Source organism: Diadema antillarum, unplaced genomic scaffold (genome assembly GCF_040938485.1).
Source record: "Diadema antillarum isolate AM-2024a unplaced genomic scaffold, OU_Dant_1.0 seq00000415_RagTag, whole genome shotgun sequence".
Taxonomy (NCBI): domain Eukaryota; kingdom Metazoa; phylum Echinodermata; class Echinoidea; order Diadematoida; family Diadematidae; genus Diadema; species Diadema antillarum.
In genome coordinates, this window is record NW_027271401.1 from 154,363 (window position 1) to 226,451 (window position 72,089).

General features: G+C 38.4%; 2 protein-coding genes across 3 annotated transcripts; both read left to right on the top strand.

Annotated features, from left to right (window-relative positions):
- Positions 1–1,922: 1,922 nt before the first annotated feature.
- LOC139732359 (uncharacterized) lies at positions 1,923–32,227 on the top strand. 2 transcript variants are annotated; one of them, XM_071643226.1, is made up of 12 exons: positions 1,923–2,022; positions 9,369–9,546; positions 11,368–11,502; positions 14,028–14,133; positions 14,953–15,064; positions 20,679–20,756; positions 21,345–21,463; positions 22,452–22,558; positions 25,389–25,467; positions 26,828–26,899; positions 29,392–29,528; positions 31,411–32,227. In XM_071643226.1, exons 2-12 carry the CDS (start codon positions 9,379–9,381, stop codon positions 31,573–31,575), a joined length of 1,278 nt encoding a protein of 425 aa, XP_071499327.1. In that variant the 5' UTR covers positions 1,923–2,022; positions 9,369–9,378; the 3' UTR covers positions 31,576–32,227. The 2 variants fall into 2 exon arrangements, with proteins under 2 accessions (XP_071499327.1, XP_071499328.1); XM_071643227.1 differs by having other exon boundaries at positions 1,923–2,013.
- A 21,557-nt stretch (positions 32,228–53,784) lies between these two features.
- On the top strand, positions 53,785–69,339 carry LOC139732360 (CD151 antigen-like). The gene is made up of 8 exons (XM_071643228.1): positions 53,785–53,956; positions 63,477–63,602; positions 64,183–64,380; positions 64,828–64,902; positions 66,611–66,715; positions 67,495–67,680; positions 68,130–68,213; positions 69,114–69,339. Exons 2-8 carry the CDS (start codon positions 63,519–63,521, stop codon positions 69,156–69,158), a joined length of 777 nt encoding a protein of 258 aa, XP_071499329.1. The 5' UTR covers positions 53,785–53,956; positions 63,477–63,518; the 3' UTR covers positions 69,159–69,339.
- The last annotated feature ends 2,750 nt before the right edge of the window (positions 69,340–72,089 follow it).

Below are 72,089 nucleotides of genomic sequence, written 5' to 3' on the forward strand. Positions count from 1 at the left end.
TGACTATAGTTTTGGAGTGACCATAATTAGGCCCTATGCAGGAATCACCCACTATATAAGATTTTTGAGTGATCACTGAGGTCACTCCAAAATAAGTGAAAAACTTATTTTCACTCCCAAACCACCGTCTACGATTTCATTCTAAATTCACTCTTTTCTGAAATTCACTCCTTCGTGAGTGAATGTTGTTTTGGTATATTCTTTTGAAGATTATGCACAAAAGTGCATCTTTTTTTCCGAACTCCCTTATTTTTTGAGCGTTTGACCTGAAGTTACACACATACATATTGGAGTGCAGATCCACTTTTTGTAGTTGTAGGATGGTATGAGTTGTCGTGGTGACAGGTTTTGTTTTTATTTTTATTTTTTTTTCTTTTTTCTTTTTCATGTAGGACCTATTGAGTTATGTAAACGTCATTTGTTGTGATTGTTACCTTGTATGCACATGTGTTACAGGGCCCCCTGGAAAACAGTACTTGATTAGGCCCTACTGATGGGACCACCCTGTATAAATAAAACGAAATAATAATAATAATGATAATAGTAATAATAATAATAACTCTTTTTTTCCTTTTTTTTTTTTTTTTTTTTTTTTTTTTAGAGAGAGAGAGAATTAGAGTATAAATACGTTGATATATTTCCGGGTGCATCCGAACCATTGCCAACGTTTCCAGTAAGAAGGCCTATATAATACTGAGGTCCTATGACGGGAGGAATTTAGTTTCTTGTGGGCCCTTTCAATTAATATGTTTCTATAGGCTCAAATACATGTATGTTCACGGCAACCATTCTTAGTATATTTCATCAGTATAATATAGGTCCTATATAATAATACTATATTTGTGCACGTCAGTTGCATCGTTGGTTGTTGAGAGCATTACATAGGCCACATCTCTCTCAAAACTCCTCGTAAGTATTTTTTCCCCACAACAATAATAATTACAAAGCAAATGAAAAATGACGCACACTTACACACAACAACAACAACAACAACAACAACACAAACAGCACAAGTCAATATTCCTCACTATCACGGCCAAGTTCACAAAAAAGAAAATAGCGATGGAGACTAGATAAAGTTTATAATAGGGTTACATCTTAGTGCCAAATAATGATATCATAATTGTGTCTTCAGAACTCTCACCTCGCTGGTCACATGCTACTTCGTATGATCGTTGAGCATGTTGACATTGTGTAACAAGGTTTCATCATCTTTTTCTGCTAAAGATGTTGGCTTTAATTCACAGCTATCATTTTGCTGTCTTAAACTGTAATCATTTAAATATTGGACATGGTAATTTTCTCGAATAAGGTTACGACGGATAGGTTTCCCCTGTCTATTAAATTCTCATATTTAAAAATCATTATTCTTATAAGTGAAGAAAATCCATGTCAACCTCTTTTGTTGTAGTTGTTGTTGTTATTCATATCAAAGTTAGATTTTGATATGTTACTGAGCGAATGAAAGCCAAATAATGATTCGTTAGTTTTTAAGCTTCAAAATTTATTGTGGGACATGACGGACAAGATTTAGTTTACGAGGGACAGGAGCGGTCATAAACGTAGGATAAAAACAGACCCAGTTTTTTGGCCCATGCTGTTAGGGCAGACAGGTGTAAATCCTATTTCTGAATAAATGCCTGTCGAATGAACCTGTAATTTCTTCTTAAGAACTGAGCACAATCTCTATCACATGATTCCAAGGCAGCAGCTATCGATATCTTGCGCACACAGTGGCACGAGACCCTGGGCTCGTGCGTCAATAGGTCACATCAGCTGTGCATGTAGTGGACATCTCATACGCACAACGAGCTCGCGCTGTGTATTTACTGTAATCTGGATCTGGCCCAGCCACGGTTCCATCACACAAACCCCACGTCCGGTTGGTTGGCTGGCGCGTCTAGCTAGCTGTACTGTGACTGTACCCACACTTTGCCTCTGAAAGGTTACGCGGATCCATCGAGGGAGAAAGCGGATATCAGAGAAAATTCTACGGTTCGTGACAGGACAGAGGTGCGCCAGGTAAGGGAGGACATTGTCGAGAAAATCAGTATCAAAGCAGAAAACCCATTGTTCTAAATGTAGAATAAAACAATTGAGATTCTGCTACTCAATGTCATGTCACTGTCACTAGTGAGTAGTGTACAGTAGGCTCTCATAAAACTGTAAATTTAATTACGCGTAAACTGTGTCTAGACCCTACGTTGAATGATTGTAAAATACTACTACTATGTAGTAATGTACTAGACCCTATAAATTTACATCAACGTTAGTTGTAGGGTTGTCTGATGATATTTAATTTGGTACACCCGTAATACATTAATACTATACTACGAAAGTAGTGCAGTGCAGTGGTAACGTAGGCCATTTACAAATGGCAGTAAATTGTCATTATCAGCTACATTTTCTAGATACACAATTTAATCAGATTGACCTGACAATGACATTGACAACCTACTCCATGTCCACAACTCCAACTTGACGTTCCTCACACTAACTTGGTTAGACTGTACACAGACGTGACAGATATACATTGTATTTACATGCATGTTTGACCAGTAGGGGTGCTGGTCCGAGAATGCGGATCGTCCGCACAAACGAGGGTATCTTCGTAAACGCGGACAAATCGCGTCCGCGAAAATCGGGATCGGTAGCTTTTTCGCGGACGATCTTTTTCCTCGGGGCTTTGCGGGCTTAGGGGTACCGAACCGCACGTTCTAGATGCGATAAACGGATTCCTCGTGTACAAATACCCCTAGTTCACCGTCTACTTTTGTGGGTTGTCCGTCTTCCCGTGGATTCATCGCGCGAAATGTGAAAGTCGCTGTGCTGTCAATGGCAATACATGTACACGCATCATGGAGCAACTTAACACACCTACGAAGTCACCAATGCACTTTGCAGTGGAATTACGGCAAATTTGAACGGTATGAATATTTCTTATGAATAAAATATTAATTCTAATTATTGTTAATTAATATTCCGATTTCCGATTGTCTGGTTTGGCGACTGTATGCCGGTACCTACAAATCCCGTTGTGAACACATCGTTGTGTTGAAAACTACTTACTAGTAATGTGTTGTATGTCCGACTGCACGTGCGCAGCTACCGACGCTAGTTTCTGATCCCATGTATAATGTATGCATGCACATGGGCATTTAAATGATCAAAGACAAAACGTGAAGTGCTTTAATATTCAAGGAACGGTTGAATAAAACTAACAACAAAACTCTATAAACAAAACAAAACAAAAACAAACGAAAAAAAAATAATTGTGAAACAGTGGAAACGAAATTATCAAAGATATTTCTTTCGATCGCATCTAAATGATATTCCCATTTTTAAAATCCTTATCATCAAATGATTTATAAAATAAACTTGAAAATGGCTCCCGTAAGCGAGTACTGCAGCAATTTTAAAGACTGGTCGCACTACAGTTATAGAGTATGCAGTGCTGATAGTTTAACCAAACTGTGTTTGATTTTATGAATCATTGTATCTATGAGGGTGAGCTCTCACCTGTAGGTCCGGCGGTAGCACGCCCGTCATCGTGGAGTCAAGTGAGGGGAGAGGCCAGTGCTATGGTAAGAAAAGTTACCAGAACTTCGCACATGATGGCCCACACGCATGCTTCATTAATTGGTCGGTGAATGATGATACAATTGTATCACATTTGTTTTATTGGTTATTGCATCATAAGCGCATCATAAGCAGAAACAAATTACATGCGTACTTCTTTAGAAGTGTTACACGTGTGCCACATCAATTCTGTTTGAATCTAGATGCAAGTATACTAACCAAATTACATCTGTTAATTTCATAAAGATGACCTCCAAGAACTGATGGATGTTCACATTCAGGAAATGACAGAGTTGCGTAATGAAGGCCAAAACGAACAAGGTAAGCAACGTTACACATAAAAGTAACATTGATATATTGCTACCAATCTGATTCAGTATTAATATCACACTGCATATTTGTATTTCTCTCTGTGAAACTGGAACATTTCGTAACAGTTTTTTATATATTTTCTTTCCTTGTCTTATGGCACAGATCCCAACAGCACAATCGAAGTTGAGCAAGGTAAGATCGTACGATGTGTAGGATAATGGCAGCCCTGAAATAGGCTCTCCACTCTTCCCTGAATCATTATTAATGCTCAACAATGATTCTGCATGTTGCGTTGGCAAGAGGAGCTGATATGGTGCACTTGCGTTACCACGAACGACATATTGTTACAACGTCGAAGCACATGCAAAAATTAAGATCTAAAAATAAACGTCATTGAGTCGCTCAAAAGTAAAACGTTTATAGCTAAATTTTCGATTGAACGAAGTAATTTCCGGGCGACATTGAAAAAGAAAAATGAACGAAATTTATTCTATAAGGTCCTATAACGAAATGCGGGACGCTTACGATATATGTACAGCATGACTTCAGCACAAGACAAATTTAGCGAGCTTCTCTTTGATGAAGAACGCATCACATTTTTGTGGGTTTAAATAGCAATCGCTCTGCGTTTCAGGGAACTTGCATTAGGCCATATTATAAGATAATCCGAAATGAAATAACGATCGTTTTTTCCGAAGGTTCGTAATTCCAAAACACACAAATTCTGTTTGCAGTGTACCTAGATGTTCGTTGCAAATCCGAAATAAACTACTGTCCGTCATTGCGACATAGTTTGTATAGCATATGACGTTACTGCGAAGATTCATTTTTCCTTGCGTTCAGTAATCCGAAAATGAAATAAGGTTCGCTATTACGAATGTTCCTTAACCTAAAAATGTTTGGAATCTTTGTGTTTCAAGGTTCGTTAATCGGAAATGAAAATCGTTTGTTAATCCGAAAATGAAGAGGTGATTATAGGACTGCTAACAAAAACATACATCATTGTTTTTAGATCAACAAGTCTTCAGATAATGAACCGTTTTCATTTAAGGATGAACGATCTTTTTTATGAACAATGAACCTTATTTCCATTTTATGATAAACGAAATGAAATAACTAACATTTTCTCATTGACGGATGAACAAACCTTCGGAAAAAACGAATGATACCGGTACTTCATTTCGGATAAATGGACTTTCAGCATAGCAAACCTTAAATTTCCTTTTCATATAAAAAGAACCTTTCATTGAAGATGAACAAACCTTCGGAAAATCGAATGATACTTCATTTCGGATTAATGGACTTTCAGAATAACCATAAATTTCCTTTTCATTTAAAAAAGAACCTTTTGAACAACTGTTACGAACCTTGGGAATAGCGAGCCGTAAAACCGACGACCCGTCGAAACGGCAAACCTTTTATAGTACAACGGAAATTAGGAACAACAAACCTTTAGAATAGTACTCGAATCCTCAACTACTTTGATGTGATTTCAAACTAAGCATGAAGTACAAACAACTTTCTCTATTAAATGTACAATATCGATGAAATTTAAGTGATAGCATTGCATTTAATATTGCTTTTTTGCGTATTATGAGTAGTCGATAATCACATATTTGAGTGTTGTTTTTTTTTTGTGTTGTTGTACACAAAATTTTGATACAACGAAACAAAACTGCCGATCCCAAAGACTTTGTTCTAACGTCAGTACACTGTACTTCGGCAAGATACCTTTTAGTGTGCAGATGTGTTTATTTCATGTATAATTCTGCCCACTACACTCTAAACTGCCGAGTTACTTTTGTTGTACACATTAATTATAGTATTTGTTCTTCTCTTTGATTTAGGGAATGATCTTGGTGGACAGAACACGACAGCAGTTCTAAAAATTGATGTTGAAGGGCACGTGTTCATGCAAGTTGGGCTACTCTCAATTCATGTTCGCATGTTCGGCTTGCTCCTCACGAATGTCGGCTTTCCCGGCGGCTCTCAGTACCAGTGTCACGGCGTCATGAAGCATAGCTTGCACTTGTTGTCATGCAATTAACATCCAGAAGTACTGCTCAATGACTTTCCTTCAGCTTGTTCTTGATGGGAATGATGCTGTAACCTTAACTTCTCATGAATTAATTCTGTAGAAAAAGAAAATGACATTTTTATTTCGAAACGGGGAAAACTTGTGTGATATCAAAGTAAGATCATAAAGTGTACGCATAATGTTAAAATATTGTGTACTTGACCAACGGTGTTGTTTATAATGTTAAGGGACATTCCTTCCTGATATGTTGCTGTGTATGAACAGCTATGTGCTTAGCATCTGCCCATTCTGTTTGTAACTGAAAAAAAGTCACCAAACTACATGTATCTTTTTCCGAGGACAAAAGATAAAAAGTCTTGACATCAGCTCCTATAATAAAGTCATACTTTTGTTTGTGCCCTCCTCGGCAACTCCAAGGCCAAGCTCTGTCTGTGCCAAACCGTTTGGTAACTGTTTATTAACAATTAAAGTGCAATTTCACGTTCAATACTCTAAAATCTTTTACAATTTACTAAGTTTATTATTATGTCTGTTATACTTAAATTGTCACTGATCTATTTGTTTCTTTTTTTTTTTTTTTTGCTTTCCAGTACGTTATCTTACTGCTGAATGTTTCATTATTCTAGGCGTACAATGTAATTAGGCTTTGTCTTTTTTTTTGTATTATAATTCTAGTCTATAGCATTATTGTCAGCACAGAAAGGATACATGCATGTATCGTGTACTGTGATACCTGTGCCTATTTTGGTTTAAAAGCTGATTTTTTTGTCTATAGAATTGGCAATAAAATGTGAAGATTTGTGTGTGTGTGCGTTTGTGATTAATTGGTACCGGTACCCGATTTCTTGGCGCTTGTTTCGTTTGTTTGTTTGTTCTTGATGTATGATAACAATTTCCTGGCATTTGGGTATCTCAAACACCCCCAGTTACACATGCATACCCACACAAGACTTCTAATACATGCAGGTTTCGTCAGCGCTATAACATTGAATGGAAAATACTAAATGTGTGTCGTTTTCAATTAAAAATTGTAGTAATTAAATGATAGACGTAAACTGACGTGAAACTCATCTGCCTTTCACATACAAGTCAACATGCTACAATAGGCCGCTTGCAAGAATTATTCACAATTTACAGTATATATCCTGAAGCATCCATGAATCCAAGCTCATCTAGATCTAGAGATCTTCTAAATTTTACATAGATCTACGATTGTAGGTACAATGTTATGCTTGTACATGTAGCTGTATAAACATCACAATGATAGTAGGACATCGATACTCACATTTAGGTTGAAGAGCATTTCACTAATAACACTCGATCCATATTGGTCCTAGAAACGCAAAATTTGCTCGACTTGTTGATGTCGCAATGCGCAGCATGCAGCGGTACAACGAAGGTACGTTTGTACAGTGTATTATAGAGATAGCCCTATATCATACATGTACAACGTATTACATGTATGTCAGCTTCAACTTACAACAAAACATACGCATGGGCACACAGAAAACGGGGAAAGCAGTGATCTCTGTTTATTGCACATCGTCCTTATTTACGAGGGTCAAAGCAAGAAGCAGTGAACAGTCGCGCTTCTGCGTCCTTACTTTTGGGGACAATCATAGTTTTCTAAGCTTATATCGGTTTTTAAGGACGCGTCCTCATTTATCGGGACGCCGTTCGCCGAGAAGTCGGCAGCTTGCGACGTCGTCACCGTATACGAAGACGACCCCCATATACAAATACGATCCTCATTCTCGGACCAGCACCCCTACTGTTGACCGAAAGATCGGTCTGTATCTGGTCGTCTGTGATATGTTCCACAGAGACTGCATCTGGCTTCACAGATCCCCTATGGAGCTGAGGAGAGTGATAACATCAATAAAGATGAAAGACTCCTCCGGACAAACGGATCTTTCTGTCTCCCTGCTCATCTACATATTTGTACATTGTATATTAAGGATCCCTCCTCCTCATGACTATGAGCATGGCCAGGGTGCTCTTGATCATGAAGCCCTGGCTTGGTTTTGGGCCTTGCCTGGGGTGAGATGCTCATTCATGAGACCCCCTGTTCACTTATCATCCCTCTCACATCTGACATATAAATTGTCGCAAGTTTGCACAGTGATTCTTTGTTACACACATGCCCATTCTTCATGATGAAAAGAATTCTGTCTGCGCTTTTTGACAAAAATCAAGTTTTAATCAACCGATGTACAGCGACCCACTGAAACACTGGTATCAGCCGGTTTGCTCAATGCAGGCGCAGGGCTGCCGCATCTATGGCCTGATCTGACTCAGTGCTTTTTGTGCGGCTCTTTTACCTCTCCACTCACGAATCAGCCCCATGAAAATGAAGTCTGACATCATTTTACAAATATTTGCGAAGAGAAAAATAAAATCAGAACTATCTAATCTTAATATGCAGATATTCCAAATTACTATTCCACACCATGGAGTAGACCTGAGTACTCAAATTTGTCAGCAAATCGGGTATAACAGACCTGTTCACTTTCTTGGTGAATTCTGCCATCCAGCAGCATGTTGATGCCTTTCGTGCAAGTGTCCCGCTGCATCCAGCGCAGGCAGTGCGCAAGCCATGTACATGTACATCATCACATCACATCACATCTGATACGGAAGTAGAGGACTGGTCCTGTAGTATTCCGGTCTCATCATGTAGTATTCCGGTACACAATGTATCTGAATTACCGAATTTTTAATACGGTCTACGATGACACCCAGATAAGTTGAAGACTTGAAGAAGGCCATTCAAAGGATTTAATCCTGAGCCTGAGGAGATCCATTCATGTATCCATAGGATGGTCAGGTTATCCACATGCAATCTGGATTAAATTTGTTATGTTTCTGCTTCCAGTGATCATTGAGCTTGGACTTGAAGCTGTTCACTGGTGCTGCCTCGACAGCTTCTGCACAAGGCTTTTCCAAGTACACATGTATTCACTACTCTGTGACTGAAAGAGTTCGATCTTTTACTGGTTCAACACTTTCCTTTATACAACTTAAACTTATGACCGCGTGTAACTTGATCGTTGATAACAAAGAGAACACCTGGATCAAAGTCTTCCTTATGCAAAATCTTGAACACTTAAATCATACACATCGATTCTTTTAGGATGGAATCCCCAAATACTTGAGTCTCTCAGGATATGACAAAAGCTATACGGAAATCTCCCTCTCGTGTGTGCACAAGCTTGCTCTGAAAACCCCACAGCTGGCATCCACTTGCATGTGGCGTACAGCTAGCATACAAACGCAGTCACTATCAACTAGATGTTTACATTCAAAAGCAATAGTAGAATTGTTTTAATTTTGTTCTAATTTTTGAAGCACATTAATAATGATTGGTGCAAACTGCCCTTTCATGGTGTATACTGCATTTTGCTCAGAAAAAGAAATGTATTCAATTTTATGCTTGCAGGTCTTCAAATATGGGGAAACTGACGTGCCAATGCCTAAATATCAATATCCACACCAAAGGGGACGACCTACGACCCCTTGACCCCACTCTCTTGGGTCTCTCCATCGACCAGCTGAGGGCACCATTCTTCGAGAGGGATATTGCGGAAGTGCAGCTTGATCTTGGAGGAGTAACAGAAGTAAGGCAAAGGACAGGCCTTTAAGACAATTTTGATCAAAGATCTGCTTTGTTCTTAAAATCTTGAAGTTTCCATGGTAACTTGTGAAAAAACAACAATAAGAGGCCAGCAGAATGAACAAGTGGGTTCAAAGAGCCTCATTCCTGTGAAACTAAAGATGAAGGAAAGAGTTACTTGTAGCGTGCTTGGAAGGAGTGGTGGAGAATGAAGCCATCGCTATTGGTAATTTTACTTGAAAAATAGAGGCTACTAGACTGTTCGAGAAAATTTACATAGACCTGGAAGTAATATCCTTTCTTGTACAGTAGCAAGTCTTGCCAATTCATGCCATTCTTTGTCTGAGGATGACAAGTGCCATAAAAAAGATAAAGCCCAACCTTCAAATGTATTTGTTCCATGTTCATCGTGTCACTGCTGGCAACCAGGGACAGCCTGGTGGTACAAACTGTAGTGTCGCTGCTCGGAAAGCAGTAGATGATAGGTTCGAGTCCCACTGGTTCCTTTTTTTCTGACATGTTTGTTAATTTACAGATTAGCAGTTGCGATCTTAGGAATTTTGATTTGTAGAGGGAGGCACATTGAAGAAACTCAGACCTGAAAAAAAATCATTGAATAATCACAAGTCTACAATAACTTGATGCAAAGGATATAAAGTTGTTTTTTTTTTTTTTTTGGGTGGTGGTGGTGGAAGGTGAGTGTAAAATTCATGTCAAGAGTTGAAATTTTTAGGGGAGAATGAGTGCTAGCAAGTGTGAGACTATTGAGGTCACAACATTTTCAACTTTATACCTTATTTGCATATCATGTGGTTCTGTTTGTGAAAGACAGGTGACAGCCTATTAAAGTTTCTTTATTTTCTTACTTTCTGGAGGGAAATTCCAATTGTAATGAATTTTCCACTGTTTCATATGCTCAACATCCATGATATTTAATACTTATGAGAGTAATTTGAAAATGGTGGGTTTTCATGTTTAGATAATTTTGTGGGTTGATTTGTAAAGCATGCCACCATGAGGAGATTCCTGTTTGTGACCATACACATGTACACCATGACCCTGTGGTTTATACCAGGAATGTATGAAGACGTCAGCGGAAGTTTCAGGTGGTGGCGAGGAGACAGAAAATCTGTGCCTAGCCGCATTTCGTCACTGACCACCTGTGACGTTTTGCGAGTGTGATCCAGACTGCCGTGTTCAAGGGCTGTGATAAAGTCACAATTGATTTCCTGCTGTCCTTGGCCTGTTGAAAGCAGATATGATCTCTTCCATTTGATTTTGTTGTTCTTGTTAATTCTAATGGCCGTGGAAGTGTCTGACTCATTTTTGCCTCATACAATGTACAGTCGCACACGTGTTTGGGAAAAAATCTGATGTGCATGCACATACATTTGTGGTTCCACTGAATACTTGTGCAATCTTCTGTACATGATCCAGCACTCCGTGGTTGAAAAAGAAGAAGAGGAAAAGAAAGGAAAAAAAAAAAAGGCAGGAGGACGGGGAGAAGATGAGGGGAAGTTGTCACATTTTTACTTAGTATTGTGCACTTGCAGATTTTGCTTCTCTGAACAAACTTTATGCCAGTGCCACAGGGAAGAGTTTGTGAAGATGTAGAGAGGATAATACTCTTCAAATCAATGAAATTGTTTTGTGCCGTGATGGTATGATAGGTTATGTTCTTGATAGAAATCATATCCTTCGCATGTTACGTATCTTTTATAACAATGTATCTGTAAACTCGTCGATGATTCAGTGGATATTTTATTATGCACATTCTTTTTAATAAATTTTCTTGTTGTTGCTTTGTTCACTGTGTAACCCCTAGGAGCAGAAGTGTCTGATTCGCACAGCCACCGTAGCTGACTGGTGTATTCGGACTTGCGTCAACTGTGCAATGCCGGCCTATGCTACTCACATAACCAAAGGTCTCCAGAGGGTGCTTGTAAATACAAATCTTGTGGTAAGTTGATGATGTTTAGAATAATTTTAACACTACAGAACAATAAAGATGTGTTTGCCACTCTCGTAAACTATTCAGGGGCACATACAGACTGTGTATATTAATGCTTTCATAACATTTAGAAACCACACACTTTTTGCTTAAAACAGATTGCCACATCCTTTTATACGTGGAAAACATCCAGTGGAACATTGTATACATTCTGGATGGGCCACTTGACAGGATTTGTGATCTGTAGAATAATGGCCAGTAAAAGAGCTAAATCTGTACAACTTAAAGGGGCATTCCAGACAATTTATTAAATCTAACATCAGGTAGAGTACATCATAAATTGATAGTATCATGTACAGATTTGTGGAATTTATTGTGGTCCTTGAGAAGATATACCAATACTCTAGAAAGCTCAAAATATAATACACTGAACAGGGATGATGACATAGGAGGCTCACACATTCCAGTAATGTAGCAATGTTGTTCTATTACAATGTCAAGTTCACCTGTTTAGAATTTATGTATCTTTTCTTTAATGCATGTTCTGTTTCCTTGAGCACCCACTCCTGCATTCTTATGTGAAACTGCTATATTATGGGGTATTTTCAAAATAGGGAAGATCAGGCGTCTGCTTGATCAATCATCAGCTGAGCGGCTCGTCCATGCCTTCGTCTCCTCCTATCTGGACTACTGCAACTCCCTCCTTGCCGGCCTCCCTCTTTCTCACATATCCCCTCTCCAACGTATCCAAAATTCAGCCGCTAGATTAGTCTCCCTTAGTAGGAGACATGACCATATATCTCCTGTTCTCCGCTCACTCCATTGGCTTCCAGTACATTCCCGTATTACTTTCAAGATCCTACTTCTGACGTACAAAATCACACGTAATCTTGCACCCATATATCTTCAAGACCTAGTCTCTCTCCGCTCCTCCTCTTCTGCCAGACCCCTCCGTTCATCTTCCTCTCTCCAATTACTTCATGGCCCACGTACAAAAACCCGTTATGGTGACCGAGCCTTCTCTTCCATTGCTCCCACTCTTTGGAATAAACTTCCTCTTTATATTCAGAATGCCTCTTCTGTCGAATCATTTAAAATTCTTCTTAAAACTCACCTGTTTAATCAGCTGTAATATATATATATATATTTTTTTTTTTTTTTTCTGGAGGCGCACACAGTTATCAATTATTGTACCATTGTATCACATGTATTTTTCTTTTCTTTTCTTTTCTTTCTTCTTCTTTTGTTACTGTTAACGTTAATTTTGTTAATGTTATTGTGTTTTCTGGTCTATTTGTATGAGTAGCAAAGTGCGCTTTAATAGAAACGTCAGTATGAAGCGCCATATAAATGCAATTATTATTACATATTATCATCCTTGTTCATTTTGATTTGTTATGAATTATTAAAACATTCTTATTCCTCATCCCAGTTTCTGTATCCAAGCTTATACGTCTTTTTTTTGTTTTTTTCTTTTCTTTTTGAAAAAAGTAATCTGAGTATTGATGGGCTGGTACCCTCACTGATCTCATTATCAGTTGTAATAGTAATGATTTTTTTTTATTCAGTGTTGAGCAGTGTTGCCATGTGAACAGGATATTTTTTATCTCCTTTTTCTTTTCGTTTTTGTAAAAGCAATTTCAGAATTGATTGGGCTGGTACCCTCATAGATTGATCACTTTTTGTGATTTACCACATGTGACCACTGTAATATTTGTTCTTTTTTATGTCATGTCGCTATCATTGTTTGTACAGAGCACCGAAATAATCTGTCTGTTTTTATACTAACTATGATTGTAAAACATGTGGAATTCAGCCTTTGGCTGCCAGACATGATTTTTAATAAAACCTGTTCAATTCAATTCAATTCAGTTCAACTCAATTCAATGTAAAAGTTTGAAAATCATCTGCTCTCCTTTAAAAGTATGTATGGATGAAGAATATTTTGTGGGTAATACCAGCATTTGAATGCATTTTGTTCAGGTGGCACCTGTCCCATCATGCGATCACCTTGTAGGTTGAGACTGTACAATAGCAGATCAACTCCTAGCAAAATCATATGGTGGAAGCTGAAATTTGGTTAAACTATACTCCAATGTTGTCCCAGCGATGACATCGCCAAACTAATAGATGGGCCCTAAAGTTACAAATGTCTTGTGTTTGACTTTTGTCGTGTTTTAAAAGTGTGACCATTGGTAACACTGGCTAGCCTAATCTGGTAACATAAGAAAATAGTGTCAATCTTTTTTTCACACTCGAGTATTTTGAATATTTTTAGAGTTTTATTGCAAAGCAAGTAAACCCCATTCATGAAAATTGAGATATTTGCAATGAGAGCTGATAAAAAACAATAAAAATAGAAATAATGGGATTTTTAAATCCAGATTTCAAGAATTTTCCGTATTATGTACAAGCAAGGTATCACTTGACAGTTTTAATTTTGCTCTATCTAATGATGGACTTACTTTAAAGTGTTAAAAATGGCGCTTAACTCTTTTCGCTGTCAAACTCTTTATTTCATTTGTTTCCTGCAGAGTGATGCCGCGACACAGAAAGCCCACCAGTCATCAGACGACCTTTCCCCTCTCTACAGGATAATTCTGCATGAAAAGCCAGAAAAATCAAGCAGCACTAGTCTTGGTAAGCACTGGAAGATTAGCAGTGATAATGTAAATTATAGAGAAACTCCTTTATGATGAGCATGCCTACAAGAAGGTTCTGTAAAATCAGGAATGTTCGCATGCATTTTAATTTCACGAGAGCCAAGATTCGCAACATTAAAATGCACATGAAAGTTCTTGTCCTCACTATATGCATTGAATGTTACAGGCAACCAACAAAAATGTCATGCCGTGGAAAAGGCCATCAGCTCCAATTCGCGAAAATTTCATGCTGCGAAAATATCGTGTTTTACAGTACCACTTTTAAAATGGTGAATTTGGTGGTCCTGATTTTCCAATACTGGGCCCCGTTTTATGAAAAGATAAAATCGATTTTAAATTTCCTTACCACACAGGCTGCCATAGACTTACAGTTGAAATCAGCTATATAATCAATTTTAACTTTATAAAACAGGGCCCGTCTCTTTGTTTTAATATATTTCCAACGAGGTACCTGTTGTAACGAGATAAAATTGGCGGTCCCAGCAACCTCATTATGACACAATTTCCCTGGAGTCTCTATTGATTGCTTCACTTTGTTCATTTAGTGGATTGTCATTGGCCTCTTTCAAAGTAATGAAGCTCACAGTGTACAGTCTGTTCAATATCAATCTTTTTGTGGAGATCTCGGAAGACTGTTTTTGTAATCAAATGGTATTCAATTTTCATGCATGCTGTGTTTGCAGAAGATTGACTTGACAACCACAAAGATGTGTATTTATAAGAAATTCTTGGAGATATTTTTTTTCATAATTCTTTTGTTGTTGTTGTTTTTTTTTTTGTGTGTGTGTTTGTCCAGTCCATCCAATGACCGGCAACCAAGAGGTCATCCGGAAGACGGTGACCGATCTTCAGGAGCATCTAAACAAATACCTGGGCCGGGAGAAGCTTGCCATGGAGGAGAGGATAAGGTAAGGGTATAGGGTGAGAGTAAATGACTCACTTGAATCAGGTAGTGTTGCGGGAGGGAGGGGGGGGGGGGGGGTATGTCTATCTGTCTGTCTATCTGTCTGTCTCCTCCCCCCCCCCCCACACACACACACACAATTGAGATTGTTGTGTGTGTGTGTGTGTGTGTGTGTGTGTTTGTGTGTTGTGCAGCGTTGTGAGTGATATGCCATGTAATGCTGCGTGGCATTACAAGTGATACACAGTGTAGATGTGACATGTTCAGCTCCATCTTGATTGTACTAGTCCTATTTGGCGAGAGTTTTTGATGCTCACTGGCTCTTGACTTTCTGGTCTCAAATAGCATTGTTGTTGTTTTTTGTTCTTTTGTGGTAACACAAATTATCAGCTGTCGTAGTGGACAGCCTTTTCTTTTATGGTAACACAAATTATCAGCTGTTGTTTTGAACAGACCTGTTTTTGGTAATAAATTATCAGCTGTTGTTTTGAACAGACATCTTGTAACTAACACAAATAATCAGCTGTGGACCCATGGCAAAATATGCAGACAGTGTATTTTCTATCTAAATGGTTGGTTTCCTAAAGTATTTGTATTTACAAATTATAGGACAGATATTTTTCCTCGAAGGACTTGGTAAACAAGTCATTCCAACCGCCCCGGTGCATACTTCGTGCATTTCAATCCTCCGAATTCAGTTTGCTGCAAGCTTTTGTGTCTAGCTATGTCAGGCAAGCCTTGGGCCATCTCTCTGGCTGTCAACAACAGCCTTGGTTATGAAAATTTGCAAACTATTTGAGTGCATGTGCTGGAAGAAATGAAAAATACAGAGGGTGATAAGTGATAATAGTTACGTTCAGACGACAAGCCCATAACCTTGCCCCCTAACTTCGACGTGCGTCCACACGACAAAGCTTAACCTCGAGGTTAAACTCCTGCCCCTTTAAGTTCGTTGGGTTTTGTGTCCACATGGTGCTTAACTACGAGTGGAGATCCCCCCGCAACTCATGGTTAGAGCGCTAACCCTGAGATATCTCGTGGCTCTTAACATTGAGCTAACCTCGAGGTTAGCTACATATCGTAACTACGAGTGCATCCTCACGGTCCCTAACTACAAGCTTAACCTCGAGGTTAGGAAACCTCGAGGTTAAGGCTTGTTGTCTGAACGTAAATATTGTCTTGCAGCACATCTTCCCCGTCTACATCAATATTCTCTTTCTAATAACACTAATAAGTGTTAGTAAACTGGTCTATTGTGACTGTCATGAGCAGTTGTTATGAAATACTATCCAGAGTGAAACTTGAGCTCCCTGACTTTTTCTTGAGTGAAAATATATTAAATCCGCATCCCTGTTTGATGTATAAATCCATTCTTCGAGTCTGTATGCCTGGTATATGGGGATTGAAACTAGCAGTTAGTGCACATGCCGGGTTATGTTCAGATAAATTTTAAGACTTTTTGTGTTTCATTGGGGACAGATTGCTATGAAAGTCCTCCATTTAACCCATTGAGGATGAGTTCCGAGTATACTCGGGCAGGTGTCTATGGGAAATGTGTGTTGTAGCAAAATCAGTCCGTCCTCAATGGGTTAATGGAGTGTGTAGCTTGAAGAGTACCTCCGTGCAAGGACTTAATTTGCTGCTATATGTATGAAAAATGAACCACTAATGCATATTAAACATACTTTTGTCATCTCGAACATTCCTACCCACTCTACAAAAGGACACTTGTGCAGTCTTATATTGCCAAGTTGACACTCAGCAACGATGTATCACTCAATGCAATTGATGTAACATTAAAATAGATGATGACAGGCGGGGGAGGGAACATACCGAATGTTCCACCCGAAGGGTTTGAAATGCTATTGAGGGAGGTTATAAGTCCCGAGATGAAGTCTCGGGACTTATAGCCTCCCGAAATAGCATTTCAAACCCTGAGGGTGGAACGTTTGGTACATGTTCCCGACAACAAAAATCATCATCTGTTATATTATATGGGTTAGTCAAATACAATATGTAAACGTCAACCACCAGCACACACAACGCACTCGATCGCTCGCTCGCGCAGAGCCAAATTTACTGTGTGCGCGCGATCCTAGGCCTTCTGTCATTTGTTACATGAAAATGTTTTCCCATGGGAGAACATTACAAGAATGTTCGCCCATGGGCGAACATAACGAATGTACCGCCATCACGTGACTGTGTTTAGCCAATCACTAACCGGTATTTGACTAACCCATTTAGTATAGAGTAGTGTATCACTTGCCCCTGCATGCAACCAGTCGCAATCACCATGCTTGATATAGCTAGTCCATACAAACATACTGTACGTGAGTGCATGTAGCGTCTGATACTATTGATATATAGTGGACCAGATACTGTACAATGTACATCCCGTTGAAACTTGTCCTGAGTATACTCAAACAGGTGTCTATGGGAAACGTGTGTTATTTCCATAACAAAATCAGCTCTTCCTCAATGGGTGTAGAAGCAAAAAGCATTAAATATATATGTATATCATTACAGTTCACAAACAACCAAAAGTCGTGCACAGAAAATACTTGATAAATTCTGAAAATACCAATAATCATCTCTTGATTTTATCTGCACATAAATGATATGCCATGCTGTCAAAATGTTTTACCTGCATATGTTTTAAATTTAAAACCAGAGAAACAAAAGGTTTTCATATTGTATGCAGCCTGGTGGTCCCCTTTGAAGAACAAGCAGCAATCCAAACCATCAAAATTTTGACTGTTGATGTCAAGTAGAAAGCAAGTACTAAAGAAAAGAAGAAGAAAAAAAAAAAAAACAGAAAGATCAATACCCATCAAAACATTCTTCTATCCAAGTGTAAACAGGAATATTTATGAGTTGAATGAACTTCATGTAGACATATTCTGATGTTGACTCCAAGAAACAGGATTCTGAAGAATTTGGATGACAGATGCGACGGACAGATTAACATGTGTAGCAAAAAACAAAAACAAAACAAAACAAATTCTTTCACTGGTAACACAGCTTGAAGGCTTCACACCTGTAGTGTGCATGTTTTTGTTGTCATGAGAATGGAGTCTCAACAGAGGAATCATGGCGCAAAATAAAACAAAACAAAACAAAGCAAAACAAAAACAGTGTTTGGAAAATACCATTGTGATGTCGTTTGAGTGAAATTCTTGTTTCTCCTTGTCTAGTCTTTGTGTGTGTGTGTGTGTGTGTGTGTGTGTGTGTGTGTATGTTATACAAAAACTACCAGGTAGTGCATTCTTATTTGAATGCTTTAGCTGTAATTTGTAGCATTGTCCTTATCACATATTTTGGTATTTTCAGTTTAGGAGACAGAAAACAATTGAAGAACCCAGTATTTTGAAAATAGGGGCCTTGTATCTCTATAGATGGAATGTGAATGTTACATGTTGGTAGAATTATTTTATAACAAAGGATGCACAAGTTCAGTGCTCATGTAATGGTTTTGAGAACATGAATTGTGTCAGACACAACCTCAGCCTTTGGAATAATGTGGAAATTGGGTTGCATCTGAGCTCAGCAATGGTAGAAATAGAGTTGATAAAAATGGCTTTCAAAGTTTGGCCATTTTGTTATTTGCTCAAGAAGACACAGTTATGAATAGATGTGTTAAAATGAAGTCTGTCTTAGGGTTTGCTTCACACTGAAAAGATCATGCTCTATAAAATATTTCTTCGTTTTTCAAACTTTTCGTCACCAGGATTATCGTCAGTTTTATCAGGCTTATACACCCTTCTGCCGACAAACCTGACTTGTGGTGCATTAGTCTCTGTTATGGCAAAAGTGTGTATTTATATATGCAGATACACCATACAAATCCTCTTTTCTTGCCAGCTCTCCTTATGGCAAAAGGGTGTATCTAGAGGAATGCTTTTTTGCCATCAAATTTGCCAGTACCCAAAGAATGTGCATTAATGTCTTAAGATTACTCCTATTTTCTGCAAAGAAACAAAATGTGTAGCACATCTGAGAATCAGCTACAATTGCAAATTATGAAATTTGTTACCTCATAACACCCTCCCCCCATGGAAAATTTATAAAACCTACATTTTACCGAGATACACCCTTTTACCGTACAGGGAATGATTTTCCTTCTCGAAATGGAATAGCAATTTTAGTCAATTGACATACATTTTGAACAAAATAGTGTACAAGTCTATACATTTTGAACAAAATAGTGTACAAGTCTATGTAGTAAGATTGCTACGCAAATGACATTTTGTATATCAAGTCATGCCGAAGTGCACAGCAAATTGCTGTGAGATACCAGGAAAATTATTTCCTGCCATATTACGACTGACTCACAGACTACACAAGAAAAGTAATAAGCAGGAACATACAAGAATGCAGGGAAACTAATACCGCGACCCTGGGAATGTAGTCCTGTTGGTGACATTCTGATGTGAGAAGTTCAGCAGAGTTTATTCGTGTTTGTTTTCTATCTTGATTACAGTACATTCTTGCATGTTTTCTTTTGGAAACAATTCCAAACATTTCAGATCTGTTTATAAATACTTTTATACAACACCTACAAAGATTCTTTCCATCCTGTTGGTTAACTGCTCATTAGGCGTTTTCGGGCTGATGTGAAAACGCCTAATGTGTGACATCAATTCGCTATAAAAAAGTACCATTGCACGCTGTTGCTGTTGAGCGTGCAATTTTTGTTGAGAAGTTTTAGATCTTGCACACTGATGTCACTGTTTACATGTACTCCCAGGATGGCAACTCGTAGATTTGCACCATGGCACTCCTCTGACATCACAATGTACATACTGACATTACAATATACATACTGACATCACAATATACATACTGACATCACAATGTACATACTTTTGCAGCAGACAATAACTACAAGTGCTCGCTCCATCCCTTTTTTACTGTCAATATTTTCTCACAACTTTGATTGATTGCTTCCTTGTGTGACTGTACCATGAATACAGCCACTTGCCTCGCTTTAAAAATGGTTGCCATTTCTGTACTATATTCAGGACTTGGCAAAGACTACATACAGTGTAGGTTAATGCCCGAGGTGTTGTATAAAACAAATAGTGAATGGTCTTTACTTACATGGTGGAACAAGATTTCGCATTCCAGGAAAGATGATATGCTCCATTCAATTTTGCTTCGCCTCATTGTGAAGAACATTTCATCTTGCATTTCGTGTAAAATTTTGTATCATCACACTGGTAACCAGTCACTATTTGTATACTAATTTTGTGTATTCTGGAAAATAGAAAGAACAAGTATATTTGTGTAACCTTTTATCTTTATTTTTTGTTTGAAGGCATAACTTCCATAGTGTAAATGTCTTCAGACACGATGGTAATCAAATCTTGCATTGCTTCATAATGCAAATTTTCACGCCTGTATTTCTGTGGAAACCCATCTTTAAATTGGCAATTACTTTTGTGCTGCATTCTCTGCAGGTAAAATCTGCTTTCAAAGTATATAAATATTGTCAATTGAGAAGTCAACATTCAAAGATACTGCTGCACTTTGAAGTTTAAGATAAGCCTGTGTATTCCAAATTTTGCGGTTGGCTGATGTGACCCTTTTGCACGTTTTTCCTTTCTTGATGCCTGCAGGAAGTACAGTGAGGAGCAGAAGGCGCTCTATGCGATTTTGCAGAAGAGAGCTTACCAGGACAAGAACGTCATGGTTGGGTAAGAGCATCCTGTTGCCAGCTATTGCTGTGTCTTCAATATGTGACCCTAGATGGGGGAAGATGGGGGAAGATGGTGAAATGTACCTTTCCACCCCTTGCCAGTCAAAGCAAATGTCTCATCTACATTGTATACCCTATTGCTTTTTAATAGTGAAACCACCAATGCAGTAACTTTGCAAAATAGGAATTTCATATTTGAATCAATTTATCCTCTAGTGATTGGTTGGAAGAGGTTCATGTGATACTGTATTTTCAACTATTTCAGAATGTTGGCATGCTTTTGACACTCCATGGTATACTATTTAGGAAATGATGTTACTTTTTATGACAACATTTTCCCAAATAGTACACTATGTGTGAAATGATGTCACAAGGCACTTGTAATATCATCACGTGCTGCTTTGCACGGACACTGTAAGATCCCTCCACAACATTGCATTGCATCCACTACACAACTTCTCGCCAGAATTTTTTCACTGCTTTTATTTCCATTTTTGATCCAAAATATACAAGAGAATATTTTGCCTAGTTTCTGGTTGAAATTATGGAGTATTGTTGGGCATTCTTATCTCCCTGACTGACACAGTGTCATCTTGAATGCGGAAGAGCAGAACTTGGAGGATTCTCTGTCGGACGCGATGCTCGACAGCACCTTCACCCCGACTGCCGCGCCAGTGTCGAGATCCGGAACGACGCACCCTAAAAGTAAGGCTTACCTTACTGATAACTATTGGCCCATGATACCCCCCTCCCCATTTTGTTCTTGGTTTGGAAGAATGTTGTACGTGACAGAATGAGGCAGAATGTTCCATGGAATGTAGATGCGGTTGCTGATCTCCGTCATCTTTGTATGAACCCAAACACTTTAGAAGGTGTTGTGTTGCAGATACTGATAATTTTGCACTCCAGCACACGCCATATCTACAAAGTTTTCCTTTTATATGTTTTGTTTTTGTTTCTGATAGTCTGTAAGTGCGTACAAAAGCCTGTTGTCATATACTGATTATTTAAAGATAATGGAGCAGTGCAGACAGTGTTTAAACATTTGTACTCAGGTTGGTAATACCGATGTGAAAGCTGCCCTAGGGTAGTGGTTTCATTTTCCTCTGCTCACATTAGTGTCATTCCTGTCCTGTTTGGTCTGTGTTCTGAGAAACAAAGTTGGATGACTTCAGTTATTCTCTTTCCTAAATCCTTGTCATTAAATCTTACTGCTATCTTGTCCTGCCATTTTGCAGAGAATCAGTGGGTGGTGGGGATATGTCATCTTTGCATTGTACAATTACTATATACGCCATATATGTAGCGAGTAATTTTTCTTGAATCAGGACTTTCCGACAATTTCACGAGTGGTTAAATTCACGATAATGGAGTGCAGCTATTGAATGAAGAAATGTATGTGTGCATGTCACATTCATGTCGGGATCAGTTTAATGATATTTTCATGTGTATTTAAGTTTGCGAATAGCACCTGACTTGTGAAATTTGCGAAAATAAAAACCTTGCGAAATATTTGGCGTATACAGTATGCTGCTATTTTTCTTTTCCAGCCTTCTCTTCTATGATTAATCCTTGTTTGAGGTGATGTAATATCATCTTGTGTACTCTTCCCACTGAAGTACTTACACACCCCCATATTTTTTTTTTTCTTCTTTGTGTCTTTTTTTCCCCCTTTTCTTTTGTCAATGAGCAGAAGATTCTCTCTCATCATCATTACCCCCATCCAAGATGTCGGGAGGCGGCCTCACCTCCCTGGTTCCCAAGCCCTCGCCCATCCCTCATCACGTCCACAGAGTTCAGGTGAGTTTGCCAGACACCAAAGGCAGCGTTTTAGCGCCCGAAAATAAACAGAACCAAACCAAATCATACTGTACCATACCATATCATGACAATTTGGGAGTAGTCGAGTGCTCTGTGGAGAAAGTGCACCTCATGAGCTATTTTTTGGACTCAAGTCAGAGGGATCACACGTTTTGTCCGACCAACACATTCAACCTGGATGTCTACGCTACATACAGGTGTACTAAACAAAAGAATAAATTCTTTGTATTATGACGCAAGTGCGTGTTACACTCATTCTCATGCTAACTTCTGGTATGGTAATATAGTGTAATAGTATACAAATGATGCACAGGATAGAGTGCGTTCGCCTCGTGCATGCTTCACAATTGTAAATACCCTCGAGTGCACTATACGCCTCCACTAACGCCACGAAATAATCCTGTGCATCATTTGTTTTATAGAATGGGTCGAAAATTCAAAAACTAACAGCATTTTTCAGCGTTTTTCACGTACCTTTGTGGGTCAAGACGTCCGAAGATGTTCGTCCCAAACATTTACGCACGTCGCACTCGGAAATCCCGCACATATAAGTATGATGGGGGGTTGGGTTTCCGGACACTTAAGTTCCCGCATGAAAACTTACTTATTTTACATAGAATATGCACCCTTTACCTTAAAGACTTGATGTAGACTCCTCATATAGGCCTACTAGACAACATACTTTGAAAACGGCATGAGAATTAACCTGCTAAATCGTTGGATTTGCCCTTCAAAGTGACTCCATGTACGCGTCCGGTCCCACAACGTTTGGTTTACTGTACTGTACGTATAAGAGTATACGTTACGCCACACATGTTATGCAAAAGGGAAGAAAGGCCGGCGGCCGGCAGCCCGAACTAGAAGTTGTTTACAGGATTGACAGCGCGTATGCATGCAATTCAAAGAAGCCGCCGCGTGCACAGACGATCGGCAATAGGATTTAACACGCAGTGCAATGGGACTAAAATAACCAAAGCACACGTGACTCATTTCAGCGCTTCCTATTGGCTACATTCTTGAACCCATTTTATAATATGCTTTTGGAGCACATCGGGAAGTGGTCCATTTTTGGGTTGGTATGGGATGGCATGGTGCACTGTGGGAGCATTGAGCTCTCCCCTGGCGCGGGTATGATACAGTATGGTATGCTTTTATTAGGAGAGCACTGAAATGCACTCAAAGTTGGGGTCCCCAGAGTCCCCAAATTTGAGCCGCTTAAAGGCACTCAATCGTGGCGAGTGGTTTGTGCGGCACGGAGACGAACGCAACACGCTGCCTCCCCCATTCTGTATCAAATGTAGTGACCCCGAATGAGAATAGCGCTGGCTCAATGGGTCAGCGAACAACACGCTAACCTACACGAGCTCTATGCTACAAATCTTCTAACCCAAAATAGCTGTCCGAGTGAGCCACGAGAGCTTCCGAATGGACGCACACTATCAGTGCGCATGCGCATGAAGAGAGGCCAAAAGAGCCACGCGTCTTCTGGCCTCTCTCCTCCAATCACCGCAGCTCGCGGTAACAATGTTTGTGTATGATGCGTACACACACACGCACACACACACACGTGTCTCAGTGGCAGCATTGTCCCACACGTTTATGGATATAGCACCGAGTCTGGCATTGCGCAATTGCATGCACAAACTTCGGTCGTTCGGAGTTTACGTACCATAAGGGATGGCGATCGGCTGCCTTTAATGTCCCCTTGGAGGCCTCTGCAAACTTTCCCCAAATTCACTATTAAAGATATGTGGAATGTGAACTTGCGATACTTGGGTATTGAAAGCGTTAGACCTACTGGGTCTGTTGATTCAATTTGCGCTGAGATATCAAACACATCACTTTAAAGGTCTTCGTATACATCTTGCCCACTATCTGTATTGAGAACGACGCTCGAGATCGTTGTCCATTCGTGATGTCACAAACTGTAGTGGTCTTCTCATCCAGTGATGGCTGTACCAAAACTTTAAGAATGCAAAACTTTTTAGGATGGATTGTCCGATTTTCCTCAAAGTTTCACTGATATGCTCGACTGATATTGCTGTATTCACTCTGTCCACAAGTATGCTTGGTTTTCATTCCCCCTTTCCAAGAAGTCAGGCCATGCCACAGGAATTACACCCCAGTGCACTCTCTGTGTATTGTATGGTGCATGATTGTAACTGGCATGTTATGAGTTTATAGTGGTATACAGGGCATTAAGGTGTTTCGATAACGTTTCGATGACGTCTAGAAGTAAGTCAGAAAACTAATGCAGAACAGTGGTAAGATAATGCGAGGGCACAAACTCTGATATTGATGAGATAGTGTGCTCCACCAAAGGTTGAGGAGCAGAGGTCAAGGACCAAAGGTCAAGGTGGGGCATGTGACAGAGACTTCCTGACCAGTGGTCAATGTTGGACATGGACCACTGAGATGATTTTAGATTATATGAGGACTGAAATGAAAGGGGGATGTGCCGAGGGAGGCATGTTGGCAGATTTTTCGTTCTGTGGGCATTGCAGACGTATGCTGGCCATGATGTTATCACCAGATTGATTGTTGGTACTGTAAAAGTGGATATTTTTGCATTTATATGAGTAATTTTTCGCACCTGACATGGTGAGATGAGTTTTGCATGTTTCTAATTCTGCAGAACTAAGGCATTAACTACTGGAACAGTTTCTAGTTGTGCAAAAATATTTCCACATTGCAAAAATTTTCACTTTGTGGTATTCACATGGGGGTATGCCAGCTCCTCGCATATTCTATTTTGTAGTGACCACTGATTGTACTATATGCGTGTGTTTCTATCTTGTTTGACTCTCAGGCTAGCAGTCCACCACGATCCGTCCCCACGCACTCCGCTGACCATCGAGAAGTCTCCAGGACTAGTTCAGATGCCGACAGTAAGTAGCTCTTAAAGAAAGAGGGAATAGAAAAAGAAAAGAAAGACTAGAAGTACATAAAGTCTATCATCAATGCTGGGGTGACAAGACCTTGCATCTGCAATTTTTGTGAAAATGACTTTTTTTGACTTACGGTCAAATAATCGGTTAAGTGATGTCCTGTCCTAATCCTAACTGTCTTACCCCCAAAATGAAGTCACCACGGCATGTCAAAGGAAAGGCTCTCCCATCTGATACAGTGCTTTGGCCGCCATGTTTTTTGGCTCTCCTGAACATTGGACATTTTGTAGATATGAGGTCTTGTCACCCCAGCGACGTGATGCTATTATATCGTGGCAAACTGCTAAGGTTGATTTGTTTTTTTGATATTCGTCATTTTCATGTGCCAGCGTTTTGTACTTTTTTCCTTCATCAGAATGCATTTGCAGTTCAATTCCATACCATTAAATTGGAAATTTTTGAGCTATTGCACTGGTCAAATTTCAGTAAAGGTAGCTCGCTGTGAATTTTGTGGATAGGGGTATTCGTTTCTGTAGATTTCTTCATACCTTCAAGAATTAATGGTGTTTTTTTCTTTTCTTTATGCTAGCTGAGCATAGCAGATACGAATCAAAGAAAATATCCAACATTTACTGTACATGTTTAGTGATACATGTCTGTCCTTATTTTGAATTCATTCTCTCTAAAGTAAAGTATTTTGGACCAATGGAAGTATATTTCCGTCAAAACAAGAGAACTTCCATCAAGTGAGGATGTCTAGTATGTATTACACCCAAAAAAGGGAAAGCTGGGAACTTCTCAGGAAATTAGACTGACAATGTTTGACTTCCTTTGTTTTTGTGAGTCGTGCATTGTGACTTTTGCCCTGGTTTTCCCCTCTCTGTTGCAGTGTATGATTACATGTATGTTCCATTGGTATGTGTCTTGATTGCAGGTTAGAAAACAATGTCATCTATTCATTTTTCTCTTTTTCTTGAGGTACAGAAGTATTTTTTTCCTTCTCATGAGGTACTGATCGTAGATACACGTGGTTCTGTGTTGGTGTATTTTCAGTTTGTTTTTTGATTGCGCAATAGATATCTGCATAGTGTGAGAACATAACCTGCAATATGAATAGTTGTCCACCCCTTTAGAAAAAAGGAAGAAAGAAAGAGATCAAGGAAAAAAAGGAACAATGAAAGAAACAGAAAGATTAAAAAGAGCTACAGAAAGACAGTGAGAAAATACGATAACAGCAGAAAAAAAACCCCAAACAAACAAACAGACAAATAAACAAAAACAAATTAAACAGAGTTAAACAAACAAACCAAACATGTTAGATTCCAAATTAACACAATCTATTCTTTGTCACCTTTCACAGCCATGTTTGACCTTGAGGATTTCACTCAGAATGAGGAACCGTTCTTTGAGTCGGATGAAAGCAGTACAGATGGTAAGAAATAACAAACATTCATTGTTTGAATTGAAATCTTGTCATTTTGCCCTTGGGACATTATGGCAGATACAAAGTAGTGCGATATTTTGCGACTGTGGTGGAACGAGACGTAGAATTATAGGGATAGTATAGTAATGGTAGAGATGAGGATTTGGCTTTTAACTTTTTGCGAGATACCAAGAAACCACTTATGAAATAAAAGAGAGCATACCATTCTAAGAGGAATTCCAAGTTTATTAGATAAAAATCAGTTTTGGAATGGCTGAGACATCCAAAAACAAAAAAAAACCAAAGCAATTCTAATAAAAAGTGGGTCCCACCTTTTAGTAGGATTGCTATGTTTTGGATATCTCAGCCATTTCAAAACTAATTTTCATCAAATAAATGCTGAATCCATGTTGGAATTACACGCTCTTTCATATTTCATCAGAGGTTGCTCATTATCTCACAAAAAATGTTAGAAACCTGAAGTTAGGTCTCAACCAAAACTATACCATCCCTTTAAATGGTCCACATCCTGTATGCTCGGCACTGGAGTTTGCTACATGCAGGTTGCAACTGGAGAATTTGATGTTTACTGAATGTTTTCCTTTCTTAGACAGCTTTGTGAAATGTGGGCAGATTTATACTTGAGACATGTGCTATATTAAGCCATTGAGGACGGACTGATTTTGCTACAACACGCATTTTCCATAGACACCCGCCCGAGTATACTCGCGACTCGTCCTTAACAGGTTAATGCAGTATGGCTTGGATAGCATATAAAAATCCAGGAAAATTGCTTAGAATTTTGACTGGTACTCCTACCGTCGTCATCTAATTGGGATTTCAGTGAATTTAGCATCTTTTATTTAGGAACACTTTTTTGGCATACCGGCAGAATTCAGTGTCTGTTCAAGATTTCCCAATCAGTTGTTAGTGGCTTGAAGTAGTAGTATAAGAAGCATAGTTAAGATGAGATGTATTAAAAGTAAAATCTACACTGTACCTGTAGAGTGCTCCACTAACCTCGATTCAATCTGTAGAATCTGTATTACAGAAAGCATTTTTCACCAAGCCTCTGAGGGCCACGTTATGTAAACTGTTCCTTACACTGTCCCACGAGGGCAGTATACAATCATGTGCATCTATCGCCATGCCTGCTATCAAAGCCTTTATGTGCCTTGCACTAATAAGCCAGTTCGGAGATAGCTCATGTGCACATGGGTACAAATGACCTGTCATTTTTCTCAGTTGGTTAGGCACTTCACTCAATTCAAAGCGTCATAATGCAACAGCTTGCCCAACATAGCAATTTATGGAACTCGTATTCTAACAAAGAATGAACCTGTGTAGATGAAGTGACCAGAATGGTTCGTCAATCAACACCTTTGGAAGCATCTATTTCATTGTGCTGGTTTGAATACATTAGCAAACTTTTTCTATTAACAATGCCAAATACCAGGCTTGCTGTCAGGTGGATGTACTGGCAGGCACCATTTATAAGGATCCATGAATAATCATAGCATCACAGATGCTTATCTCAGTGAAATTAAAAACCAATCTGTCTCATGGTACAAATTACCTCTTTCTGCCCATGCTCAAACTGGAACCCCAAACTGGCTTATTTTATTGCTAAGGTTGTTCATCTGTATCCAGTAGTCCCTCAAAAGTTGCGTATTAGCTAAGCCCACTCAGGTGTAGCAATGTGCCTCAGTCCAACAGGGAGGCCATGGTGACACAATAGGGATTAGGGGGGATTAGATAATCTCTACTCACTGACAAATTGTGTCCAGTTATCCGTGCCTATTGATGAACAAGACACAGCAGAGGTTCAGGGCAGTTTAACTGCTTTGTTTGCCAGTTGGCATGCATGCTTGAGTGCTTTCTTAACCTTATTGGCACTTGTGAATGCCATGAAACTGCTGTCAATGAATAGAAATTAACTAATCCCCCTAATCCCTATTGCATCACATGGGGCTTCTTGGTGGACTAGGGCACATTGCTACATCTTAGTGGGCTTGCTAACTTAACAACTATGAGAGGTCAAGTTTGGATTGCTTAATACTGAATGCTGGTAATAAAGCTTGACAAGTTCAGCTATTACTAGTGCATGGGATGACATGATGACCAAATCATTACCTAGTAGATACTGTGCTATTATTGATATTTTTCTTTTCATTACTGAGTATATTATAATAAATAATAATAGATATCATTTATAAAGCGCTTATCACAATGTCTCTAACAAAGAAAACGATTAGAAAAGAGAAGTTCAGTCATGGAGTAGATACAAATTGTAGTACGATGAAACACAATACAAAATACATAAAATACACATTGTAAATTATGGTAGTATTGATGATGATGATGATGATATTATATTGCTGAAGTGTAGTACAAAAATGGTAATGTTGAAAATGAAGTGAAACAAGAGACTGCTGTAATTGTAATATGTTTTTTAGCATTGTTGCTAGAGGTACATTAAATAGTAATATCACCCCCTCCAGATAATTCCCTGAATGACGACAGCCAAGCCCCGCCCATGCCCAGGATGCAGCACCACTACGCCACCTCCGTCCCCATCTCCATGCCGATGTGGAAGAAGGAGAAGCACAGCTTCGAGGAAGAGGAGAAAGATGAAAGGGTAAAGGAAGAGCAATCATGTCATTTTCTTCCTACTGTAGTAGAGTTTGGTTGGGGCAGTAATATTTTATGTTTGACTTGTCATTTTTATGCCTCCGCAACGAAGTGGCCGGAGGCATTATGTTTTCGGGTCGTCCGTCCGTCCGTCCGTCCGTCCCGTTTTGTTTTTGTCGATATCTCAAGAACCGTGTGGTGGTTTTACATCAAACTTGGTATGAGGGTATATCCTTGGGGGATAATACTTTGTGTGGATTTTAGGGTCACAGGGTCAAAGGTCAAAGGTCACAGGTTATTTTGTGAAAAAAAAATTGAAATTTCATGTTTTTCTCCATATCTCGCAAATGGTTCAAGGTATCTTCATGGAACTTAGTATATATGCTTGTACTGATGGGCAGTGATTATATAGGGAAGTTGGGGTCGTGGGTCAAAGGTCAGGGGGTCAAAGGTCAAGGTCAACTCCTCAAAATATCACTACTTTCCTTAGAATGCAATATGCCTGAAGGTTTTTTTTTTTTTTAACTTGATGTATGGCATGTATTACCCATTATATATTTTTGGGGAAGTTTCTTGCCAAAAGGTCAAAGGTCAAAGGTCAAGTGAAAGTGCTAAATTGCACTTTTTCCTCCATATCTCAAAAGTAACTCCAGGTATCATCATGAAACTGACATATTTATGCATGTTCAACCTAACAGTGATTCTCTTTGGAACTGTGAGGTCAAAGGTCAAAGGCCAGGTTTAGATAATGCTATTTTCCCATTTGATACTGAAATTATACTTTTCCTCAATACCTTGAAAATTACTCAATGCATAAACTTATAAAAGGGTCAAAAGTCAAGTAAAAATCATCAGTTCCCCAAATACCTGCACTCTGACATTTTAATCATTCATCCAATTGAACCTAGTTCTAGGAAAGTGAACATTCAGCACATTTGTGTCAAACCTGTCCTTTTAATATTTTGCCAGTTGTGTGAAACTGTCATCACACATTGTCAAGACATTGTACTATAGACCTATTAGGAGAACCATGCATTATGGTGGAGGCATATCAGTAGCTGTAGCGATATGTCTAGTTATGTTATTATATTGCCCCCAGAATTACCACTGGTAGCTTGTATATGATAAGGGAAAACAAGTAGATCATAGAAGGTGAATAAAATGTCATTTTCATGTGTTTTTCCTTATGTGCATGGTTTCCTTTACATATTGCAAGGATACTTTACCAACAAAATTCATTTTCCAATCATATTAGACTTTCTTTTTGAGGGAGGTGCCTTAAAGTTTATGTATCTCTTTTGCAACCCTGAACATTAGACTCCTATCATAAGCTGGTACTGTAAAAGTGGATATTTTCATGCAACTAGTTTTTTTGCGCTTGGCTTGGTGAGAAGAGTTTTGCATGTTTTTAATTCCGCGAATCAAGACATCAACTACTGGAACATACGGCAAGCAGAAACATTCGCTTGCTTTTATTCTTGTGCTAGTTTCTGGTTGCGCGAAATGTGTGAAAATTTCAACACCGCCAAGATTTCCACTTTTACATTATATTGCAGAGGTAAGTAATTCAGACTCTGTTTCAGAAAAATAAAACTGGAAACTTTTTGGAGGGGAAAAATACTGTAGATTTCCTGTGAATTTATGTGGATTCCCCCCAAAATATCAACAGCTATTTTCAGTACATATAAAGGGGAGTAACATGGGGTTAGTTTTTCATTGCTTTTTTTAAACTCTCTTGTATCTTCCTGTACAATTATATTCACAATTCTTCAACCATGCAAAATTTCATGATGTTTTGTGGAAGCGATATACGACCCTTAGAAGTCATCATCTTCATGATAAGAGATGCTCTAAAGTGCATTATTTTGTTGTCTGGTCTCCCTGCTCAGGTTCCGATGCCCGAGCCAGATCGTATGGTTGCCAGCATGAGGGCACTCTCCTTCAGTGTGCAGGACGGGACGGAGATGTTCGGCGACCTTCCCCGGCCGCGGCTCAACACAGTTGGCGACGTTCGAAACGCGAAGAAGAAGTATGTGCACTCTGTGCTAAAGTAGGGGGGAAAAATTTGTATATACGTATATAAAGGGCTCTTCCACAGACAGTGCAGAGTGGCTGCATCCTGACGAGGCTTTGGGAGCATGCGTATCGTCATGACGACTGGAGCAACCGGAAGATGGGGTTTGAGTTTCATCATCCTTTCCTGGATCCTATGGCGGAGAGAACCGTACATCTCTTCAGTAGCGTTGCGCATCCGTGGAGGTGTTTGAGGACATTCGATGTGCATGAGAATATTGTAATGCTGTATGATATGGTGTCGGTAGAATTATACATGGATTGAAAATTAAGCAAGTCGGTAACTGTCGGCTCCAGAGCATAAAGGCGCCATTAAAGTCGGTATTTAATGCTCTTCTTGTGAACAACTGACGGGCGAAGCATTGATTTGATTGTATATTCTATTGCACTAGTGTATCCAAGTACCAATCGAACATGCGTGCGCGCGCTTTATTGCATGTGAATGTACACATCTCTTGTGGAGAAATTGCTATTTGCAGGTTGTGCTGCTTTCAAGCTGTTTAGTCCGATTATTTTGCCAAAATGATTTTGTGCGCTTAATAAATCCTGCATGCTTATAGGCATGCCTTAGTCGGGATTAGTGCTGAATGGTAGAAGTGCTGGCACACGTAGATGACAGGGCATTTGTGATTTAGAGAGAGTTTATTGGTGATATATTTTCCATTGTAGCTGTTCTTGCGTTTTGAAATAAAACTCTCACAGTGCTACCCTGCTCCTCTTCTTCTGCTCATAGTTTCACGGTTGACGTAAAATGTGATCTTGAAGTAGACATCTAATCTCCTCAGATAGACTGAAAATGTAATAGATATATATTATAGATGAATAGATATAATAGTGCGTTATTGCTCACTTTGCTGTGGATCAGCAAAGCCAAAGCGTTAGAAAGCATTGATGTGACACTTGTTTCAGAGACATCGTGTAATCTGCAGGCGGCAAAAGTGCGCAGTTGATTTATTTTGCTCACATAGATCTGAAAGCTGGACAGAAGGATTAAAAAAAGAATGCAGGGAAGACCAAAGGAAATAAACAGATATATCAGGAAGTGACTTGGACCAAGGTTATTAAATGATCTTGAATGTGTGAGCCTTATGCTCTGTAGCATTTTAAGAAGTCTTAATGAATTAGTGGAAAATGAACACGAGAGATTTGGCTGACAGGAAGTTTGATCTCTATTCTTCTTGCTTGTTTGAATTTCAGCTTATTTTTTTTTGCTGTTGAGTTAGTAATCTCAAGTACATTAAGTTTTTCCCTTTTTTAGCAGTTGTAGGTTTTTGATCTTGAGTTTCCACACCCCCTTTTAGTAATACCGCCTTGAATATTCTTGCATTTTAGGCTGTATAGCATATGCTTGTTTGTTTTTGCTGTTGGTGAGTGTATCTACTACTGCAAGGTTATATAACTCCTCAAAATTGGATGTTCCACCTCACTAGTTACAGGGTTTCAACAGTCCAAACCTAGAAGTGGAATGGTTTTGAGAAATGGGGCTTTAAAATTGAGGTTGAAATTGTGGCATACTGACTCATCAGCCAAAGTGAGTGTATAACAGAAGGGGGATTTGAAAAGCCATAGCAACCGCTAAAAGTGGATTATCTGATTATAAACATGAAACTTGGCATACTCATGAGCTTATACTGTTTGTGATTATCACAAATCATCAAGTTTACCAATGACTGTGTTCCTTTTCAAAGTCTTTGGGGCATTCATGCAAAACATTGGCCAGCATCATTGGTGGAATGTGGAAAAAAAAACAACTTCCTTTAAAAAGAATAATAATAAAATGGTCTGCAAAGCTGTTATGTACAGAAGACTTCATGCTCTTCACTTCATGCTTCAAAACATCAGATTTAGATAGTAAAAATGTTATAATCTCGGAAAATAGATAAAGTCCATATTGACACCCTTGATATATACAAGTGTAATTTTATGCGTGGGGACACTTTGCTCTCTTCATTGTAATTCTTTGGTGATAAGAAAGTCATAACAGTTATGTGCACAAATTAATATACATAATATATATTTTTAAATTTAGTGCATTTAATGTATGATGTGTTGCCAATGTATGACTGCGTGATGAAACGTATACCCCCTTCAGCTGTTGACCTACGCAACGCTGCTGACCAGGAAATTCTGCCAAGCTTTCTCGAGTGTTTGCGTTCATTGCTGTTGCTCCTTCCGTGAGCATTTCAAATTGCATTCAAATTTTTCATTCACATGAGGCAATAGATACTGCATAATACTGTAAAACGCGGAATGTTCGCATGCATTTTGATGTCACGAGTGGCAACATTAGCGAAATTAAAATGCACGCGAAAGTTCTTGCATACACAATATGCATTGGACGTCAGTGGCAATTCGCGAAAATTTCATGCCGCGAGAAAGGTCGTCGGCTCCAAATCGCGAAATTTTCATGCCGCGAATATATCGTATTTTACAGTATAATGGCACGTAGCTAGATGTGTGTATCTTGCATATTATATCTTGGGAGTAGACATGAACTGTATGGGTACGTTGAGTTGCAATACATTATGAAGTGCTTCAGAATAAAAAAGATAATATATTAGATGATGGAGCAGGATAAAGCACACTATAAACTTGATGTAAACTGTTGTCAGTGAGGCATACCCCTTCATGATCTCTTAACCCTCCTTTATTCTCGAGGAGGCTCCCTGACTATTATTGGCATTATTTTATTGAGCTTTTTATTGTGACTATTTGATTTCATGTCATAACAAGAGAACATATCAGCCTCCCCGCTTTGAAGAGTTGTATTCTTCTTTTATTTTGCCCATTGAGAGGCAGGGGACACGCATGTATTTCTCTTACAGCTCCCTTGTTTTGATTGTAACTTTAGTTCTGATTTTTTTAAATGTGAGAATCTTAGCAGCCTGTGCAGCAGAGCACGCTCTACTGTGTGTCTGTGGTAAACCACCCTCTAATTTCAAGTCTAAAACAATTTTGGGGTCGGTTGTATTTCCTGTTTTTTTGTGTGAAAGTCACTTGCATACATGTGAAGCCCGCAGAATATGTACGACGGACCATAAATCTTTTGTAGACCCCATCAAGTTTAGTTTGAGTGAATCTCTGTTTGATATTTGATATGCAGTATGAAATCCAAATCAGCAAAACAAAGATTTCGTGTGGGGGAAGAGAATAGTTAACTGTGTCTATGGAAATTGTAGTGTGTCAGTAAAAACTGTAATTAGAGATATAGTTCAAGATATTTTGCGACCCCCAACACATGTTTTTATGCCCATTGTATGTTGGTCATAGAAGCACCAAAGTTGTGGACCCAGCGTTTATTACTAACATCATCACACATGAATATTCTAAAATCATCACCTGTATTGGACATGCCAGTTGAATTACAAAAATGCAAAGCAGATTTGTGTGTGTTTCATTTGTCCTGTGTTTGCTTGTGAAATTTTCCAGTTTTGTGGGATTTTAAAGAGTCTCTGTAACCATAGTGATTGTGTATTGTGTTGCCGTAAGATGAAAGTCAATGTGTGCTCATTTGATGAGTTTTAGGACCTTGATATGAATATCCTAATCCCAAATTAAAGCTCACTCGTAACTGGCAAGTGGAGCATTTCAGCTGTGATTATCCTACAAAAATGTATCTTCTTTTGTTTCTATTTTTTTTTTTTTGGAAACCACCTGCAGCATTTTGCAGAATGAGAGCTATCTTCAACTTGTCTCCATTCATGTTTAAATGAGTTGTGTAAAGACTGTCTTTGAACTTTTGTATTAGAATGTCAGAGTACAGTGTTACACCTATGTATATGAACCACTAGCTTTAATTCTTTCATAATTGCCGGGTATTGAGATGAATGGTGTTATATGCTATCTGCTGTGTACAGTGCAGTGTAAGTGATGACTTCTAGTACCCATACTGAAAGACGAAGAATGTTGGCGTGCATTTTAATTTCGCGAGAGCCAAGATTCGTGAAATCAAAATGCACACGAAAGTTATTGACTTCACTATTTGCATTGAATGCCAGTGACAACGATTGAATGCGACGAATATATTATGTTTTTTGCAGTACCTTTTATTTTACTTTGATCATGGTTGGATGTTTTCATGATTGGTGTTAAACTGAACTGTCTTCTGTGTCAAGTGTCCAGTGTGCTAAATTTTAATCTTCTACATAACTTGTGCATTACTTAAATACAGTATTGATTTATGAAAGTTGTCAATGTAGCAAGTTGGAAGTTAGCTCATGAATGCTTGTGCCATGTAAAGAAAATAAACAAGGACTTTTTGTGCAAATGTGGGGAACAGTTAAGTTAGTCTGTGTTTAAAGGGAGGTATCTTGCACTAAGACTGCAAGTGTGGCATTGTGATATCCAAATATGGTTGCATAATTCCCAAATGGTTGTGTAATTATGCTTCTGGTGTCGAAAGAAAGCTCCAAACAAGGAGAATTTTGTAGAGTTTGTGGAATTCCCACTGCCAAAAAAAAGATTCTTGCTCTGGGGTATGATTATATGTGTCATAGAATGTGGTGTCCATCGCTGAACAGAATTTTGAAGACTCGTTGAGTTCTTGAAAAGAGTTGATTGATTTAGGTTGATTTTGATCTCTTGACCAATATTAATGCCATGAATTTGCTGGATGTATATTATACAGAACATATAAATATAATATGTGTGCATTTATTTTTCTTGACATGATATAAACTGAGCTGTTCTTGTGTAGCTTGGAGAGTGAAAATTTTACATTGAAGCATATATGGTATTTCAACATCTCAGAATAAATCACATGGCATATCCCTAATCTTTCTTCAGCCTGAATACCCCCATACACATACTCATTGGACAGGCCATGAATGTTCATATTAAATGTTTGAGCCCAAGTGTGATTTTTGAGAAACTGTCTTAGAGGAAATAATATCTATGGATAAATATATGGCAAAATTGCATCGTTCTTCATGGTGTGTGTAAGTGCAAGGAAGACAAAAGATGTTGCTTTTATACTAAAGACCAAAAGTGTAGCAATGTTATCACTGTTTATTTTTCAGATCCACTCTTTAGTGCACTGGATCTTTTGTAAAGTTTTGATTTTCTTACCATAACTCTTGCTTGCTTGCATGTCTTGAGATATGTTGAAATTGTTCTCAGTTGCTGTAATTAACATGGAATTGGCTTTTGTTTTTCTTTTGCACCCACACAGTATGAGGATTTAATAATGAATGTTTTCATATCCATAGCTATCCTGGATTGCAATGTTCATTTTCAATTTTGTGCTTGTCGTAATGTTAGGTGTCACTCGAGTGTGAAATCGTGGCAAAATTTGAAATGATTTGTCCGTTCGGCTGCAGTAGCGCAATCATAGGAAGCTCATTGGAAGCAATTATTCTGCCTTCTTTTTTTTAATTGTGTTTCATTTACTAAGTCCTTAGGTTGCATCTAATTAGGTCTGCTGCAATGCTGCTGTATGTGGCACTCTTCAATCAAATTTGAAGATATTCATTTTTTTCCCTCAAATGCTCAAAGATTTTGTGAGTGCTGAAGTGAGCAACTTTTGCTAGTTTGTGTTGTGCCTTGATCAGAACTACTGTGTCTACGATTGAGGCAGAGATTATAATCTGTGTTGAATAGAGTTAATGCCTATTGGCTTTGTAATGTGAATGTGAGGAGGGAATAAATTGACATCATTTGTCTTATTTTACTTGCAATACCACTGTTTCACAAGTGTTGAATATTTTGTCAGTTGCAGGCATTGACGTTATAACCATTGTTCACATAAATACAATTATGTGTAGGTGTGTGTTTGTGTGTGTGTGCGCGGGTGTGCATTTACATGGGTTAAAGTTTTTAGGTGCAGAGAACAACTGTCTGCAATGATCGCCTGCACTCTGCAATGCTGTGTGGGGTATAGAATATTTGAGGAAACATGTAAGTTGTGAAATGCAAAAGAAAGTGGTACAGTCCTCCATAAAATCCATGTGTGTATCACATGTGTGTGTATGTGTGTGTGTTTGTGTGTGTGTGAGTTTCTGTATATGTGTGTTGGCTATGGAATACAACAGGAAAAATGAAATACAGTTCCCAGCAAGTTATTGTGCATATTATAGTATGTGTGGGTACACTTGTGTGTGTGTGTGTGTGTGTGTGTGTGTGTGTGTGTGTGTGTGTGTGTGTGTGTGTGTGTGTAGATTGAAAGTTGTGTTTTTTAAATCAAACAAATCTGGAGAATTGATTGCATGTTGGTTTCTCTTTGTTTTACTCTTCTGTTCCTTCATGGTAATGAATGCCGTGTGGAAGGTTACGTGTAAGCTGTTGTACAGCTAGAGAAAGGGCTTTCTAGATAATGACCTTGAACAGAGCAAGTGTATTCTTTCCTTTGTAAACAGTCCATTACAAGTATATTTGATCCATCGTTTGCAAGTCTTTAGTTTTAAATGCCTTAACTTGACGGTTGATGAAAGAACATGAAACTTTTGAGGGTAGGACCAAGTAGATTGTTTGCTGATTTACTGACAATTCTATGGGGTTGAATTAATCAATTATCCTATATTTAGAGTAAGTCCCCCTATGCCTTTCTTCAGCTGTTTGAATCCGTTGAATCATGGTGGTACATGTAATGTCATACCAAGGAGGTACAATGTACTTCTTGGTCATACCCATCAACGGTCCACCAGGCGCTGCGCGGCGCCGGGAAAAGTGGAAAGGGGAACAGTGTACCATAGTAGGAGCACACTTGTCTTGCTATAATTCGATACACACACACACACACACTCGAACTCTGAGATACTATACTCTGTAGTACGTGGAACTTGCATCTGTTGTGGACGCCACTTGCACTTGAAACTGCCCCTGTAATCAGAGACCAAGTCAAAGGTGAGTTGAATATTTAGTAGTGACTTTTGTGTTCTGACGTTTATTTTGGCATTTATTGCATCTTAGTGATAAGCACAAATCATGCATTTTCAAATGAAATCGAGCGCGGCGACGTGCTTAACGTTAGGGATTGCTGGAGCTGGACTCTGGAGGAAATTCTTCGTAGGTGTCCGTATCTCCGTAGCCGTAGTGTGGGTAGGCGTACATTTGTGGTACACTTGGAAATGGGTGTGAGCTGATACGAGTGTGAGTGAATTCGATTCCAGAGTGCAGAGAGAATAGAAGCGAGACGAGATTGATGTGCTGATGTAGAGTGTGGTCTTCGCGGTGTGTTATTGTGGCTAGGTCATGTCGCAAGATGCCACCGACCCAAGCGATGCTGATATGTGAGTGATACAATGTAGTTCTGATAGCTTGCCAAAAACCTGATGAGTATTTGAATTAAAATGTTCTTGTCCCAGACAGTTTAAGCTACCAAAAAAGACACACAAAAAAGTGTCAAAATAATTCAGTCCTCAGCAGTCCTCACCTCGCCTTCCCTCCATCTGATTGAACATTGAAAGTGTACCCGGTGGCGGTACAGCTGTATCTAGCTGGGTAGGACTACATGAATTTATATAAAATTTCACAAAGGATCACTTGTACCTCTCATAAATCACCTCACCACCCGGCTTCTCAAAAGTGCACATAGGCCTACATACATATTATTCATGCACTTAGACTCTACAATCAGTGCAACTGCAAGATTTGTGCACGATTGCCCCATATCATAGCCCCAGTCTTCATACAATGACAATACTCAATGTGTTTATAGTGGCAGAAGTGGTCAAAATGATTAGATTCTGACATTTACTGCATACTGGATCCTCAATAGAGATGATGCATTTTCACATGACATACAGTGTAGACTCTTCATACAGAGAAGAAGACAGGATTACATTGTATCTAGAGATTTCTGTTGAATTGAATTGAATTGAATTTATTCATTTCATTTCCATTTACATTGCATTGCATTGATGTTTACGTATTGACACATAATATTACAGTAATATATCAGCATGAATTAACAGAATGGGTACTTATAGTGATAAGTTAATAACTTATACAAACGGAAATGGGGTGACCAACTAAAAACATAGCTTGTCAAATTTGTAGGTCACCATGACGAGTAATATTCATAATTATGTACAGAGTAATTGAGAATATAACATACTATACAGACTCCTGAAACATATTTACATAAACTTGTGTAAATTCACACATCAATGACACTTTTTTGTGTGTCACCCTAAAAACAAAAACAAAAAATCAACAGAATGCTGTGCAAAGTAAAAGTGCACTAGTAAACAGCGACTATCTTGATCAACTTAATTTTTGTTTTTTTGTTTGTGATTGTTGCAATGAATATATTGTGTTTAAATGTTAGCTCCCCTGTTCTGTAGGCTATTAAATGCCAAATAGAAACCTTATTAAAATCTTTGTGCGCCATGTTTGCACGCCTGACTTGGTCAACGACTTGCCTTCTTTGTTTGCATAGTTTATATTGCTCATACATGTGTAGGTACAATCCCGCCCAAACTGATCGATAAATCACCAAATGCCACAGCAACATGGAAGTTTCACTTGCAGTTCCATTCGATTCCTCACACATGTAGCTTGCATTGCCTGGAGATTGAACAGTGTTCTGTAGGCATTTTTGGAGTAAATTCTACTGAATTCTCTCATGGTTGTGTGTGCAAAAGTCATGCCCCCCAGACCTGGACAACAAATCCAGTTTCCATTGTAGCCACTTGCCATTTGCGAGAAAGATAATCCTCTAGCTTTGTCATAAAATTTGCATTACAGAAAAGCTTTGAATTTCCTCCACAACTTTGCTCATTGCATGTCTGGCATATGACATTACTATGTAGATATGGCTCTGAAAAGCATGTTTTTCAAAAGCGCTCAATGCAATACGGTCTCGGAGTATGGACGTGTCACACATCCATAAACCTCGAAAACCGTGGTGCACATACAAAATGTTGAGGTAATGTAACAACACTGTCTTTAATTCACTGCTTGACTTTTAAAGTAGGCCTACCAATGAACAAATTGTATCATCAGATTTTCTTGTACTGTACATACAGTGTATAGTGTGAATTCATTTTTTTTTTTTTGGATAGATTTCAGTCACACTACCTACATGTACTCACTTTATATAGTAATAAATGAAGCATGCAACCACAAGTGAGCTAGATATGCACGTGTTTTAGTTCGTGCATGTTCATCCAGCAATGTTATAATTTGCTCTTTCTTTCTCCCCCCTTCATGTGGTTGTGTACACAAGGATCTCTTTGTTTATCTTTGTTAATTTTTCAGTCTTTGTCCTTGCTAAGTTTCATACAATGAATTCTGTTTGAGTTTGTTTTCTCTGCTATTTACACTTTTTAAAGTGTATTTAAATGCAGTACCTTATTGCCTCCTACAAAGTGCCAGTGGGAATGAAGAACTTGCCAGCTACAATGTATTTTGCATCGCCTCTAAATTGATATTCAGTCTGAAGCATTCCCGGTGCACTGTCTCCAGCCTTGGGGAAAAAATGCCATATTTGTACATTTGAATTTGAACTGCAGCACAGGCATGATATATTTTTTTCCCTTCTGTTGCCTGTATAGTATAGAGCTTTGTCCCTCTCCCCCTCACCCAGTGGGCAGAGAACTCGATCCGTTCCATGTCTGTTTGCTTGTTTGGTGGGGGAGGTGCAGGAAATATCAGCGGCACTTCCCCCGCCGCCGACAACAGCCACACCCTTTCTTTGCATGTTTGCCCAGTGGCCACATAGTCGATAGTCTTTCATTTTCAGCCCAGAAGTTCATTATCATTATTATTTTTTTTTTTTGTCTAGAGTTCTGTATACTGAAAAGTATAAATGTAAAGGTCCTCTATGATTGAAAACAATGGCTCTTTTCCAAACTCAGTATTTTACAAAGATTCTCAAGATTTGACAAGACTGAATACAAAAGTTGTATATATCTAGAGATTCTCTTTTAGTGTATGAATATTCAGTATTTTTTCATGATATTGTGTTTTCTTTCAGTGTAAACAAATTTTTACTTGAGTGTGCTATTTTGCTATTTTTCAATTTTCAGTTTCTTTTAGAAGTGCAGTCAATTTTGTTTTTTTATATCAAATCTATCTCTGTAGTTCCAAGAATTACAAACTGGGATATAATGTAAACACTTTTTTTTTCATTTAATGGGCAAGCTGTATCAAAAATGGAAATGATGATACACATTGAATTAGTAAATGATAGTTCAGAGAAGATACATTGTACACCTCATGTAAATCTGTTACTGTATGCACAAAATATACAGTCTAAGACTGTAATTTGACTGAAACACAAGTTTGGGTGACTGAAGTTTAACTCTTTTAACAATTTAGTTTAAATGAACTACATGCACTGCACATGTTCTTGAACCTTGGGGATTCCCCAGGTTTATGTTACTTGTACATGTGTACACCTCTGTTTTCATATAAAGATGAAAGCATCTGCTGTTGTTTCAGTAACAGTCTGAGAACAGCTACTTGTACATTAGAACCTCTTCCTCCTCAGCTGAGTAATACTGAAGATTGCGACATGTAATGTCTGTTTACTGATATTGTGCTACCATCCAGGTAATGCCACTTAAAGGACTGTGGCAAGTGCTTGATTTGGAAGTCAACATTATTTGTTAAAGGAATAGTATAGTATTGGTTGAGATGAGGATTGAGCTTATAACTTTTTGCGAGATACCAAGAAACCAATTAAATGAAATGTTACAGAGCATACAGTACTGAGAGTCTTGAATGAAAAGTTCATTGGTTTTGAAATGGCTGAGATATCCAAAAGCAAAGTAGAACGAAGCGATTCTAATAAAAGATGGGCCCCACCTTTCATTAGGATCCCTTTGTTTTGGATACATCTCAACCATTTCAAAACTTAGAATTATATGCTCTTTCATACATATTTCATAATAGTCTCTCATTATCTCACAAACAAATGTTGGAAACCTGAAGCCGCATCTCAACCAAAACTATACCATCCCCTTAAACACAAGTTCTAGTGATACAAGTTTAACCCATAACGATTAGTAACTACCAGCATTGCACAATTGCATTCATGAAGCTTGGGGATTCCCCATGCTTATACTGTATGTTACACCTCAAGTAGAGATGAAAGCGTCTGGTGTCGTTCACATTTTGAGAACAGCTACACCCTCTTCCTCCTCAACTAACACTTTATTGAAGATTGCGACATGTAATATCTACTTACTGATACATGTCTCATGCTACCACCCAGACGATGCCACTCAAGTTAAACGACTGTCGCAGATGCTTGATTTTTATAAGTCAATTATTTGTAGCGAGTGCTGCAGTTACTAGTGTTCTTGCAGCAAGTGTGAAAATGAGAATCTGTACCTAGAATGCATTGATTTCAAACAAAGTTTGGATAGGGTGTGTGTGTATGAATTTTGACCAGTTGCCTATAGTGTAGCACCTGCAGTAGGAAATTAATATGCCTCATAAATCTTTCTTCTAGAGGACTACAATTTCACGTGGCATTTTCTGAAGCTGTGGTTGTAAACATTGTACTCCTTTTTCAGGGCTTAAAGGAAAGAAAGGATTCCATTCAATCCGCTATTTAGTGCTGAAAGCAACTGTTTCTGAAAGTAGATATGATTTTACATGCTTTTCGAGCAATATGAAGTCATTTTTCTCTTCACAGCGTAATCTGTGAATGCCAATGCCATGCCAATGCCAATATCAACGTTAATCGGGCAGTGGTAAGTCATTTCAGTGTGATGGTATTTGTATTCATATTCGTCAAGGAATTAGGGGCGTGTGCCGAGTACACTTTGTACTTTAAAAGGGAAGAAGGGGATGGGTTGGAACATGGATAGGTAGGTACAATGTACACCATGTAGGAAGGAAGGAAGGAAGGAAGGAAGGAATAAATGGGAGAAGAAGACAAGAAAGAACAAAGAGGATGAGAAGGGAAAAGCAAAGATAAAGGATTGATCCTTCATCAGCAGTTTATGCCTTGTGTTCAGGTCTTGGCACATCCACTGATCAGTGTCTACTCCTCATTGATCAGGTGCAAATATTTTGGAACGGCAATGAATGTCTAGGGGCTTTGTCAGTGGTTCATTGTGTCAGGAATACCGTTCACGTACAACTGTTTAATTTTTATACCCTAGTCGCTGTGTTTTAAACCCGTTGAGGACCAGTCCTGAATATACTCGGGCAGGTGTCTATAGGCATGGCTCGACACTAACTTTTTTGTTTGGTGGCCCAATGGGCCACCAAAATCCTGAATTTCAAATGTTTGGTGGCCCGAGAGAAAGATTTGGTGTCCCGAAAAAAAACCAATAAAAACATTAAAAGTCCCTGTTTTTATGAGTCAAATATTTAAGCTTCATGATAGTAAGAATTAGAAGTTGGACATATCTACTCATAAATAGACTTCAACAAAGTTGCAACACTCACTCTCAGGCATTCATTCAGTCCTTTTCATCCATCCTTTAAACAAATTTAACTGCTAATTTCCGGCGCACAAAGTTACAAATTTATTGACATACTTTTCAATAAATTTTGGTGGCCCGATGCGGGCCACCAAATTTGCCCTTTTTTTCAAATTTGGTGGCCCGACTTTCATTTTTGGTGGCCCCGGGCCACCGGGCCACCGTTAGTGTCGAGCCCTGCTATAGGGAATGCGTGTTGTAGCAAAATCAGTCCGTCCTCAATGGGTATACACTGTAAAATGAGGAATATTCGCGTGCATTTTAATTTTGCGAATTTCGCGAGCACCAAGATTCACGAAATTAAAATGCACGCGAAAGTTCTTGTCTACACTATATGCATTGAATGCCAGTGGCAGTTCGCAAAAATTTCATGCCGCAAAAAAGGCCTTCGGCTCCAATTCGCGAAAAATTCATGCCGCGAGTATATCATGTTTTACAGTATGGGGAATTACAGTATGTACTATACTCTATATCTTTGCAGTGTTTTTAAAATTACACAGATGTCGTGAGGTGACTATAATAATAGTGCAATTCAACTACATGTACAAACCTTTTATGCCAAAGTGAGAGCATAAAAAAATACAATGTATTAACTCCAGTGAAACAGTCAAGGGAAACAGACAAGTATACCATGGTAGACTCACTCTTTAGTTCTGTAGCTCTCATTCACCACTTTTAATATGTATACATTACCTTATCAGTACCAATATAATGTGCTCATCAAATGAATGGGATACATGCAGTTACTCTATTCAATGCAATGGGAAATAGAAAGCAAGCTGCTGCCTAGTGCAAGGGTTCAAGAAAGGTGAATGTGGATCAGGGGATGATAGGAGCTCAAAAGTTTTAATGATGTCAGCTTCCTTCATTCTTTTCGGGCGGTAATTGATATGAATCTCTCAAAGAGGAAGTCAAAACTCGAAGACTCTCGGCTTGGGATTCGTAAACTCTGTATTACTGGCAAGAGGAAGGGCTTCCGGTTGCTGTGATGCAATGCGTTAAATCAACATCCTGCCCGAATCTGAAAGTGGGGTCCCCTCGCCTTCTTATTGGCAATACATGCTGGTACATGTGTACCTACATATGAAGAGTTTGTTCGCAAAAACCGATAAGTCCATTTTTGAAGATTTTGAAGTACGGTCTCTGTCATAAAGTACAAAATAATACCTTTTAAATGATATAGGTCACTACATTTTTGAAGTTATGGTCAAAAGAAGCAAAAATTTTCTTATTATTCTCTTTATTTTTCTTGACCTTTGATCACAAATATCTCCATTTGGCAAATATGGACTGATCGGTTTTTGCGAACAAACTCTTCATATATTCCAGTGATAATGAGAATAAAGCCAGGAGCCTGAACAATCTCCGTCATCACGTCCGTTCAGATGATTCTTATCGTCAGTTACTGACATCCATTGACATTATGTTGACAAATCAATTAAATTTCTCTTTTGACTCATTTGTGGCCCCATAGAGGATGTGTATTCAATTCCAGCTTTCAGACTTCATGACTCAAATGAAGAGATACCCCTGGTTTAGAAGCCCAAATATAGTCTGCACATGTACAGTTGTATGCACCGTATCCATGGATGCAAGACAACAGTGAAGTTTTTCTTTTTCAGTCTTTGTTTACTTATGTTCTAGCGGTTACTATGGCCGTGGTATGCCTCTGGTACTATTCTTGAAATTGATAAATGCCTACATGTATGTCAGTATCCTTAACACCCTCCCACTTCTCCCCCCCCCCCCCCCCCCTTCCAAAAAAAAAAAAGAAGAAAAAAGAGAGAGAATGAAATGAAATACGTTGATGAGACTTGAAGCCATTTATGGTCTCCCAGATTACTGAACACGTCTCTTCAAACAAAATCTTTAAAGTGTCTATGCTAAAGAAACATATGATATGAATGTTCATACCCTATGAAAGAACTCTGCTATGAACATATTAATTCATTCAAAATCCATTCAAAATGCCATCTTTCATGGCAACTATACTCAACAGCCAATCAAAATCAAGGATTCCATGGAAGTTACCATTGGATGGCAAAGTTACCATAATAATAACTTTTATGCAACGGGCCCCTGCAAATAATGCAGATATACATGTCTTAAAGGGCTCGACATTAGTGGTGGCCTGGCTTCACAAAAAAATTGATATCAATGCCAAACAGGCTACCAAATTTCCTTAAAGGACAAGTTCACCTTCATAAACATAAGGATTGAGAGAATGTAGCAATATTAGTAGAACACATCATTGAAAGTTTGAGGAAAATCAGACAATCCGTTCAAAAGTTATGAATTTTTGAAGTTTTTGTGCAGTACCCCCGCTGGATGAGAAGACTACTGCAGTGTATGAATAACTTAGATGTCACATGCGTACAACAATATAAGGAAAATATAAAGAGAATTTCACAAAATTCCATCTTTTGAAAAAAGTACACATTCCCCTGACTCGTTACCGACAAATGTTATGGGTAATATTATTCCCCCTGCCTTTAGAAAGAGGCAAGTCAATTGCTCTTTTATTATGCGAAAAAAGTGAAAATATGTTGAATTTTCTTTTACGTTTTCTTTATACTGTTGTACGCATATGACTCACAAGCTGTAGTAGTCTCCTCATCCAGCGGTTCCAACACAAAAATAAAAAAAAATTCATAACTTTTGCATCGATTGTCCAATCTTCCTCAAACTTTCACTGATGTGTTCTACTAATATTGTTGCATTTTCTCAATCCTTATGTTTATGAAGGTGAACTTGTCCTTTAATGGCTGTCTTTTGATGACCCAGCAATGAAGTACTTAAATTTCCAAATTGTCTGTTTCCATCTATTTCTGGCCACTATCTAACATTTCTTTTTCGGGCCATCAAAATTTCAGTTTTTAAGATTATAGTGGCCAAGAGTTGGAATTCCCAACATTCTCGCTAGAAACAGCCTGATTTCGAAATGTGAATGTTGGCAGCTCTGCCAAATTTGAAGCACTTGAGGTTTGTGAAACTTTATTACAGTCCCTGTATCTGAAATACTCTTGGCCAAGATGACTCACCCCTTCTTGACGGAAACACCTCAGCATTGCCACTTGTCTTTTTTTCTTTCATGTTAAATGGGAATAAAACTGATATTCAGTTTTCACTATTGGCTTCCTGCAGTTTGAATTACAGCACCTTGGCATTACCACTTGTCCTTCTTTCTGTGTTTTCTTTCACATTAAATGGGAATAAACTTGATATTCAGTTTTTACTATCAGCTTCCTGCAGCTTGATTTACAGACTTTTTCTGATTTACAGACTTTTTCTGATTTACAGACTTTTTATTTTCTTCCCAGAATACTTCCACAAACTGTCTCCTTTTCATTGTAGAAGTTTTAGGCCTATTGTTAAATACTGGTGGGGCAACATCTTTTTGTGGTTTTTTATTTCATTGATGACATACAATGTGTGCTAGTGCTAATTCCTCCCACAAAAAAAAAAGGGGGGGGGGGAATGGTTTCCTTATTATCAAGCTATGTGTAAGAGTGGAATGAAAACATTGAATATATGCATTTCTTTAAGAAGTGGGTCACTTGTGGGAAAAAAAGGAGAATGGAATACAAAATAGCAAACATAATGCAGTTTGTTGTGGTTGGACATATTAAATCAAACATTTGCATGAAAAATTGGTGGCTGCCTTTACTGTCACTACTTGTGATACAAAATTTAACATGCAAATTTTAACACACTCCAGATTTGTATGAATTTTGATTGCACGCTAGTACTATACACTGTACACTATACATACATGTATTTAGAATATTTTGCATTTCATACACTTTCAGAGCTTTCTTTACTCATTTTCATATCAAGAATGATATTCAAAGAGAAAATAATGATGATAGAGCAGTTTTGCACTGTGATATCATAGCAATTAACATGGTGTTCATGCATGGCCAGGCTATTTGCACAGATGTAAAAAGAGAGAGAGAAAGAAATTATACATATTACATGTCAATAGATGATATCCACCCAGTTTGTAAATATCACCACCATCCCAGCATGCAGTACCGTTGAAGGCGCTGGGGTGTGGAGCATGACCACAAAAAAAAAAAAAAAAGCACTTGTGAGCCAGATATTAACATCCACCCTGCCATTGGCCAACCATCCGCTTCAGTGCTGATATGAATCATCCCGAAGAAACAAAGAAAGGCAGAAATGCTATCAAGAAAGAAAACGAAACTTTTTACTGAAAAAAAGTATTAAAGAGCTTTTTATTCGTAATCTGTGTGATATTATAGTGATATTCTCCATACTTGTGCTCGATATGTTTCAGACTACATCAGATAATTTTAAAAACAGTTTTACAGTTCCCATAAGTATGCTTCTGATTTGTTTAAAAAAAGTTCTTACTTTTATACATGTAGGATTTTTTTGTATGTTTTGGGGCTGATTTCAGTACTTGCAATTTGAACATAATTATACTATACACCTTGCCAGAGCTGCAGGATCTTGAATTTGGTATTCGACAATGAAAAACAAAACAAACAAACAAACAAACAAACAAACAAACACTCCAGTGCAGGTATGTTAAAAAACAGAAAAATAACACACCACACCTACAGATATGTAACTGTAAGATATTAAAGGGATGGAATAGATTTGGTTGAGATGGGACTTTTGGTTTCCAACGTCTTGTGAGGTATTAAATGAGAAACACCTTATAAAAATAAAGGAACATACAGAGGAATTCAAAGTGTGTTTGATGAGAATTGGTATTGAAATGGTTGAGATATCAAAAAATGAAGAGGTCCTAATAGAAGGTGGGACCCATATTTTATTAGGACCAGTTTGTTTTACTTTGGTTTTTTTTTTTCATATCGCAGCCATTTCAGAACCAGTTTTCATCAAAAGAACTTTTAATTCCTCTTAGAGTTGTATGCGTTTTTATATTTCATAAATGGCTTCTAATTATCTTGCAAAAAAAAGAGAGGAAAATCTGAATACCCATTCTCAACCAAAGCTATACCATCCCTTTAAAGAGATTTCTTGACTAGCAAGTGGTTTATCATGCACACTCTATTTGTTTGAACATGGTACTAGAATGATGCTGAAGAATGGAAGACCATGCACTCTATCAAAGTAGATTGGACATGGATGTTTTGTATTATTGTACATTGTATGTTAGACAAATATTAATCCATCTTATAGTCATTCATGGAATATATTAAAATTTGGCTAATTTCATACAATCCTATGCACACCTCTTGATGTTTAAGTACAGATTAGGGTAAACTTACAAACTAATAGCAAGATATAAACATGAAGTGTATGCGTAAACTCACAAGCAATACTTAATAGCAAAAACAGTTGGGATGTATGCGTTCCACAGGCCATTGCACAAACTTTATGATGTTTTCCCCCACGCAAATATTTTTGTGGGTTGAGCGGCCGTTTCTATGCATTCCTCCCACTGAATATTTAGACAAACAAGTTACATGTTGTTTTCGTCTTGATATGCACTTTGCTAAAACACTCTTTAGTTTCAATATCAGTGTGTTGGTATTTCTGAAGTCAGTGAGTGCAAAACATTCACCATTGATGCCAGTTTATAAAAATAAAAGAACATAAGGACACGAGCAAATTAGCACTGGAATTGGTATGACATTGACCTGTCAAAACATGTGTGAAGTACATTTCATAAGATATTTTTAATAGGACTAAGAGGTTTCAGAATTGGCAACTAGTATGTGAGGGTGTACCTGTATATTCCTTTCTTTTTTTTAAGTATGGTGGTAAGGTTGTAATCATAAATATGTTATTTTTTCATTCCTTGTTGGCATTTTTCCAGAGGTGATTAATCACAATGATTGTTGCGGTTTTTGTGGTCTTTCCAAGTATGTAGGTTTATGCCTGTTTGTTTTGTTTTTTTAATCCATTGGATCAGAACTGGCGTACGTGTACACATAGCTGTTGCCTGCTCCCCACGTAATTAGCAATTTGTTAGGAGCCTAGCAACTGCAGTGACAAAAGCTGAATAACAATCAAATTAAATTATATCTGTAAATATAATGAGTAAAGAGTGTTATGCTATAAATTTTTACTCATGTTCAAGTTAGCTCCAAACAGTAGGAACAATTTCAAACTTTGTAAAACACAATGTTTGGGGTTTCAACAAAGTTTGGCATGAAATGAAAGAGTAGTAGATTATTTCTCAGTCTTTTGGAGCAGTTTTATGTGGGGTTAAAACCTCATATGCATGTGTAATACAGAGTGTATCTTACTGCTAATTAGTTGAGGTGGTGATATTCCCCCTACTTTTATCAACCTTTTTTTTTTTGGGGGGGGGGGAGGAGAGGTTGACAAAAGAACTCCACACACTGTGTAAATGACATCTTCAGAAACCTTTGAAAGGGCTAGTCAAAAACACTCTCACCAAGTGTGACTGAAAATATTTGATTATTCTGAGAAAACATTAGAATTGTACTGAGCACTCTTGAAGGCCTATACTGCAGACATTGACATATGAAATTTGACACCTGCTCTCTTATCTTTAGGGCAAGTACCTCTTGCCATAAAATCCTTTTAAAAGATAGTTCTTTATTGGATGCTGGCAGGGACTGCTGAGACTCCTTAACCCTTACACCACCAGACCTCTTTCATGGGATGTTCATGGTCTGTAGTGTCTAACAGTAGTCCTTTGCGGGGTTAATATTATTCTTTCTCTCCCAAAAGTGACTTTTGCTGGTACATTGGTTGCTGGGCACAGCTGGTTGCCACTTTGAAGTAGTGCATGGTATGTATCCTTTTTAATACTTTGATGAAAGAGGAGGGTGCCAGTTCAGGTGCAGATTTTGAAACCTGATATATTGCTTGTAATAAAAGAAAAAAAGAAAAGAAAAGGAAGAATATGGACTGGGTCCAGCACTCTGTCAAAGTGTCAGCTGCAATGTGTTTGGCAAGACATCCCATTTCTCTCCCAGAGAGGACCCCATTAGACTTCCGTCAATAACCCCCTTCGAAGAATGATGCTACCCACATTGATTCTGTCTGACAGTAAAGACTGCCCACTGAGTATTCTGTGCATAAATTTTGATGCTTAGTGTTTGAATAAAAGTTGTGGCCAGCTATGGCAGCTACATGTAATTAGCAGAGCAGTATACACACAGTCTGATTTCGAGAAAGATATATTCAGCAAAAATCAAATTTAGGAGAGAGAATAAAGGTCTTTTTCTCCACATTTCGGATACAAAGGAATGTGTGTAGGATACGTTATATATGTACCAGAGTATTCAAAAGCTTGTCAAAGTCATATTTCAAGTAACGTTATTCAGTGAAAATGAATAGTGTGACAGCAGTCAATAATGAAGCATGATGAACCTGACCTACATACTAATTGACATAAAGGTTTTATTGTAAATCTTGATATAAACACTTTTTGGATTATTCGATCCAAATTATAATCTCTCTCCCTCTTTTTGCTAGTAGAAAATGGATGTTTCGTCTGTGGGAGTGATATTTTCTCCCGAGCTACTATAAAATCAGTTGTCCTTGAAAGAGACTAGTGTGCATAGCCTCAGTGATGACGTAGATTATGCTCTGAGTGCATAATTTACGTAATGTCATTCTTGATGTCATTTCCTACCATGGGATTCTACTTCACCATTAACAAAAGACAAGAAAATGAAAGAAAAAAGTGTCCTTGATTTGTGTGTGTGTGTGTGTGTGTGTGTGTGTGTGTGTGTGTGTGTGTGTGTGTGTGTGTGTGTGTGTGTGTGTGTGTGTGTGTGTTTGTGGGTGGATTTGTTAGGAAGAAGTCAAATTACACATCCTGAAACTAAGTTCCAGACAGTCGCTTAGCAACCGACATAAGCAAGGATCTACAGACAGTCCAGCCACCACTCTGATACAGTTCACTGAGAAACTGTATTTCATTATTAAAGGGTGTGTACAGTTCTGGTCGAGGTGAAGATTTAGCTTTTAACTTTTCGTGAGATATTCAGAAACCACTCTATGAGATGTCAAAGAGCATGCAGTTCTAAGGGGTATCAAAAGTTTATTCGATGAAAATCGGTTTTGAAATGGCTGAGATATCCAAAAACAAGGTGAAACAAAGAGATACTAATAAAGTTGGGGCATGTCGCCTTTTATTATTAGCACTTTTTTGGATATCTCAGCCATTTGAAAACCAATTTTTATCAAATAAACATTGAATCCTTCTTAAAATTACATGCTCTTTCATATTTCATAAGAGGCTTTTCATTATCTCACTTAGGAATGTTGAAAACATGAATCCCTACCTCAACCAGTACTGTACAGTCCCTTTAACCCCTCCACTGACTGCTATTAAAGGGCAGTGTTATGATGCACAGGGTTAGCTGTGGTCAGTGTTGTAACAGCGAGGTGGCCACCTCCTTGTTACAACACTGGTCCTGAAAGGGCAAAGAGCTTGTTACAACACTGGTCCTGAAAGGGCAAAGAGCTTGTTACAACACTGGTCCTGAAAGGGCTAGAGCAAGTTACAATGTACATGATATAGAACAATCTGTTTTCCCTTCCTACCCTCTCTTTCTTTCTTTTTTTCTCCTTTTCCCCTCTCATTTCCTTTCCCTCTACTCCTCTCCATTGCCCTCAGTTTATCTTTCTTTCCATTCATCTTTTTTCTTCCCTTCCTTCCCTCACCCTAGGTCTCTCCTTTTCTCTTTGTCTTCTTTCTGTATCTTCTTCCTCCCACTTTCAATCTTTCCTTTATTGTTGTTAAAAGTGATTATATTTGCATTTATGAGTAATTTTTCATGCTCAGCAGGGTGAGATGAATTTTGCATTCGATTTTAATTCTGCAATTCCAACAAGACATTAACTGCTGGAGCATGTGGCGCAAGCAAAAATATTTGCATACTTTATGTTTTTGCTCTACTTTCTGATTCTGCAAATTGTGCAAAAATTTCTACTTTTAAAGTATCTTTCTTTTTTTCTTCCTTCTCTCTATCCCTATACTAGGCTCTCCCCCTTTTCTTTCACTCCTTCCCCTCTTCCTTTCAATCTTCCTTTTTCCCCATCTTCCTCTTTTTTCTTTCTCTCCTTTGTCCTCTCTTTTCTTGCTTCTTCCTTTTTTTCTCCCTAAAACCCTCCTCTCCCTAATCCTCCCCTTTTCTCTATCTCTCTCTCTCTCCCTCTCTTTATCTTCTTTTCTCTCTCTCCTTCACTCACTCTTTCCTTTCTGGTCTGATTTTCACCCCTCTTCCAAATATGCCAACTGTTAGTTTTCTATGCACTGTTTTGTGTGTTTGTTTTTTTTTACAAAATGCTGCAGGTTTCATCGAAAATACTGTATTTTCCAAATTGTATTCAATACTTCACATGTGTTTAATATGTAGGAAAGATAGAAATACTGTTTTTCCACCAAAGATACACCTTTACACTGTAGATACACCTTTCACCCTTCAGAGTGCTACAGTGCTCTCTACATGTACAATATTGGCATCCCTGCCCTTCTCTCTAATTCCTCCCTATTTAGTAACTCTGCCTCTTAATTCATTTTCCTCTTGTATCCCCCTATATCTCTTTTCCTCCTGTCTTTTTTTTTTGTATTTCCTCTTTTCTTTCAAATTCTGTACCCCCCTTCCTCTCTATCCCTAATTCCCCTCCCTCAAACTCTGGCCTGGCTCTGGCTTTGTGTAGTGAGTGTATGGGACCGTCTCGGTCTGTGTCAAGACTATGGCGTGGGCCAGGATGTGTGGGCGTCCCACACTCCGCCGAGCGTGAATGAGAGGGGAAAAGTGGGAGTGGCATGTTGCAGTGGCTGAGCAGCTCAACTTGATCGTAGTATTCAGTATAAGATAGAAGAGCCGCGTCCCTATCACTGCATTCCTTGGGCCTTCCAACACAGCTAGCTGCGGAGTACAGAGTGTGAAGTGTGTACGTGTCTGTGTGTACATGTGTGTAGTGTGCCTCCTTCAGTGGTAATCTCGCATTCGATTGGTACTGCTTCCTCTGTTAGGAATATCCTACATCTCAGGTGAGAAATTTGTATGTTTTGTCCCTTGGGTTTATACCCCCCCCCCCCCCCCCCCATTGATCATCCTTTTTTTTTTTTTTTCTTTTTTTCTGAGATCTAGAGGTGCTGATTGCATCTTGTACTCGGTTACAATGTATTGTGAGATGTTTATGCTTTTGCGTTACTAGGTCCGCCTTTCATTCTTGGGATTATTAAACAACATTTCAGAGATACCCAGGTAATAGTATTGTAGTAGCAGTAGTACTAGTAGTACATAGTAGTAATAGTAGTAGTAGTAGTAGTAGTAGTAGTCGTCGGAGTAGTATAAGTAGTAGTAGTCAAGTACTGTCTTTCAGATGCACTTGTTTAAAGAGTGCTTTGTGAACAAGTGTTTCGAAAGGTACATCGTACACTGCACTGGTGTGTGCTTGTAATCTTGTATCACACAGACTCAAGTTTTATACAATATGTATTACAGGCATCCGTCAAATCTAGTATATAGAAGTTTTATTTCCAGTACTTCTGCTGACAGTATCACACCAAAAACATTTTTAAGCTGTTTGCTCTTGCAGTTGTCTTAGACTGTAATTTATTAAATCTTTATTTTTTTTTAAATACTAGCAGTTTCAGTCTTCTTTCAGATTGCAGAACTTTTTTGTCTGTAGTATAGCTAACTCTAATGTGTACATCCAATCGTGTTTCAAGAAGTATGGTTGAGAGACTCTGGCCTATAAATACACATGTATCTTTCTCTACACTTTTGTCAGTACTCAGGCATGCATGGAATGGGGCCTGCATATTCAATGTAGGCCTACATATGCGCACAAATGAGCATCACTACAGAACTTTCTCATCCATACATTATCTGAGTTTCTCAGACAGTGTTTCCGATTTTGTGTTATCAGGGGTAACAGAGTGTTCCAAACTCCACGTACCATCAATCACGTGATATTAAAGAATACATGATGTCATTGTACATCAAGATGTGTGTTTAAGTACGTGTTGACACTACACACGTGTCCAGAAAGCGTGCAGTCTCTCTGCAGAAGTTCAAATAAATTTTTGCATGAAGAATTTAAGCTACATACAGTAGACTCTGCCTCCCCGAACTCATTCTAATAAAGATTAAATTTTTAAGACCAAAATCATGGTCATACTCTACAACATGTGAAAGTAAGCAAATCCCGATCAGAAAACACCCAACAACCATTGACATTGTATATTCAGCCAAATACATGTAAATTGTATGTCTTGTGAAACACATTTTAGTTTTGATTCTTTGTGCAAAACTGCCAACTGATAGTCCACTGCATGAAACTCTTAACCCAATGAGGACAGTTTGATTTTGCTACTTGTATGTGTACACGTACAACATGTATATCCCATCTAAAACGCTTGCCCGAGTATACTCGGGACTCGTCCTCAACGGGTTAAACATGTTTGATACTAAACAAGTTCTGTGACCAGTCTGAAAAGGGTCAGAGGGTATGGGGTGCTGTATTGCTTGCACTGGATATCTTGTTTAGTCGGGCAGCTGTCATACCCATACTGAATATGATTGATATCTTTGATACTGGTGCGCGTGGAATCCAGATGGTGATTAAAGGACAAGTTCACCTTCATAAACATACATGTAAGGATTGAGAGAATGCAACAATATTAGTAGAACACATCAGTGAAAGTTTGAGGAAAATTGGACAATCGATGCAAAAGTTATGAATTTGTAAAATTTTTGTGTTGGAACCGCTGGATGAGGAGACTACTACAGCTTGTGAGCCACATGCGTACAACAGTACACGTATAAAGAAAATGTAAAGAAAATTCAACATATTTTCACTTTTTTCGCATAATAAAAGAGCACTTGACTTGTCTCTTTCTAAAGGCAGGGGGAATAATATTACCCATAACATTTGTCGATAACGAGTCGGGGAATGTGTCCTTTTTTCAAAAGATGAAATTTTGTGAAATTCTCTTTATATTTTCCTTATATTGTTGTACGCATGTGACATCTAAGTTATTCACACATTGCAGTAGTCTTCTCATCCAGCGGTTACTGCACAAAAACTTCAAAAATGCATAACTTTTGAACGGATTGTCCGATTTTCCTCAAACTTTCAATGATGTGTTCTACTAATATTGCTACATTCTCTCAATCCTTATGTTTATGAAGGTGAACTTGTCCTTTAAGGTGTTGTTTACAGGCAGGATATGGTTTCTGAAAAGCTAGGACTTAGAGACTCTTTTTACATTGTAAAGGGGAATTTTCCCCGAATATGATTTTGTGAATGCTGAAATATTTTAGTAGTAGAACAGTATCAGTGAAGTTTTAAGGAAAATCGTTCAATCCATTTAAAAGGATGACTTTTGCCTAAATCCTTTGCTTTTATCGCTGGATAGACTTCGGCGAATTGTATTGTCACCATAGTGCAATGACCAAAAGAGAATTCATATTTGCATTCTTTAGGCTTTAACGAAAAAGCCTTTGACATACACCTGTATATGTACATGTATGTGTACTTCTCTCAGAAAGTAGGAGGAATAATTTATGAACATACTTTATGTCAGTAATGAGTCAAAACAATGCATTTTTTATACAATGACATTTTGTGGATTTCAGTTTATTCTGTATCATTGTCCTATTGTGACATCACAAGCTGTTGCAGTCTTCTCATCCAGTGATGGTGGCATTTAAACTCTGAAAATCTGTAATTGAAACTTTCAAATGGATTGTCCAATTTTCCAAATCAAATGTGTTCTCCAACAAATGTGTTGAAAACTTTTCTGTATTCACTCAATCCATTTTCATGTATGTATTTGGGGTAATTTGGGATAAATTTATACATTTGGGATAGAAAGTGATATTGGGGCAGGACAATATCAAGTTTAAATCTGTGGCTACTGCCATAAAAGAACTAGGCCGAGCCATTGAATGTGTAAGCCAGTCCCCCCACTTGAAAGGGTAGTAGAGTGTATCAAAGGGTGGGCTTCACCCAAGGGCGTATTGTACATGCATGCTGGTATTATTAAAGTGGGACTATTGTTGAAACATTTTTGCATTCCTGTGTTAGTGGGATGGACTGTTGAACGTAATAAGCTGCATAGTATCTGTAGGGTTCAGTGACTTTTGCAATCTGAGCAGATGTTGGAGTTTGTGAATACACTCACATACATCCAGCTTTTATTTGTTGTTTTGATATACATTGTAGTTGTTTTTCTTTTTGGAATAGTGGGGTCACAGCAAGAGTTCTGTATATCAGTCAAAGATTCACCACTTGAGGTTATCAGCTGTATACTGCAACAATGCCTGATTTTGTATCCTAGGGCTTTGTGGGCAAAAGCCCTAGATCCACCCTACTACTAGATGGATTTACACATTCTGTGGTGAGGTTGTTTTGGTATCAAACAACGTGATCAAATTAAATTCTCATTGAATGCTTGTACAATTTGTACCCCTTATATTGCTTGTGAGCTGCACCATTGCCGTTGATTGGAAATTGCCTGTTGGGTGCGAGTTACCAAAGCTGCAATCTTGTGGGGTTTTTTTTGTAGGTCTGTTTGTGTGTGTGTGTGTGTTTCGCACCATAAAAACATGTTGATTATTCCTTCTAGGAGGAACGTTGCCCTTGTTTTTCCTCCCCCTATTTTTTTTTTATTTCATCCCTCGCCGTTGGAAAACTGTGCCAGATTGGATCAATCAATGGTTGGCAGGTAGCCAGGATATTAAGGTGTCTTTCGCAAGGCAATCAGCGGAGGGTCGATTCTGACGACGTGCAATATATAGTAGTGTCGTCACCCGCACCCTGCGTCTGAAATAACTGAGATTGAGAGAGCTCTCGTCTACGGGGTAAAACATGCGTGCTGTCTACTGTGCAGCATGTTTGAGAGAGCTTTGTGTTTCCCACTGTTGGGATTTGGCATGGATATGTGATCACTATGATACACAATTATTTCTGTGGGCAAGTGCAGAAACCTACATTGTACTAGTAGATTTTATTATTCTGCAAGAGCTGGGGGGGGGGGGGGGAGGGGTGTTACATGAAGCATTTTGTCAGATTTTTTTTTGAAAAATTTGCTTTCTATGAATCAGATGCAAGGATTTCAGTAGCTTGTGAATAAAAATAATTCAAAATTATTCAATAATTCAATCAGAAAATGAATACAAACAAACAAAACAACTCTGTAGACGTAATTGTTGTGATTATTAATATTTGTAAAAATGCAAACAATCAAACTTTGTGGACCTAATTGCTGTGATTATTTGTGATTTAAAGTTTCCCCCAAACAAATACGCTCAGTTTTGTAAATTAATGCTGAAACTGGCTGATAGCTCAGTTCAGATTTGGATGCAAGCAAAAGACAAATTTTGGTCTTTACAATACCTAAAAATATGCACACGCCAGTCCTTGTTTCCTGTTCACTGACCATGCTGTGGGAAATTGACAGACTGTAAAATGTCTGTGAAAGGCTGTATTGTTTTGTTATTAATGCCCTGCTGAAATACCATACTGGGTAATGAAAGGATGTTTAGGAGATTTGCATAATTTATTCAAATTTTATGCACTCAACCAGAAAATCCATGATGTTCCTTTGTGCACAAGCATCCAGAAAGCCAGTGGTCCTGTTTTGTATGGGATAGGTACCAACAACTCTTGAGGAATAAGATTTGATTGTAAATCAGAATCAGATGTAATAACAAAAGATCTGTGATGCAAAACATACAAGGGAATAGAAACGTTTATCACATCATGTACAGTAAAAGATATAATCATGAATCATGAAGGTTGAATTCATAATAAAACTCTTTTTCACTACAAATTGAATTGAAGCTCGATGCATAATCATCTCTGAAATATAAGCAATAATATCACAGATATGTTTTGATCATCGTCATTGCTTGAACTATCAGATGTATCTTTAATGATTATTTCAGTTAATAACGATTGTTGTTAAACTCACTTGAATGTTTTAATTATCATCATTCTGATTTCTATGGCCATGCTATTTGAGTGTTTGTAATGTGCATTGCTGTTTATTTGACTGTGAAATTGCACAGATTTCATAAATGTGTACCAGCATGAAATTGCCTTGAAAGTTACTTGTATTATCTTTTGTATAATTAGCATTATTCCTAAAGTGATTTAGAACAACTTTACCAGACAAGAAAATAATAACTCTATGAAGTACTGCCTCTTCCTGACCATGCCCAATATCAGCAGGTACACATTGTATGTTAATCTACAATGTGTGCATATCCTATAAAAAGCATAGAACGTAATCATGGGGTGGGGGCTCTACATCTCTGTAATTATCAGAAATCTTGCCAGTGTGACTCTGAAGTTACATTCATGAGCCAATGAAGGTCAACTAAAACAAAACCCCTGCAGAATGAGACACAGAGCTAAAGAAAGCATTGTGATAAATAGTCCTGAACGGCCTCTCATGTGTTACAGTGAAATGCTCACATAAAGAGCTACAATTGTAAACATTCATGGGATCTTGTGTGCATTTTATAACGGCAAGTAGGATTACACATAAGTGGATGACATAGGATCTGTAGATCTGTAGTTATTTTATTTCAAACATTTCAAAATGCAGGGTCATTTGAATCAGTGCTACAACTGCAGACTGATCTATTTACCTGACACATCCATAAAATTGAAACTAAATGACATTTTTTAGATAATGGTTAGATTGCGATTATAAGTCAGGAATTTGTCCGATATTTTAGCCTCAAAGAATGTGAAACAGTTGTCTCCTAGCTCAAGAGCTTTTGATGCACGAAGGAAGACGAGCAAAAAGGCTTTAATAATGAGCGCATTGTATTCATATTAATGTGTTGAAGTCGGGGTAGTGGGAGTAGGAACTCGAGAAGAAGTGGCGATATCCTGTGTTACACACAGCAGGTGGCTAATTGTAAAAGGATTAATTACTCATTTCCACACCTGCAGAACAGAGTTTGAAGGAGCAGGTGTACTACAAACTCTTCACCATTAAAATGGAGATTACCCTACAGCTGTAGCACATGCAACTACAAGCTGTACACACAGACAAACACAGATACACACAGACACACATTTCCACATGATGAACTTTTGATAGACATCATAAAACGTGTACATACAAGTTGTACACGTATATGATGCAAACGAAATGCATGCTAAAAATCAACGTAATACATGCCAGTTATATCTCCCCAAAATGAAATGAGCTGGTAAGCTAAGTACTGGTAGTCAAAATCAAAAGATATTTTTGAATTTACTGATTTATAAATTGATTAATTGATTGATCGATTGATTAATTTATTCATGAAATGAATGAATGAAAAAATTCATTCATTCACATTAATTTACAATGTCCATCCGTTTGGTAATTCCAAGGTATCATATACAGGACAAGCCTTGAAAAGTATGAGTCCTACTTCACACCAATACAAAATCCAGGAAAATTTTGTTCAAAATATTAATGAAAATGTTGACAAATATCATTTGTCATTTTGTTTGTGAGTACTCCCAAATAATATGTTTCTGGTATGCATTATATTTGACCTCAAAGTTTTTCTTCAGAAAAGGACCTCTGCATTTGCTTCCATAAAGTTGAGTAATGTAAGTGTAGGCCTAAATGTGGAAACTTTGATGCAATTAATTTTCATACAGATCCAAGTCAACTTCTGTGAATTTGATTCAAATTTTCCAATAGAGAGTATTTCTGTGCACATTTGTATGTGTAATACGTCCCACTAATATTTACTTGTTCTCATACTTGTACTAGTTCAATAGGCTGCGAAATATATTTAAAAAAAAGCCCTACTAGTGTTTGCAAAACTGCATGGGAAGGTACAGAAAATAAGAACTGTAGTGTGTCTCCAACTTGAGTGACAAAAGGCCACGAATCCAAGGAGAATCCAAAGAGGCATTGAATGATTGTCAATGGAAGAAGGACGAGTGGCAATAAAAATAGATGTATGGAGCAGAGCTGCCAAGTCTACCTTGTTCTACAGGAGGCTGTCTGTAATATTAATTAACTTCTTCTTAATGTCCTGACAAAACATTCCCCCCCCCCCCATGTTTGGGAATTATCATTGCCTATTGAGATTTTATACAGCTGTACATGTACACGATATGTACAAATTGTAACACACAACTCACTCCCAGTCAATTGTGAAACCTGGGGGGCATTTCATGAAGCATTTTTGTCCGACAACTTGTCGGACAAATTTGCTCTCAGCCAATCAGATGCAAGGATTTCAGTAGCTTTTAACATTTTGTCAGACGAAATATCTGACAAAACGCTTCATGAAATGCCCCCCTGGAATCTCTGCACGCATGGCATGGTACACTACCAGCATCACATTTCTACACACTCATCTACATTGTATCCAGGCACTGGTATTTCTATACCGTCTGTATATACCGGCCATCCCTCATTATTGATTGTACCATTAGTGTCATCGAGAGTACTGCAGTAGTCTCTCTAGAGAGATAATAACCCATCCAATTCAATTGAGGGCCATCGTACAATGAAGGTATGGTGGAAGATACTTCATGTGTGTACAGGACATACTACAGTCATATGACCTTGCCAACTGTGATGAAGCCGTTCTAAGTGTCAAATGTATGTTGGCCTTCGTGTGTAGCCTCGGCTCAATGCATGTACTCTCTGAGGTATATCGTCCTTGGGATGTGCAAATGCAGTGTGTGTGGCGTTTGTGGTACACTGTAGAAATATGCCTTATCTTGCCTTATCTTGCACAAACCTTGATACTAGTATAAAATCATATTCATTTTACAAATGTGTATAGTGCACAAACTAAATTGACTTCCGATTTATAATCACCACATTCAGTTTGATAGAATTTTATCTCTTGTTATCTCTTTTCCTTCATATCACTAATGAAAGTGATTTTGTACCTTCGGGGGGGGGGGGGGGGGGGGGGATCCAGGAATTCTGTAAAGGGGAGGTGCCTTTGCAAAATTAAAGGGGGCGCACGCACACCCCCTCCATTTTTTCTTTTTATTTCTTTCGTTTTAGCAAAAAAAATAAATAAATAAGGGGGCGCGCCCAGTGCGCCCCCCCTTCTGGATCCGCCTCTGTTTCCTATGCTGTACCTACAAGAAAGTTGTCCAACATCTTCCCAGTAGACACCTTAGATCTCATTCAGTACTCTTTCGGGATGAAAACACAGTGTACTGTATGGTGTGAGATCATTTTAAGCCTTGGCTCTCTCTCTCTCTCTCTCTCTCTCTCTCCCTTTTTTGGTGAAAAGGCGTATGTGGAATTTTGGTTTCTGTTTGCAATAGCAGCTTTATTATTCTTGTCACATATGATATGAATTGTTACAGACACCTACAGGCATGTAAATGAGCAATTCTAGGCCACTCAATGTCATGTTCCTCTTTTAGTTTCACAGAATTGTGTGCAAGTATAAAATTGTATGTGTGGTGCCATAACAGGACTGAATTTGATGTTCAAGGCCAGTAGACTGTTTGTGCAATGTATTCACATTTTCTGCTTGCTTTGTTCACATTTTCTGCTTGCTTTGTTCACATTGAAGGATTACCTTTACAACAGAGCTACAATGCTTGCAGGAGGCTTGCCCTACCTAGCAACAATTGGCGAGTGCTAAAGTCAATTCCTGCCTATAGAAGAAACTTTATTGTAGGTGAATAAAAGGGTGTGGTGAAAGGCTGTAGGGAAGAAGAACATCTGTGAATTTTAAAACATGACAGAGAGGAATGTTTGGTTGTTTATCCTGCACACTTCTACAATACTGTAAAAGTGGAAAAAGTTGAGATTTTTGTGCATTTCGCGCAACCAGAAACTAGCGCAAATATAAAAGCACGCGAATATTTTTGCTTGCCATAAGTTCCTGTGCGTGATGTTGACTCCGCGGAATTAAAAACACACGAAACTCTTCTTACCCGGCCAAGCGCGAAAAATTAGTCGCGCGAAAATATCCACTTTTACAGTATACAGGAGTTCCACTTATCAAGGCTATTACAACTAGAGAAAGCACTCTGAGAGCGCAGACCTCCGCCAAGCAGCTCATTTCCACCACTGATCTTGTTCTTCTGAAGAGATCAGTGATTTCTACCCATTTAGACCTGCATGCTGAAAATAGCCCGATTTCCCATGATAGAAATCTTTTATTACATCATCAATGCCAGTGCGCAGCGCGCCTCACCCTGGACCAGAAACTAGAGCATGCAGTCTAATGCACGTATGAAAACCTAAAATATAGGCAGCTTGAACTCCAAAGTTCATTGACCCTACCTGCCAAAATATCGAAAATCCTTCATAAAATCCATAAAAATTCCTGGATCACTACCAAAATTAAATTGTCTGTTCCTTGCACACGGACAAACCAATGGTAGCGAAACCATAGCCTCCTCCCTTGGCAGAGGTAATTATTAGCAATTACAAACTCTTAATAGACTAAGATATATTCCATCTGTCTGTTGTGCAATTGAGTACACCTAGTTATGTTCATACATACTGCAGATGTTCTATACAATGCTCTTCTTTTTTCTCTTCCATGTTGCAGACCCTCAATTCATCAAACAGGAAATAGACATCCTAGTGCACCATGGGTAAGGACATCAAGGAAAAGCTGTCGTGGGGAGGCAACTTCTGCCGTGGAGTTCTCTGCTGCTTCAACTTTCTCTTCCTTGTAAGTGCAATGTTGAGATCTTTGGACTGTATAAAGAGCGTTTGTAGTTTTGCTTGATTAGATTGGTAAAATCGTTCATCGAATATAAAGTTGATTGCCTCCATACAGTGACTACATACATGCTCTCTTTGTATGAATAAGCCAATTTGTTAGCACACATGCACATTTTGACAAAAACCTGTCTTTTTTCTGTTTTTCAGACAACATAATCCATAACCTTGCGCGATGTCACAATCTACTGTATACGCCAAATATTTCACGAGGTTTTTATTGTAGCGAATTTCATGAGTCAGGTGCTATTCGTGAAATTAAAGACACACAAAAATGATGACTCTGATTCTGATGTGAATGTGACACACACGCATACGTTTCTCCGTTCAGTACAGTACTCCACGATCACGAATTTAATCGCTCGCGAAATTGTCGGGAAGTCTTGATTCACGAAAATTTAGACTCGCTAAATATATGGCGTGTACAGTATGGAATTTAAATATTCAAACAAAGAATGAACTTTTCGTGGCAGTCATGGTCCATAATAGCAAAATAAGCTTAATCTTTTTGCCTCCCTCCCTTGCCCCAGATCGGAGGTATTATCCTCCTTGCCCTCGGAATATGGGTGCTGGTTGACAACAACAGCGAGTACATCTCGGCTCTCCTGACGGACAACCTCCACCGGACGGCGGCCTACATCCTCCTGGTCGCGGGTCTCATCGTCCTCGTCGTCTCCGTGTTCGGCTTCTGCGGCGCCAAGATGGAGAACAAGTGTTGCCTGGGCATGGTGGGTGCAAACTTTTCAAAGGACAAGTCCATCTTCATGTGGATTGGGTGAATGCAGCAACATTGACAGAGCACATCAGTGAAAGTTTGGGGAAGTCTAACGATCCGTTCAAAAGTTATGGATTTTTAAAGTATCTGTGTAGTCATTGCTGGATGAGAAGACTACTGCAGTGCATGATGTCACATGCGTAGAATGATATAAGGAAAATAGAAAGAGAATTTTACAAAATCTTACTGTTTGAAAAAAGGGGGGCAGTTGGGTGATTTTGGGGGATGGTTAGACCCTATGCATTCTATGTAATATGCAAAAAAAGTGGGGGGGGGGAGCCTTGAGCTTTTAGGTTGTCAAGAACAATACATGTTTAAAGGCAATACATAAATTTGAATTTGTTATGTAAACTGCCTATGTAAGCATTGGTTTTGTTTGTTTGTTTTCCTCCCTTTACAGTACGTCTTCTTTTTGGTGGTCATCTTCATCATTGAGCTTGCAGCTGGAGCTACGGCCCTCTACTTCTACGTCAAGGTAAGTGTGTGAGTGTGTGTGTGTGTGGAACATGTACTGGGATATTACCATTTATACATTGTAGCCATGCAGGTGATATTCAGATGCATTTGAATGTTATCCTCCAGGGGCATGTTGCATAAAAGTTACATTGTGGTAACATTGTCATCCAGTAGTAACTACCATGGTAACAGTATTCAACAGCCAATCAGAATCAAGAATTTCATGGAAGTTACCATTGGATGGCAAAGTTATCATAATACTCAACAGTAGTAACTTTTATGCAACAGGCCCCTGGTTGGCGATTGTTGGTAACACAACAGCCATTTCTAGCCCTATAAACCCAAAACAGGCTGGGCTTTTTTCTTTCGGGGCTGATAGTTAAATGTACCCAGACACGTAATTCGGATGTGCTGTGGTATTTCATCAGAATTCAGATAATTCTTCCCAACTTGCCAGCCAGCAGATTCTGGCATAACAAACCATGTAGCCCAATCCAACTAGAAGGTCATGGTGATACAATGAGGATGAAGGGGATTAAAAATTCATGACATCTTTCTGTAGGGAATATAATAGGTAAATTGCATGCCTTAGTGTACTAAAAAGAGTTGTAATTTTTTTTGAAATCACTTTTATTTATGTCTTTATTGCTTGGAGGTGTCTGGATAGTAGAGAAGTCGGGATAAGAAGGGGCCAGGTAATTGAGGTCTCTCTGAACTTGCCTTTAAAGACCTCTGGATGATTTTCAGGCTGTAACATTTTAACAACCATAAATTCTTTATACTGCATACAGAGTTTCAGGATTTATAGTGATTTGGACGAGGAATATTAGGAATGTTTTGAAAATTTATAACAAATTGCAATGAACAAGGATGATGACATGGCAGCCTTACCATAAGAATGCACGAGTTGGGGCTCAAGGAAGCAGAACAAAAGAAGGCATGCAAAGATTCTACACGGGTGAACTTGTTTAAAGCAAGGGTATTGAAATGGAATTACACTGCTACTTTTCTGAAATATGTGAACATTGTTCAGTGTAATTTGTTTATGATTTTTTAGAGTATTGTTTTCTCTGCTCATAAAGGACCACAATAAATTCTGCAAATCTATGCATGGAGCTGTCGATTTCTGTACGACATGACGTGAAATTATGAAAATTGTCAGGAATGCCCCTTTAATACCTGCATTGTGATGATTGTACTTGGGATTGTCGTGTTCTATGTTTTGAGCATATGAATAAACAATCTTAGTGCTTGTGTTGAAAGGTCCTGTTTACCTGTGGGAGTCAGTGATTGAAAGATTTTTCAAGATATCACATTTGATGCATATATGTGTAGGTCTGTTGTATCACAAAACATCTTACCATATAAAATTTTTGCAATAAAGCCTAAAATGTAAGGACGAGATATCAATATTTTTGTTAATAAACCATAACTGAAGACAGTTTAGTCTGGAAACACTTTTATTATAGCTATTCTTCACATTTTGTGTATTTAACAAATGAATACTATTCAACAATACTTACCATCGATAATACGGATTCAAATTTGAAACAGTGGTTGTTTCTATCCCTAACTCACATGGTAGAACTATTTTAAAGCACTAATGCTGGAGCTTTCTTTCATCTGCAAATGGTAAATTATGCCAGTAATATTCATCAGCATTGAAGCATGATGAGCAACATCTCTTTATTTTTTGCCTCTTTATTTTCTTTTTAAAATCTCTGCAGGCTGATGTAGAGACCGACCTGAGGAAGACACTCCTAGAAAACTACGGCGGGTCAAATGCTGGGGATGAGGCCGTCACAAAAGCCTGGGACTTCATCCAATCTACGGTGAGTACCTCGTCAACACCTATTAAACACTGGCGCCGGTCCGACGGTTGCAGAAAGTATCACAATGAGGGGGTATTGCAAATTTTTATCCTGATGGCATCCAGCATTCAGCATTCCACAGTGGAACAGTGATTTTTATACTCTATTCCTCCCTCTTTGACTTATACATATGTGTAGCATCATCGCATGTTACTCTAATATTAAGTCAGAGATCTTAAAAGGAAGGAAAAAGTGTTAAAGCTGACTTTGGCAGTATCACCTCGAAATTTTTTGAACTTTGGATTAAAAAAAAAAATTATTTTTTCCTTGCAATAAACTAGGCCAATTAGATTAATTATTCCTCCCTACAACAGGGTATCTATTTGCGGCAATTAAAATTTCTACAAAACTCACAAGATTCACCTCCAAAATTCCCGACAGAACTAACATCAATTCACACCACATTATCATCATAAAAGTAAGCAGTCATGATCTATAAATTTTGTGCAGGCTAGCATAGATTACACCACTCTTGCGGGTACGCTACCTGCCTAGCTGCCAGTGCGCTGGGACGGCAGCTTGGATGGCAGCTATATACATTAACATTGTGTCTCCCATATCTGGCCAATTCCCGGATGAGCGCCGGTCCCGACATGGCCGGATAATTGAGGTCGAACTGTAATATTTGCACAAATTCATATCTTGCCAAAAATTCAAAAAATCATTATCCTACCATTACGTGGCTCTTGTGGTGATGCCTCACATTCTCTCTCACTCTTAAATATTTTCGGCTGCTGCAGTTCGACTGCTGTGGTGTAAAGGGCAACGCCTCCACGGCCGTCGACATCTACCGCGACACGATGTGGTACGCGAACCAGACGGGAACGCCCAAGGACATTGTCCCCGGGTCCTGCTGCATAAATCAAGACATGTTGGATCAGTGCCAGCACGCCACTGGAAGCTACGCGACGTACATCTATGACACCGTGAGTCCATTCTGTTCTCTTTCATCTGGTGCACTATCCATCCTCCCGCTGCCCATGTGGAGCATTTTCATGTAGCTTATTTCCTTGTTAGGTTAAAAAAAACTTGTACGACTTGAATTACTGTCTGAAATTAGTTAATCATGCGTTATCGCTAGCCTAGAGTAGCTTCATTCCGGTTCATGCATACGTATTAAAAGCCATTTGTATCTTTGACAGGCTACACTATGTTTGTCCTTTGAATTGATTTTTGCAGCTTCTGGATAAATATGGAGAGCCTCTTTTGTTGCACTAGATTTTTTTGTTGCTGCATTATGTAATGTTAGATGACTTATTTGGGAGGAAACATACAAAATATATTTCATCTAAAGGGTTTGATATGCTGTTGAGGAACTCGTGAACTCCCGGAACTAGCATTTATTCGCAACTTTGTTTTTATTTCACTCCGGTAGGGATGCACAATGGCAGTAACGAACAAGGTGGCAGAGTATGGCACTGTGCTTGGAGTCATCGGTATTATCGTGGCTGTCATTCAGGTAAGGCCTGCCGCTCAATCAGTAGGGCCTAGTCTCCGCCAATCAGATGCAAGGATTTCAGTAGCTATCACAGTTTGTCGGAAAAAAATATCAGACAAAACGTTTCATGAAATGCCCCCCCTGATGATAAAGTTTGGGGCATCTACAGCGATCTGATGCTCGATTTTAAATGACATGTGGCTGTCTTGATTTCTGTAAAGCAAAAAATATATGCAGCATGAAATTTTGGCACATTGGAGCTGACGGCCTTTTTAGCAGCGTGAAATTTTTGTGAATCGCCACTGGTATTCAATGCATTAGTAAACAAGAACTTTCGTGTAAATTTTTGGAAATTCGGGATATTAAAATGCACACGAAAATGTCGGGTTTTACAGTAATATTCTCTGCCTTGGGTCTTTGTGTTGTCTTTTAGTATTATGATTTATGTTGTCTGAATACTAATTATTGTTGTTGTCATTGTATTCTAATCATCTAATATTCTGATATTTACTGTTGTTGGTTGTGATGTTTGTTAATCCATTGAGGACAGGCTGATTTTGCTACAACACTCATTTCCCGTAGACACCTGCCCGAGTATAATCGGGACTCGTCCTCAACGGGTTAAAATGATAAGAAAACAAGAAGGAGAAGAGAAAGAAAAAAAAGACAACTCCTGAAATATATAATATGAATGATGAGGTCATACAGGATCTTTTCACCATTCATTTCAGACTCCCTGAATGAGGACAGCCAAGTTTTACAATTCTTTAAAAATCTTTCTAGTTTTTGTGTAACTTTTGAGTAAAAATAAGACGTACGAACAATGCATGCGTAAACTCGAATGAATTGTAACCATTGTATATTATTTCATTCTTATATACGTTTCTCATATTTTTCTTTTGTTTGTGTCCTTGTCACCAGCTGATGGGTCTTGCCTGCGCACTGTGTCTGTGTAAGCGTCTGTAGACGGGACAGCACGGCACCGATTCTTTCGCCCGTCGCGGCCTTGTCATCTTAGTAGTCTTTCTCTCAAATAGTGGGTGCATCTTCCACCGTCTGACACACGTAAATTCAAACCGGCAAATCTCGACAGCTTCCATGACGTTGACGCATTAACCCGTTCCATGCTGATTTCTGAAATTTCCATAGATTTCACAGGCTGCCAGGTTCTTGTAGGGAATGGGTTTCTCCCGAGTTCCCCTGCACAGAGCGGCCTGAGTCGGGGCTATTGGATACCCAGACTGACTTTAGAAGATTACGCTTCATATCGGAGAAACGGCAGGAATTCATGAGCGAGCACTGCACTTTATGGCATGCTCATTACTTTGTTACAGTATATTTTGGTCAAACAGGACAAAACTTTACGTGAAAATGAATACAATGTATATTCTTAACAGGCTGAAGCAATACACTGCATATTTACCACACAGACAAACCTCCCCTGGTCCCTTCAGGCTGTATGGCTGGAAAGGTTGTAATGACAAACCAATAGACACAATTAACAGTGGAGTGTAACAAAAAAGAAAAAAAATCAGGACAAAAATAAATTCTTGTGTCGGCTGAGAAGCTTAATGTGTAATAACTGTCATCTAATAAATTTCTTCCTTCAGTATTGCATGCATAGAGGTCTTTTGTGAGAATCATGTGCATCTATTTTGAAAATGATTGATGCAAAGTTACTGTTTATAGAGTGTCCTTTTAATCATGTCATGCATGGTTGCTGAGTAGGAGAGGCCATCGCCCCGTATGGAAGATTCCTGTATTCACCGTTTGTAATCTTTTTATTTCCAAGTTATCACCCGTCATTTCTTGAAAACATGACTGCACTAGACACCTATAATATTGTATTACGACAGTTCTCCTGTGGTCTAGGCAATACTGATTTTTATGACCTGTATTTAATCATTTATCTAGTAAACTTTTTCTACTCTCACTTGCACTTAAGTTTTAAATTAAATGTAATTTTAATCATCTCTTGGGGTCAGGTAACACAGTGTAGGGGCTTTTTTAAAATCTGCAATCTGTGCTATTGTGATATCACTTTTAAGTCATAACTGCACAATGAATCTCTGATTCACCTTCATCATTTGCTGAAATGGGGTGTGGAGAAAAGGAGTGTTTTTTTTCCCCCTTTGTCTCTTGTTTTTAATACATGCAAAAACTATACTGTTGTTCTTTGCCTCATTTGCAAAAATCTATCCTTTCTATAATGGAATCTTACACTTTGACTCCACAAGTAAATGTCTGTGTTTTAGCTCTTTTTAGGTGAAGAAAAACTGAAAGTTGTTTTTATGAGATGAAAGCTTGGGTATTGCATACTCTTGAGATGCAAAACAAGTCAGGTTTATCATTTCTGCATTTCAAAAATTCATTCTCTTTCAAGAATGTCCCTCAAGAGCAGTGCGTTTTTAGTACATAGAGTGGTCTCAATTTTGCCATTTCGATATTGATACAGGCTGAAACTAACAACACCATGCGTAATAATGCATGTGGGGCCATGTGAACCCCTCAATGGGGTTTGCAATTATTGTAAATTGCAATAACAATCAGCTGTGGCAGCAACAGCAGAAAAGTCTACGAACTGTTGATTGGTACCGGCCTGACTGTTGCCGTAGTAACAGCAAGTATTGTACGTGTCAGTTGGAGTGGGTTGAAATGGGGTTCCACCAAACATTGCCCTGGGCTGAAATTAAACTCATTTTCCTCGGGAGCCGGACATGCCCATGTGTGTTCGGAACACATGGGAGCTCCTGGTAACTCGTAGGTCAAGGGTTAAAGGTTAAAGGCTGACAGTTGACTGATAATGTGCACTTTATTTCAGGGAAACAATGTCTGCTGATGATGTCTTTCACTTTGCTATATTAACCATCTGAAGTGGCATAAAAAAAAACGAAAATAAAAAAACAATCAGACTTTAGCGCGCTTCTATTTTTATCTTGTAAATAACCTCCTCACATCTTAGTATGGAATGCACATGTTTTTGGTTTTTTTTCGCGGGTTTGAAGATTACCAGGTGGCTTTTTTCTTCTACCAGTCCTATCTTTACTTTAATACTGATGCTTGCTTCTAGTTAGATAAAGCAGCTTGTTGAGAGTTGTATCAGGATGAATTTTGATACAGGAATGTGATTAGTTTGATTTAGCATGGCAAAAAAAAAAAAGGGTGTATAAAGGTAGGCTTTGTAAAAACGCTGAGTCCTTGTATGAGAACTTGTGCCATTTTCAAAAGGCTGAATGCATGGTTTTTGAATGTCATTGTGAATGCGTGCACATTCTTCACTTGAAATTTGTGGGAAGGTTTTGATGCAGAGGCTGAACCTCTGCCAGATCACATGACGTCCCATGATTGCAAATGAATGACTTAAAGAGCAGCAGTGTGAATATGATGTCGCGAGGTTTTACGGTAAAAGTTTTGTGGCTGAACTGTGGTCGTTTAATATCCAAGTAGATATGCAAAGTTTCTTACGACTCTGCTAGAAGTGGCTGACTCACTCTTATTATTTATGGCATGACTCAAGCTTTTGCTGAAAAGGTTATGGATTTGATGTGTAATGGGTATTATTTCCACATAAATTTTGTTGAGGGTAATGGTAAGTGATATTTTGCCATATTCTTGTAAATTTTTTATTTTTGTTTCATTTGCTCTTTTACAGCACAGGGTAGTAATCCACTATTTGATCAAATGAAATTTCTATTTTTCTCCACTTACAAATTTTGTGCAGCTTTCCTGAATCAGTACAGATGTAAAACAGTATTTCTGTGATGCATGCATGAAGCTTGCCAGAATTGGGGGCTATTAGTTTTATAAAATGATGGTTAAATCAGATTACGTACATCAAACCGAAATGCTTGCATACAACTGGTAAACTCTCCCTAGGATTATAAGTAATGTGTTAAA

Coding starts and splice junctions, on each gene's coding strand:
- LOC139732359 (XM_071643226.1), top strand. CDS start 9,379: ATGGGGAAACTGACGTGCCAATGCCTAAATATCAATATCCACACCAAA. Junction 20,757..21,344: donor GACAAGAACGTCATGGTTGG/GTAAGAGCATCC, acceptor TGACTGACACAG/TGTCATCTTGAATGCGGAAG. Junction 26,900..29,391: donor GGATGAAAGCAGTACAGATG/GTAAGAAATAAC, acceptor CACCCCCTCCAG/ATAATTCCCTGAATGACGAC.
- LOC139732360 (XM_071643228.1), top strand. CDS start 63,519: ATGGGTAAGGACATCAAGGAAAAGCTGTCGTGGGGAGGCAACTTCTGC. Junction 67,681..68,129: donor CGACGTACATCTATGACACC/GTGAGTCCATTC, acceptor TCACTCCGGTAG/GGATGCACAATGGCAGTAAC. Junction 68,214..69,113: donor TTATCGTGGCTGTCATTCAG/GTAAGGCCTGCC, acceptor CCTTGTCACCAG/CTGATGGGTCTTGCCTGCGC.